This window comes from Panthera tigris, chromosome B1 (genome assembly GCF_018350195.1).
Source record: "Panthera tigris isolate Pti1 chromosome B1, P.tigris_Pti1_mat1.1, whole genome shotgun sequence".
NCBI classification, from domain to species: domain Eukaryota; kingdom Metazoa; phylum Chordata; class Mammalia; order Carnivora; family Felidae; genus Panthera; species Panthera tigris.
In genome coordinates this window covers 147,222,556-147,294,644 of record NC_056663.1, presented here as the reverse complement: position 1 = coordinate 147,294,644, position 72,089 = coordinate 147,222,556, and the positions used below count along the sequence as shown (strand labels likewise).

Here is a 72,089-nt window from a genome sequence, read left to right as displayed (position 1 = left end):
AAATGGCAAACATACCTATGAAAAGATGCTCAACATCATTCATCATTAGGGAAATGCAAATTAAAACCACAATGAAAAATTATTTTACACATGTCAGACTAGAATAAAAAAGACAAGAAATAACAACTGTTGGTGAGGTTGTGGAGAAAAAGAAAGACTTATGCCCTGTTGGTGGGAATGTAAATTGCTGCAACCACTATGGAAAACAGTAGGAAGATTCCTCAAAAAATTAAAACTAGGAATACCATATGATCTAGTAATTCCACTAATGGGTATTTATCCAAAGAAGACAAACACTAATTTGAAAAGATATATACACCCCTATGTGTATTGCAGCATTATACCAAAGCTAAGATATGAAAGCAACCCAAGTGTCCATCGATAAATGAATAGATAAGAAAAATGTGGTGTATATATACAATGGAACATTAGTCATAAAAAAATAATGAGAATTTGCCATTTGTGGGTGGACCTGGAGGGTATTATGCTGAGTGAAATAAGTCAGACAGAGATAGGCAAATGCTACATGATTTCCTTATATGTGGAATCTAAAAAACAAACAAACAAACACATGCAGAGAAAAAACTGATGGTTGCCAAAGGGGACAGGAGTGGGAAGATGGGCAGAATGGGTGGAGAGGAGCGGGAGATACAGGCTTCCACTTATGGAATGAATAAGTCATGGAAATAGAAAGTACACCATAGGGAATATAGTCAATGGCATTGTTAAAGTGTTGTAGGATGACAGATGGTAGGTAGTTACCCTTGTGGTGAGCATAGCATAACGAACTAACTTGTCAAATCACTGTGTTGTACGCCTGAAACCAACGTAACATTGTGTGTCAACTATACTTCAGTTTAAAGTTTTTTTTAATTATCAGCCCTGATTGTATGAAGAAATAGGCTAACTCAACAATGGAGACAACTAAATTATACCTTGTGAATTTAAATGAGGGAATTAAACATAGTAGTAAAGTTTATCTTATTTTAATAGAATCTATCATTACAGCTTCTTTTTAAATTACAATTCTGATTGGAAATTTTCTACTTAAAAATCCCCCATGATTCCTACTGTTCATGAGATCAAGCTCAAATCATTACCCAGCCAACAAAATTGGACTTGGTCTGGTTCCAACCCGATCAGAATAGCCTCGATTTCTACTGATGTGTTCCATGCACTTGCACTCCAGCTGCATAGAACTTTAAACTGCTTTCTGAACAGACTGTGTTATGAATTTTCTTTTTTTCACATTATGAAAAGAAAACATGACCACATCAGAAAATGCTGAAAAGAAAAAAACTGAAGCTGTTTCCATAATCTCGGCACAGTTTACAAAGTAGTGTTTTACTTTGAAAACAAAGAAATGGAGCCACAAGCCAAGGGATGTAGGCAGCTTCTAGATTCTCCCCCAGGGCTCCAGGTGGAACACAGCCCTGATGATACCTCGGTTATAGCCCAGTGAAACTCATTCTGACCTCTACACTGTAATATAATAGATTTGTGTTTTTTTAAGCCATGAAGTGTGTTACAGTAGCAATAGTAAAATAATATAATACCTTACAAAATTTAAGACACAGCAGAAGAGCATAATATATGCCTATTTTAAAATTTATTTTAGCACTAAAATCCAATGACTATATTTGGCTCAATATTTTTTGAGAAAGTATATTTGGGAAGTTTCACATTGCTATTGAAATTTTACAGGTAGGATTTTATGATAACCTTGGACTACAAGTTAAAATAAGGATTGGGGCACCTGGGTGGCTCAGTGGGTTGAGCATCTGACTTCAGCTCAGGTCATGATCTCATGGTTTGTGGGTTTGAGCCCCACATCAGGCTCTGTGCTGACAGCTCAGAACCTGGAGTCTGTTTCAAATTCTGTGTCTCCCTCTCTCTCTCTTTATCCTTCCCCCACTTGCTCTCTGTGTGTGTGTCTCTCTCTCAAAAATAAATAAACATTAAAAAAAATAAGGAGTGATTGTATAATGAAGCTGCACAATAAGAGATGTGATATCGATGAGGGTAGGAACCACATTGATTTTGTTCACTACTGATATTTATTATTTATAGTGTTGGGCATATGACAAGTACTCAGTAAATTTTCATGGAATGAACTGAATGAGTGAAATCAGATTCTTTTTTTTTTTTAATATATGAAATTTATTGTCAAATTGGTTTCCATACAACACCCAGTGCTCATCCCAAAAGGTGCCCTCCTCAATACCCATCACCCACCCTCCCCTCCCTCCCACCCCCCATCAACCCTCAGTTTGTTCTCAGTTTTTAACAGTCTCTTATGCTTTGGCTCTCTCCCACTCTAACCTCTTTTTTTTTTTTTCCTTCCCCTCCCCCATGGGCTTCTGTTACGTTTCTCAGGATCCACATAAGAGTGAAACCATATGGTATCTGTCTTTCTCTGTATGGCTTATTTCACTTAGCATCACACTCTCCAGTTCCATCCACGTTGCTACAAAAGGCCATATTTCATTCTTTCTCATTGCCACGTAGTATTCCATTGTGTATATAAACCACAATTTCTTTATCCATTCATCAGTTGATGGACATTTAGGCTCTTTCCATAATTTGGCTATTGTTGAGAGTGCTGCTATAAACATTGGGGTACAAGTGCCCCTATGCATCAGCACTCCTGTATCCCTTGGGTAAATTCCTAGCAGTGCTATTGCTGGGTCATAGGGTAGGTCTATTTTTAATTTTCTGAGGAACCTCCACACTGCTTTCCAGAGTGGCTGCACCAATTTGCATTCCCACCAACAGTGCAAGAGGGTTCCCGTTTCTCCACATCCTCTCCAGCATCTATAGTCTCCTGATTTCTTCATTTTGGCCACTCTGACTGGCGTGAGGTGATATCTGAGTGTGGTTTTGATTTGTGAAATCAGATTCTTAAACATTCTTCTGAGAGAAACTACATGAATACTCATGCACAGTTAATTATTGTGCTGTTTTGATTAGTACACATAATAAAAGTGGGCTTTTCTCTACTGCCAATGATGTAGGCAAATTCAAAATCTCTGGTCTTTTTTTTTCAATGTTTACTTATTTTTAAGAGGGAGAGAGAGAGAGAAAGCATGAGCAGGGGAGAGGCAGAGAGAGGGGAGATAGAGGATCTGAAGCAGGCTCTGCATGGATAGCAGTGAGCCCAATGCGGGACTTGAACTCATGAACTGTGAGATCATGTCCTGAGCTGAAGTCGGAAGCTCAACCGACTGAGCCTCCCAGGCACCTGGTCTGTGTGTGTGTGTGTGTGTGTGTGTGTGTGCGTGCACGTGTGTGATACATACATATATATAAGAATACATGATAAAAAGAAAAGAAGTTGTAGTAAAGAAATATTCATTGATAAAAGAATCAACCCTTCAAAGGGCATTTACTAAGAAACGTTTTCGAGCTCAGCAGTTTTTCTGAAGCTGTGAGCTCTGCTGCTTTGGCCAGGTATATCCATTTATCATTTCAGCTACTTAACAATGCTGAAACAGTTTACAGCAGAGACATTGGGTGGTAGGTTCACTGAGTGGGCCAGTGTCTCTTTCCTTCAGGTGGATGAGCTCAAGTGATTAAAAAAAAAGATTATGTGTTCCGGATTATTGCCACTCCAATGCCCCATTGACTATTTGGAGAACCTTGTTTTCAGGTCAATTGCATGAGTTAACTCAAATAAGGCTATTTGACAAGGGGCACTTTTCTGGGACTTTTATTAAATAGAATATGATGGTGAATCAATAAGTAAACAAACAAAAAAAGGCCTTCCAATAAAAGATGTTACAGAATCAACAGATGGTCATCTATTTCCTCCTAATTTTAGACCCAACACCCACTTTACTTACCTGGTTTCTAGCATAGATAAGAAATAGTGAATTAGCAGCAGCAAAATGGTACTGCATGCTAACAAGAAAATAGCATGAAAAGAAGCTGTAAGAATCCAGCCTCTAGGAGCCAGCAGGAGATTATAGTAAAATTACCACTGTAGCATAATGATTTGGGAAACTGATTCCATTTCAGTACATCTGGTTCAAATATCAGCTTTACTATTTACTAACTGGTAATCTCAGTTTCCCCATCCACACAAGGAAGATAATAACATGGTTACCACATAGTGAAAAGGATCAAATTACATACAGCAAGTAAAAAAAGTGTTTGGATATAGTAAGTGCTAAATAAATTTCATATGTTTTTCTTTTATTGACTTTATCATTATTGCCACTTGTAAATCACATGTAATCTTAGGAAAGTTACTCAATCTCTCTGGAACTCACCCTGGCTTACCACACATGGTTGTAACAAAAATCAACCAAGAAAATATATGTGTAGGGGCACCTGGCTGGCTCAGTCAGCAGAGCATTCAACTTTTTTCTTTTTCTTTCTTTCTTTCTTTCTTTCTTTCTTTCTTTCTTTCTTTTTTTTTTTTTTGAGAGAAAGAGAGAGAGCGCATGAGCAGGGAAGGGGCAGACAGAGAATCTTGTAAGGGGCAGACAGAGAATCTTGTGAGGTTATTTTTTTTATTTTTCTTAAGTTTATTTATTAAGTTTATTTTGAGAGAGAGCGTGCAAGCAGGGTAAAGGCAGAGAGAGGAGAGAGAAGATCCCAAGCAGGCTCCATGCTGTCAGCACAGAGCCCAACCCGGGGTTTGAATTCCTGAACCATGAGATCATGACCTGAGCTGAAGGCAGACACTTAACGGACTGACCCACCCAGGTGCCCCTGAGGTAGAGAGAATCTTAAGCAGGCTCCATGCACAGTGTGGAGCCTGACTTGGGGATTCCATCTCAAGACCTTGAGATCATAACCTGAGCCTAAATCAAGAGTCAGAGGCTTAACCTGCTGAGCCATACAGGCACCCTTCTTTTTTTGTTTTTTTTTTTTTTTTCAGCATGCAACTCTTGATCTTGGGGTTGTGAGTTTGAGCCCCTTGGGGGCATAGAGATTACTTAAAAAGATAAAAATTAAAAATTAAAAAAGATAACATGTGGAAGCTATTTTTAAGCTATCAAATATTAAATATATTTTTAAAGGAACAAATCATCCTATAACCTTTTGTAACACCAAAGAGCTATAGTCAAATAGACCACAAAATTGTGGTCATAATGATCTTGAATCATCAAAAATGCATTCAATTTCATTCATTTAGCCAACTAATATTTATTAAGGAACCTCAAAATGCTGTATGCTGGACCAGGCTTCATTGGGCAGGTCCTCTCTAGGACTTCTTCGTCTGATACAAAATAGTTCAAACACTTCAAATGTAATATGATAAATATTGTAATAGATCACAGAAGTAGGCTAAAAAGTACTGTGAAGGGATAATTCAGAGAAATTATAGTTGAATTAAGTGGGAATTAAAAGCTCAGAAAGCACTTACCTCTCTGGGGAAGAAAGCATTCTCAGTGGTTATGGAGGGGTGAAAAGGCATGGCATGTTTAGGAAATTATGGAAAATCCAGGTGTGTCCTGGGGATAAGGTGGATGAGAGAGAAGCCTACAAAAAAAAGTGAGGCCTTGTATGACTTGCTAAGAGGTTTAACTAATATCTGGAGTCAGAGTTTTTGTTACAAGAAACAGGAGAAAAAGAACACCGTGATGCACATTGTGGGACTCACAAAGTCAGCAGGAGGCGGAAGATAAGATTTGGAAAACAGACAAAGCCAGGGGGCTCCCGCTGTGGTCAAGAACACACATTACACTAGCTGTTTCTTAGAATAGACTGGCAGGAGTCCCCTTCACCAGTGCAGCGTGCTCCTGCAGGTTCCCTGACACCCAAGGTGTCCCTTGGCTTCACCTCCAGAGTCAATGCCCTGGTTAGGAGGATGCAAATTCTTCCCCTTTCAGTTTCCATAGTAAAAGATGGGGCACGGAGTCCTATCAAAACCATACACAATAGCAGATTCTCCCAAAATAGGAAAAGGGACCTGAATAATTGACAAGAACAAAAAGCAACCCACAAAAACAATTTCGATAGGGGGCAACACCACCAATAACCAAAAACCATACAAGATTTTAAATAGTGACAAGATCAGATTCATTTGTTCAATAGAAGATGGCTATAAAATGACTTAAATGATGCACAAGTGGACACATTGAAAAATAATTTCTCTTCTTCTGATCCCCAGGTTGATGTTTGCTCTCCCCAGTGACATTTTCCATTTTCTTGCATAATCATATATATGTGGATAGGATATTGCCTTTTATATGTTAATTTTAACTAATGAATTCTTTTATAGTTTATAATAGTTTTTTAGTTGATTCTATTTGGCTGATCAATTTTCCTGGTGTGGTAGCAGAATAATGACCCCCTCCCCCCACAACAGGTGCCCAAATCCTAATCCCTGGAACCTACAACTCTTGATAAAGATTCTCTCCTTGATCAAATTTTAATCAGGCTCCCTAGAGCCACCTTTTGAACTAGGTCTTGACCTTTGGGCTTCCATGTTTGTCTTTGCATTGCCCAGTTTTAGCAAGAATCCTGCTAAGTCAACTTAGCTAGGAACCCCACCCTTGATATCTAATCACTCCAGGTACCTGATCAAATTCCTCATCCTCCACCAACTGATAGCTGATCATCCTGGCCTGCCTTTAGTAACTAACAATCCTGTCAAGTTGGTTTAGCCGAAATCCCGTTTACCCTTGATGTTTCCCCTTAGTAATTTTCCATCCACTGACCCTCGTCCTGTTCTTTGGTTGTAAATCCCCACTTGTCCATGTATTCAGAGTTAAGCCCAGTTCTATACCATATTCTTTTCCTCTATTGCAATAGTCTTGAATAAAATCTGATTTTATCACTTTAACACAGCTATGGTGCTTTTTTTTTAAATTTTTAAATGTTTATTCATTTTTGAGATGAGAGAGAGAGAGAGACAGACAGACAAGAGCACAAGTGGGGTTGGGGCAGAGGGAGAGAGGGAGACACAGAATCCAAAGCAAACTCCAGGCCCTGAGCTATCATCACAGAGCCCAACAGGGGGTTCAAACCCATGAACCGCGAGATCATGACCTGATCCGAAGTCAGAGGCTTAACTGACTGAGCCACCCTGGCACCCCAGCTCCAATGTTTCTTTGACACTATGTTGTTACCCTGTATGGCAAAAAGGATTTCCAGATTATACTACATTAAGGATCCTGAGATGGGGAGATTATCCTGGGTTATCTGGGTAGATTCAATATAATCATAAAGACCCTTAAAAGATGGGAGAAAGAGGCAGAAAAGTTAGACAATGAGATGTAATGATAGAAGCAACTGTTGGATTGGTAACAGGCCACAAACCAAGGATTCTGTGCAAACTCTGGAAGCTGGACAAAGCCAATAATTAGACTCTTCCCTAGATTCCCCAAGAGGAATATCCCTGATGCTACCTTGATTTCAGCCCAGTGAAACCCCTTTTGGACTTCTGATCTCCAGAAATGTAAGATCATAAATTTGTGGTAATTTGTTTTATAAATTGTTTTAATTTCTTTATAAAACAATAAAGAAATTAATAACATGGTCTTTCAAGTAACTCCCCCTTTTTTTAAAGAAATGATAGACTACTACATTACTTTTCTGTACCTTTGCTTTTTTCTCTCTTACTAATATATCTGAAAGACCATTTCTTTTTCTTTTTTTTTCTTTTTTTACTTTTTTTCTTTTAGGTAATCTCTGTGGGCATCAGTTCACGACTCTGAGATCAAGGGTACCATGCTTTACTAAGTCAAGGAGATGCCCCTGAAAGATCATTTAAAATGAGTTAAGATAGATCTGCCACTTTTATCTAACAGCTGCAGAATATTCTCTTTACGTTTATTTCTCTGATTTTTAAAAGTTGTGTTGTGATCTTTTTCTTATTGAATTACAAGAACTGTTTATAAAGCAAAGAAATAAGCCCTATACCTGAAATATGTTGTAAATACTCCAATTTGTCAATCTAAAATTTTTGTTATTAATATTTTTCATTATTGGCAATTTCTTTCACATATCAAATTTACCAATATGTGCTATATCTGTGTGGATTTGGATTCTGGAGTTGTGTCAAGCTTGGAAAGGTTTTCTTCCTGATGAGATTATAAAAAATTCTTTAGTGTTTTTTCTAGCATTTTTATGGATTCAATTTTACTTTTAATCTTTGATCCACTTGAAATTCATTTATTTTTTTAAGTTTATTTTGTTTTGTTTTGTTTTTTTGAGAGAGTGAGAGAAAGTGCAAGCAGAGGAGGGGTAGAGAGAGAGTGAGAGACAGAATCTCCTCACTGTGAGCACGGAGCATGGAGCCCGATGCAGGGCTCCACACGAACTATGAGATCAGGACCTGTGCCCAAATCCAGAATTGGAAGCTTAACCAACTGAGCCACCCAGGTGCCCTGATCCACTTGAAATTTAATTTGGTATAAAAAATTAAGGTAGAGATCCAAGATTCTTCTGATGGCTATCCAGTTGTCCCTCACCATTTACTGAATAATCTACTTTTCTTGCAGTAATTTTATGTATTTTTTATCTATATCTTTTCTTTCTATTCTTTTCCATTGATCTAGCTTACTTTTCAAGATTTTAAACTTTGTATCTTTATAATGTTTTAATATCTGATAAACTGCCCCTGCCCCCACTATCTTTGTTTTTTAGAATTCTCCTGGCTAAACTTGTACACTTCAGTTTTTCTGGAAAATCCTATTTTTTTTTTTTGAAATTTCCATCTTATTGGTATCTTTGTTGGGTGGAGAATTGCATTAAGTTTATAGTTTAGAGCATTGATGTCTTCATATGACAGTGCCATCTTTTCATTTATTTAAATCTATTTTTAAATTTGTTTAAATTGATTTCAGCAAGAACACATTGTGTAGTATGAAATGGCATTCATTTAGGCTTTGAAAGACATTATTAACCATGGAAACTAAGAGCATTCTCCCCATAAGGTAGCTAGTGGCCTTTGATGTGGCCAGGGGTAAAGGGTATAGTCTAAACATTGATGAATTACTGACTAAGTCAGTCATCGCCCCCATCCTGGCAATTTGAATTACAAATGCAGAAATAATTTTCCAGTTGGGGGCAGGACAGAAGAAAGTAGAAACATTCATTATAACCAGTCCATATCAAATAAGGCCCATGAATTCTGCTGCTGAGTACTCCAGAGCTGTCTTGAGTCTAGAATCACTCACCAGTCTCCTTGAGACCTATGTGGCCCTATTAAGGCACCAGTTTTGAGGTTTCTTTGACATTCATCCTCCATTGTTCTTCTATGAGATTGTACAATAAACTCTACTATAAATGATCTAGTTGAGTAGATTTATAGTCTTAAAAAAAAAAAAAAAGAGAGACCTAAGAGCGGATACCTTACAATTACATGTCAGTTTACAAAGTGCTTTCACTTACATTATCTCATTTACTCTATCAACATCTCAGTAAACTAATGAACTTCAGAGATAGAGAAATTTTCAGGCATCGTATCATTAAAAGCAATTAACTTCCAAGGCAGAAAAATCCTACACTGACACTTTCAATAATCTGAGGCTGTCTCTGGATAACTTCTAGAGACAATTTTTTTTCAATGTCCTCTAAACATGGTTGGGTATGAATGTGAGGTCGCCAAATGCATAGCCAATTTACCACCAAGTTGAGGGTGAAGTTGGCACACAGAGAAAGCCTGACTCAAGGGAACTGTAGAAAACTGGAGCTGGATCCACTGAATAAATGCCACCCTGAAAACTTCCAATCTTGAAACTTCATTTCTGTGAACCAACAAATATCCTTATTGTTTCAACCAAAGATAGTTTAGTTTTCTGCTGTGTGTAACTGAAAGCATACTATCTGATTTGGCATCAATTACATTATTACATGCATTCAAAAAGCGGGAATAGGGCCTTGGGAGGAAGATAAGAGCACCCATGACTGGGGAGGGAGGGGTGTAAGAAGCCTGGACAAAGGATGTTGCCTCGTCAGTTCACAGGTGTGTGTAGAAGAGGGTCTATGGCAGCAGACGGATTGGAAGAGAAGGGAAGAAAAAAGAAGTAAAAGGAAAAAAAGGTAAAGATAACTTTCATGTACTTAGTAGCCCAGTTCCTTCTAAGTTGCTTGATACTTTTAGTTTTAAAAGGAAGCTTAGAGTATAGTTATAAATCTGCAAGTAAAAATAGTAATTTCTGCAAATTAAATTTTGAATAGCACTATAGTAGTGCAATGTTTCCCAAACTTCAGGTTTTCTCACAGCACATTTAGATATTTGTTATGTCTAAGTCATGTCATGTCTGAGTCATACTTTTACCTAATCCTTTCTTTTAAAACAGTAATGACCAAGGGTTATTTTGCCCCTGGGAGGAACACTTGGCAATGTCTGGAGACATTTTTGTTTGTCATAAATGGGTGCTACTGGCATCTAGGACATAGAGGGCAGGGATACTATTAAAAATCCTATAATACACAGCATAGCCTCCCACAACAAAGAACTGTCTGGTCAGAGTGCCAAAGATGAGAAACCCTGATTTAAATTAGCTTGTTTTTCTCCTAAATTTCATAATAACTACCATTTATTGAGCAACAGTATTTTAAAAATATTGTTCTGCAAACTGAGGGTTGATGGGGGGTGGGAGGGAGGGGAGGGTGGGTGATGGGTATTGAGGAGGGCACCTTTTGGGATGAGCACTGGGTGTTGTATGGGAACCAATTTGACAATAAATTTCATATTTAAAATAATAAAAATAATAAAAATAAAAATATTGTTCTAAGTGCTTCATGTGCAATATCTCATTGAATCCACACATTCATCTTATATATTAGTATTACCATTGAACTTATTTTACAAGTGAGGAAACTGAAGGCTACTTAATTTGTCCAAGGTCTAACAGCTAGCAAGTAGATGAACCTGAGTACTGTGATGCTAGAGATTCTGAGCTTGACCAATAAGATCTACTTTACATCGCTACTGTAAATGAAAACCATTATCACATGCCTTATGTAATAGAAGATATAAATAAATTCAATAAGAGCACTATTTTATTAAGCTCTAGCTAAATATTGTTGCCTACTAAAGTCTCTGGGTCTAAAGCCTGTGGCTTTCTCTCTTAAAACTGGAGACTAGGGGCGCCTGGGTGGCTCAGTCTGTTGGACGTCCGACTTCGGCTCAGGTCATGATCTCGCGGTCTGTGAGTTCGAGCCCCGCGTCGGGTTCTGTGCGGACAGCTCGGAGCCTGGAGCCTGTTTCGGATTCTGTGTCTCCCTCTCTCTCTGACCTTCCCCCGTTCATGCTCTGTCTCTCTCTGTCTCAAAAATGAATAAATGTTTAAAAAAAATTGAAAAAAAAAAAACAAAACTGGAGACTATATGTTAAAGAGATGTTAAAGACATAGGCATCAAACCAAGACTTTCTCCTTCATATAATCAGAAGAAATAAAAATTAATTTAAAGGGGAATAACTTTCTTAATATGTGACTCAATATTATATAAAGCTGTGTTTGTGTACTACTTATATTCCCAACCCTACAATAATACAAAGCCCTGGACATTTGATTCCCCATAAATTAGATAGTACCTGGGTTCAAATTCGGGGTCTCCTACTTACTCCTGGTGTTACATTAGATGTGATTTAATATCCTCACCCATAGAACTGGGACAGGGACATCTGCCTCAGTGGGTTGTGGTAAGAATTAAATGAGTATAGAACCTTGCAAGATTCCGGCAGAAAATTACACAGCCATAAAATAAATATTAGTTCCCCTCATTTCCTGAAAATTCTGTGGTCTCTTTCCAGTACTGGCTTAGATTCTCATATGCTTCCATGATTATACAAGCTCTCTAAGAGCCATGGCAGGATGGGCAGCCACAGTTGGCTCCAGAGTATTACCAGAAACAAAGAGCTGCTTTCAGTCCTATCCCAAGTAGCTACTAAGGCCTCTTGGAAGGCACAGCCTTTTGAGCCATGCTGCGTAGCCACCAACCACCCTTTCCCAACCCCCTGCCTCCTGTGATGGTTGTTGATGATCTGGGGAAGATTTATGGAAATTGTAAGCATGGAGGCCCTGTGACAGTGATTCTAATAGATGACACAGGTCCCTGGAGGTTGCCGGAGGCAGGAAAGAGGGGAGAAGGAGGAGGCTTTGTTCCTAGGAACAGAGTTGTGGTTCCATCTTAATGTCTTTGCACACACACACCTGCTCCAGTTTTAGACCTGCCATTTGACCATGCAGTCACTGAGTTATGGCTAAAAGCTATACTTTAAATATTCACAGCACTTCCTATAGAACTAAATTTACAGTTCTGTGATATCAAGTAAAGCAGAGTTCAACTGAGCATTGGAACTATTGTCTGCTCGGTGGTCAGAACACCTTGTATCTTTATGCTGTAACTCTTGAATTTCTTCCCTACTTGATTCCTGATACCTTTACTCCTCTAAAATATTGCTTTAATAAGTTGAGATTTCATGCCATAATTAGGGATAATGAATGAAAATGCAAATACAGCTAGAGTTAATGCATTGACAAATCCAAACTATCTCCCCCCAACTAGAATATAAACTTCTTGGGGTCAGGGACTTTGTTTTGTACCCTACTATATCCCCAAGTGCTAACATAAGTAACTAGTATATGGTTAGTACTAATAAATATTGTTGAATGAATGAGAATTTGTACTAAGGTAATTAGTTGTAGCAGTCAACATGTCCTTTGTCTACGTATGTATTTTTTTTTTTTCATGCTTCAGAGCTTTACACATGTGGCATCATCTTTCTGTAATGCCATGTCTCTGCCTCTTACTCCTCTCTCACCCCTTCCTGATCTGGAGAAAGTCTATTAACCTTTTTTTTTTTTTTTTTTTTTTTTTTTAATTTTTTTTCAACGTTTTTTATTTATTTTTGGGACAGAGAGAGACAGAGCATGAACGGGGGAGGGGCAGAGAGAGAGGGAGACACAGAATCGGAAACAGGCTCCAGGCTCCGAGCCATCAGCCCAGAGCCTGACGCGGGGCTCGAACTCACGGACCGCGAGAACGTGACCTGGCTGAAGTCGGACGCTTAACCGACTGCGCCACCCAGGCGCCCCAGTCTATTAACCTTTTAAGACTTGCTTCTTGAGACACCTGGGTGGCTCAGTCAGTTAAGCCTCTGGCTTCGGCTCAGGTCACAGTCTCACAGGTTTGTGAGTTTGAGCCCCATATCAGGCTCTGTGCTGACAGCACGGGGCCTGGAGCCTGCTTCAGATTCTGTGTCTCCCTCTCTCTCTGCCCCTTCCCTGTTCACACTCTGTCTCTCTCTGTCTCTCTCTCTCTCAAAAGTAAGTAAACATAAAAAGCAGACAAACAAAAAAAGACTTGCTTCTTTTGGGGCATGTGGGTGGCTCAGTTGGTCAAGTATCTTGCCTACTGATTTCAGCTCAGGTCATTATTTCACAGTTCATGAGACAGAGTCCCAAATCAGGATCTGCCCTCACAGGGTGGAGCCTGCTTGGGATTCTCTCTCTCCTTCTTTCTCTGCCCTTCCCCTGCTCACACACACTCCCTCTCTCTCAAAAGTAAGTAAATAAGCAAGTAAGTAACTAAATAAATAAATAAATACATAAATAAATAAAAATAAAACAAAAAAATGCTTTATTTTGCACATGAAATCTTCCCGCCATTTTCATTCTAAAACTCTTCCCCTGTACTCAAATGGAATGATTGGTGTGGAAACACAGAGTAGAGCCTATAAATAAGGGATTTAGAAATAGTTGGTCAAATTTCAAGGTGGGACGGATTATCCTGGGCTGCTTCTCTGCAGATTCTTCCTGGGGGTTCCTGGGTGGCTCAGTCAGTTAAGCGTCCGACTTCGGCTAAGATCATGATCTTGCAGTTCATGAGTTTGAGCCCAGCATCAGGCTCTGTGCTGATAGCTCAGAGCCTGGAGCCTGCCTTGGATTCTGTATCTCCCTCTCTCTCTGCCCCTCCTCTGTTCACATTCTATCTCTCTCTCTCTCTCTCTCTCTCTCAAAAAAAAAATAGGGAACAGTTTAAAAAAAAAAAACTGGTCAAATCTGTAGATTCTTCCTGGTTACCCTGATGCTATACAAACCTTAAAAATAGTGCTATTTGGGGAGGGTTGAAATATTTCTCCCGAGGAAAAACTTGATTTGACTATCTGGGACCAGATTTCTATTGGTGAAGTGCAGGGGAATTATATTGTGTAAAGCAGTACCTCACATCTCCAGCTATAAGAGGATTGTGGCCTGCTCAGGTTGCTATGGTTGTGACCATGACAACTATGAAAAACATGAGAGGGATGCCAAGAAGAGGGAGTGGTAGTGGCCATAAGTGAGAGAGAACAAATGGCCAGGAGTAGGGACAGCCTAGGGTTCCTGGGGTCCAGTGGTTGTAAAGGCAGGGATTTAAGACCATATTGCAAGATCTGACTTCCACATCTCATTATTTACATTGATGCAAACCCTGAACCGCTCATAACTAATCTGTTTTATTCATCCATTCTGCTTTAAGTTACTCTGAGTAGGGGACTGGAGATGGGGGAGGCAACCTAAGAACAGAGGGCATAACCCAGAGGGCTGCAGCTCTTGAGAACAGGCACTATCTTATTAAGCCAACTGTGAATTTGTGTGGGTGAAAGTAACAGCTGCTGATTCTTAGGATATTTTTAAGTTGCAGCCAGTTGGGATACTTTCTATGCCTATATATGGTCCTTCATGCTAAAGGACCTCATGGAGATGGGTGGGCTAAAAACATAGACTCCTTGCAACTGCAGCATCATCTCTTAGTCTTTGGCACCACATAACCAGCTTGCTCTCTGGGAAACTTTAGCAAGGTTAAAAGTTAAGCAGCTCATCTGACATACACAGTAGTGACTTCTCCATCCCCTCCCCACCCCCCATTGTTGCTAGGTTTCTTTGAGATTAAAAGAGAGACTTATTTGTTTAGTCCCCATACACTTTCAAGCTGCTTAGCTACCACATCCTGTGCACAACATGTACTCCAGGCAAACAAACTTCTAAGGGTACGGCAGATTGAAGCAGTAAGCTAGCCTATCCAGAATGAGCCCCCCGGAGTCCATGTGCTATATGAAGCAATCCAAAACACAGCTGGTAGAGTTAATTTTAGGCTTTTTGACCTTGGCAATGTCCTATCAATTTGGGAAAAGCAGCTTTGAATAAGTTCAAAAAGGACCCTTTCTCCTCCTCCCCCCAATGCAGCTGCCTGGAAAAGTGTCTACAAGGTCTAAGTTTAGTGGGAAAAAACAATCAATTGTGGACAATAATAAACTTGACAGATAAAGACAGTCAACATTTATTGGGCGAGTGCATATGGTCCATGCAAGAAATCTTTTATGATTTTTGTCCTATGAACTAAGATTCTAAAAATTGTATACCAAAAGTAGCAGCTTCTAAAAAGTTCTAAGACTGGCTTCTTGAAAACAAAAAACAATTTCTATGTCATGGTGCTTCAAAACACCAAAACAGAGAAACTTAACAGAAGACCATGGGGGAATGGAAGGGGGAAAAATAGTTACAGAGAGGGAGGGAGGCAAACCATAAGAGACCCTTAAATACAGCGAACAAACTGAGGGTTGGTGGGGGGGTGGTGGAGGAGAGGGAAAAATGGGTGATGGATATTGAGGAGGGCACTTGTTGGGATGAGCACCGGGGGTTGTATGTAAGTGATGAATCACGGGAATCTACCCCTAAACCAAGAGCACACTGTACACACTGTATGTTAGCCAACTTGACAATAAATTATATTTAAAAATAAATAAAATGTACATTGTAAAAATAATTAAAATTAAAATTAAAAAACCCACCAAAAGTGGGTTGGCAATGATGAGAGGGGAATAGAAGTTTTATTAATTTGTGCTGTTTATAAATATAACAGGAATTTATATGCAAGGAGTAAATACATACCAGCCATTTCTCAATGCACAGGATCTAATTCTCTGACCAAAATAAGTGAGGTCCTGGGGCACCTGGGTGGCTTAGTCGGTTGGGCGTCTGACTTCAGCTCAGGTCATGATCTCACAGTTCATGAGTTCGAGCCCTGCATCAGGCTCTGTGCTGACAGCTCAGAGCCTGGAGCCTGCTTCAGATTATCTGTCTCCCTCTCTCTCTGTCCTTCCCTGACTTCTCTGTCCTTCCCTTGCTTATGCTCTATCTCTCAAAATAATAAAAAAAGAAGGTGAGTTCCCTTTCATATATGCTCACATATAACATAGGCTTTTCCTTACTGAAACTTACACACTTTTTAATTTTGCTTTTGTCTGATTACTTGTATTTCCCAATGACCTATAGGACTCATGATGTTTTTTGCTTCCAGAGGCCCATAATAGACAGTAAATGCTTGTTGAGTGGACGAATGGTATGTACGTCATCATTCTCTTAAATCTAGCATTTTATTGCACAAACCTCACCTTTAAAAGAATGAACAGCTTGAATTGGAGGGAATTGGGTTAGGGTTGGGATCAATAGAAGATTTCTTCTTCCCTTGTAACACATTAAATAAGCTTTGTGTTTTGATACTTTATGGCTTTTAGTGATAAATGATTGCACCCAGAGACACCAAGTTTCGTGAACCAATCTTTTACACTTCTTTTTAAATTTTTTCAAAAGTTTGTTAATTTTGAGAGAGACAGAGAGAGCAAGTAGGGGAGGGGGAGAGAGAGAATCCAAGGAAGAGAGAGAATCCCAAGCAGGCTCTGCACCATTAGCGTGGAGCCCAACATGGGGCTTGAACCCATGAACTGTGAGATCATGACCTGAGCAGAAGATCATGACCTGAGCAGAAGTTGGATGCTTAATGGACTGAGCCACCCAGGTGCCCCACTTTCATTCTTTTCTATTATATCAGAATAATATGCCCTTGAGAAGCATTTATAACCATACACTGGTTTGTGTATAACTATACATGTTTGTCTTTAATGATGCAAGGTATGGAATTAAGATCTAAAGGGCATTAATGAGGGTTAGGTTGAACTGCTAGCTATGTTAAGTGGGATTGTGTAGCATGCCAAAATTCATTTAGGATATATTCATTCTAATTTAGGTCATTATGGAAATGGGCAGAAGGAAATGGGATCTACTGAATTCAGCTTGTATGTACAGCTATGTGATTTTGAGCAAGTTACATACATAACCTCTCAGCATTAGTTTCCTAATCTATACATGGGGGGAATAACACCTAATACCAACCTTATGGGGTAGTGTAAGGAACAAATGACATGAGGATAAAATATATGAAAAGCTTAGCAGAGTGACTAGACCATGAGAAATAGTCAATACGAGGTAGCTAAAAAAACAATCTTATGCAATAAACTAATTAGATAGAATAATTACCACATCAATCTAGATGTTATGTAACCAAAACACTCTTGCACAACAGAATGCACTCGATCAGGTTACTAAAGATTTGTTGCCTAGGTGTACTTTTTCTATTGCTGTGCAGGTATCTATTCTTTCCCAGTCAGATCACATTTTAGAATCAGAAGGAATCAGCTACTTAAGAAATACTGAGGCCCAGATTTAGCCACGGGGTTTGAATTTGGCATTTCTTCTCCCTGGTATTAACTGCATTTCCTTTTAGTTTTATATATAAAAGAATATCTTTATATAGGCAGAAAAGGCTGGGTGATATGAGGGCAAGGAAAGAATGCTCTGGTCCAAAAAAAATCATTGTTCTTTTTTTTTTAAGTTTTTTTTTTTTAATGTTCATTTATTTTTGAGAGAGAGAGAGAGGGAGAGAGAGAATGGATAGGAGAGGGGCAGAGAGAGAGGGAGAGAGAATCTCAAGCAGGCTCCGTGCTATCAGTGCAGAGCCCCATGTGGGGCTCAAACTCACAAACTGTGAGATCATGACCTGAGCCAAAATCAAGATCTGATGCTTAACTAACTGAGCCATCTAGGCACCCCCAAAAATCATTGTTCTGTATCAGCAAATTTTAAATTCCCATCACTAATTAATACTTCTTCTAGGCCTTTACAAAAGGAGACCTGCTATTTATTTGTTTTTCTTTTTATTATGGAAAATTTCAAAACTAAACAAAAGTAAATAGCACAGTTTAATGATTCTCATATTCTTATCACCTGACTTTGACAATTATCAACTCACAGCCAATCTCATTTCATTTATACTCCTACTTCCCTCTCCCACATTATTCTGAAGCAAATTCCAGGCATATTATTTCATCTGTAAGTATTTGGTACATATTTATAAAACATAAGGGCTCTTTAAAAAAACATAACTACAACATCATCACCACAATAATTAGTCCTTAATCATCAATTGCCCAGTGTTCAAAACTTTCGGATGTCCATAAATGACATAAATATTTGTTATTGTTCTTTTTCACATTGCTTGTTTGAATTAGGATGTAAGTGAAAGCACACCTGACAACTGGTGGGTATCTCTCTTATGTTTCTTTCAACCTCTAGGTTTCTCTTTCAGCTCTATTTTTCCTTTGTAATTCATTTGTTGAAGACATTGGGTCCTGTATCATTTCTCCACAGTTTGGATTTTGTTGATGAATCCATGTGGTGTCATTTAACGTGTTCTTTACCATATTCTCCTGTTCCCTCTATTCCCTATAATTTAATATAGTTGATCTAGAGGCTTAACCAGATTCAAGTTCTCTTTTGTTGGCAAGACTTTTTCACAGGTGATGATACATTCTTCCATCAGGATGCATACAAAGTATGGTTTTCTCCCTGTGATACCAGCAGCCATGATTAGTGCCTAGATCCAGTAATTTATTAGGGGTTGCAAAAATGGTGATATTCTAATAATAATTAAATCATTCCTACTGTTTTTTTAAATTTTCTTTTTTTAACGTTTATTCGTTTTTGAGAGATAGAGACAGAGCGCGAGCTGGGGAGGGGCAGAGAGAGGGAGACACAGAATCTGAAGCAGGCTCCAGGCTCTGAGCTGTCAGCAGAAAGCCCGACATGGGACCTGAATTCACGAACCATGAGATCATGACCTGAGCCGAAGTCGGATGCTTAACCAACTGAGCCACCCAGGTGCCCCTGTTTTTGTTTTTTTGTTTTTTTAACTGAAATGTTTCTATAAGGAGAAATTTCCTCTTGCCCACTATTTGGAAACTTGGCTTTAATTAGTGTTATCTTACCTGGGAAGGGTAACATGTTAGTAAACACATTGGAAATGATTAATCTGATAAAAAGTATGATGAATCATCTCTAAGACTGTAGAAACCATTACCTTGAGGGAAAAGGAGATTATAAATACACCTGAAGTAGGTAAGTGGTGATCAGAAACCAGAGATATCTGGGAAGAGAAGTAAAGAATAAACAGATGCTTACAGGTAATGCTCTGCTATGTCTATCCTTATCGGGAATATAAATTCCTATTTGCAAGTCCGTCTTATGGTTTCAAATACTATTTACTTACTGAGGTCTGCATTCATGCCTGTAGTTTGGATCTCTCCCTCTGCTTTGCGCAGTAGTCAAAACTCTTCCAGACCTCACTACTTTGATGTCTAATAGACATCTCAAAGCTAACTAATCTAAAATAGAACTTTGTTTTACCACCAAATTATCACTCAGACCTTCCCTATTTCAATAAATAGCTATTTCCATCAGTTGCTAAAGCCAAAATAATAGGAATAATCTTTGACTCCTTTCTTTCCCCAACCTGCACAATCACCAAGTGCTGTTGGTTTTACCTTGAGATTATTAATTTCTCCTATTATTAATGACACTACCCTAAACCAAATCACAACTGAGAAACAAATGGACTATTACAATAGTCTTCTGGTTTCCCTTCTGACATGTTGGCCCCCTCTGGTCCATTCTCCACAACAAGGGAGAATGATCTTTCCAAAATGTTAATCACGGATCATGAGCTGATAATTGTTGAAGCTGTGTGATGGATTCATCATATTTCTTCCCCTCTATATATGTTTGAAATTTTCCAAATTAAAAAAAAATGAAATGTTATTCAGATTATTTTGTTTTACTTCTCTGCTGACTTCTTAATGTTCTCAGAATAAAATCCAAATGCCTTGCCTAAGCTTGTCAACCCCAGCCTGCCCTGTCTACATGTCCAGTCTTCTCTTATGCTATTCTTCTTGCTCACTCTGCCCAGGCCATAACCTTTCAACTCTAAGAACTCTTTAAGCTCTTTCTTATCTTAGAGCATTTTCACCTGTTATTCCCTCTACCAGGAAATGCTCATCCCCTAGTTCTTTGCAAGGCTGGCTCCTTCTCTTGTCTCAGGTCTTAGCAAAAATGTCACCTCCTTGAGAGGACTTTATGAACCATTCAATCTAAATTAAATCCTCTTCGGGGCACCTGGGTGGCTCAGTTGGTTGAGCTTCCGACTCCGGCCCCGGTCATGATCTTAGGGTTTGTGGGTTTGAGCCCCGCATTGGGCTCTGTGCTGACAGCTGGAGCCTGCTTCGGATTCTGTGTCTCCCTCTCTTCTGCCCACACTCTGTCTCTCTTTCTCGCTCAAAAACAAATAAACGTTTAGAAAAATTAAAAAATAAATAAATGAATTAGATCCTCTTCCTTCACCATTATTCTCTATGACATTATTCTGTTTATTTCCTATCTTACCAGAATGTATAACTATCTTGTTTGTTTATATTTATATATGTAAATATACTTATAAATTTGAATGGATCTGTAAAGATATTTGAAAGCATATACCCACACATGTTCTGTTGTATTCTATTCTATTCATGCTATAGTCTCAATTCTTTGAAAAACTGGTAAATACAAACTTTAATAATCTTTCATAAACAAAGATTTATAAACAAAATAAGTTTTTGACCAGGAGAGAACTTCTTGAAATTTTAAGAGAAGAGTGATATGAAATATGGATTGGTGAAAGTGCAATTGCAATTAGAAATGTCCATTTGAATAAATCTCTATTTGGTTCTAAATTTCCCAGTGCTTTCGAAGCCGAATAATTTTAAGTGACAGCCATGGTTTGATTTAAATGTCTAACCTCTGGAATTATATTCCATATTATTAACATGACTATCATTTTTAAGACCAATATATTTAAGTTTTATCAGCTGTTAATTTCAGGCAACTCTCCTTGTGGTATGAAAAGAACTCAGCAGGTACTTTAGCAGATTCTCTCCTCTGCCAATTGTTATCCTGATTCAGTGTCATAGGATTCATCTAAATTGTGTTTGAACAAAAGCAAAACTATGTAAGACAGCCTGCCAAATCAGGGAGCAGATGGGGACTGTCTGCGTCATTTGATGGATGTCCCTGACATGACAGACTTTTAGAACTGGAATATCTTAGAGATCATGAAATAATCCAAGACCCTCCTTTTGAAAGGTGTGAACTGTTGTTCTAATAGGTTAACTGATTTACTCTTCCCAAACATAATTTCCTAATCTGGTAATTCAAGTCTTACTTTCAGAAGACCCTTATGGAATTACATAATAAATTAGTACCAAATCAAGATCTGGGCTTTTGTTATAAATCCATTATTTTCACTATATTGAGATAAATCCTTTCCCCCCTTCTTTCCTGCATCTTTTGAGTATTTAAGTCTTCCCAAATTATTCCAGTGACCTCTGCTGTTCCCAAGATAATGTCAAGATTCCAATATTTTCTTCTGTATTTTTTAAATGGTTTGATTTACCAACATGCCAAACTAATAATGCACCAACTCAAAAGCATATAGTTCATATTGGTACTTCCTTCATGTCAGTTAGCCCAAAGTGGGTTAATAGCTGCACATTATTTATGTTCAGGTTCTTTGAAAACTTACTTGTGGACTTGATGCATGTTTTAAGTAAAGAAGATGGACATCTCTTGTGTAAAATAAATGGGTACTTAAATTGATAATGTTGTGGTAGGTTGGTTATAGTGGCAATGCTGATTAAGCATTTATGGGGCCTAAGCCAATTATAACCATTCGGCACTCTGTTGCACAAAACATTCTAGAGGCTAGAATTGATTCAGTCCCCTTTATAGAGAGCCTTGCATTTCACAGTTAAGGGGTTCAGAGCCAGGCTTTATAATCCATTTAAGAATGCTCCACATTGAATATGTCACCACAGCAGTTTTCCCAGCTGCTGATGACACCATAGCTTGCCTGTTGAGACAATAATGGATCCTGACCTCTCCTAGTTCAGGGTTTTAAAATACAACCATAAAACAACAGGGACCTTGAAAACCCATTTAGACCCTTTTCTCTCCTCTGGGGGAACCACTCCCAACCCATTCCAAACACGTTAAACTTCCTCCTGTTTTTATATACTAGCAAAGAGACTCCATAACCTTTTACCATCCTGTGCCGAACACTTACAGAGGGCATAATTCTGGTGGCAATTCCATCCCTCACTGCAGAACATCCCGCAGCTGAAGCCCACTTCCTTCCTGACTGCTGAAACCCAGCTAAGCAGTTCGGAGCGCTTTGCCACGACCCGCAACTAGGTGGACAGTCCTTGACCAATCTGGTGGCCCCAGTGCCCTCGCTGGGCGTGGTCCAGGGCTGCAAAGATGTCCAGAACTTGAGGGACCCGGGGCCACAGTGGGAGAGGGAGGGTCGGTGCCCGCCGCTCTCGCGAGAGTTCGCGGGGTGAGGGCGGTGAGGGACTGGAGACTAGGAGTAGGGGGAGGAGGAAGAAGAGGAATCGGAGGAGGGGGAGGCGCGACAAGCAGCTCAGCAGTCACGGCGGCTGTTCTTCGGAGAGCAGGCGTGTGGCCCTTTCCCCGCCTTCTTTCCCTTCCCCTCCCAGTGAGTGATTCAAGCCGTGCGCTTCCCACTTCCGCCCCCTCCGCCTGCCGTTGGAACTAGCAAAGCCGAACAAGTTGGGGCCGTCGAACAGCTGGCGCTTCCCTTCCTCCTCCTCTCCTCTTCTTCTCTCCTTCCCTCTTCATCCCTGGCCGCCGCCACCGCCGCCGCCGCCGCCCGGAGGCCTAGAAACCGCAAAGCCCCCAGCCCACGCCGCGGCAGACATGAGCTTCTTGTTGTGAGTAGCCAGGCCCCGCGCGCGCCGGCTTTGTTCGGTCGACCAGGGCCGCGGGCCCCAGCTCGCCTTGCCCCGAGCTGCCCGGGCTAGGCGTTCCCACTGAGCAGCTCTCCGGTAGCCCTTCTGGTGCGCTGGCGCTGCCTGACGGCCGTCGCCTCCCCAACCCGCTTCAAGCTCGCTTGGAGTCCTCCAGCCCCCACAGAGGCTCTTTCTCCCCGGACCCCGAGTCCCGACACACCCCGGTGCCTGGGTCTGCATTCTCCATCTCCCCATCTTTCCCTTCGTTCCACTCTTGGGTTTGTTGGTTTGCACGCTCTGCATAGATACCTCCCACTCCTCCGCATGACCTTTATGCGTCGCGTGCCGGGTGGTCTTTCTCCGTTTCGCTTGCCCATTGCTTTTTTCTGGATTCCAAGCACACAAGATCGGGCGTTGTACTTTTCCCTGTCACCCCAGCACCCTTTTAACTTCCCTCTTAGGTTTTAGGAGTGGAAAGTTGGAGTAACAAGTCCTGTGGATGTAACACATCCTTAATGAGGCGGCTTTAGGATCAGGATCCCCAGGTGACAGCCCAGGGTCTTGGAGTGTGGAGCAGCTACTTGGTTCACCGAGGTGCCCTTCCTCCCAGTATGCTCCCCAGAAAAGTACGGGCTTTATCTTTTTAGACAGCCACCAAGCAGTCCGGGAGTGTGCTCTGGGTTGATTAGGTCCGCTGGGGAGTTATTTTGCAGATCATTTGTAAATGCCAACTTAACGTCACATTTAGTGCTGGTCGCTATTTCATTTACCTTTATTGCAGAAGAGTTTGGGGGGATGGACAGAAAGATGGGATGGCCAGATGGGGGTATGGAGGCAGCAGACAGCCCCAGGTCGTCTGAACACCCTTGGAATTCCGCGTTTGAAGGCTTCGTTGTGATTCACTTTTGTTTGATCTGTGGTTAGAAAGCTAATAAAAACTTGGAGGTTGAAACTAACATCATATACTCCTTTACTGTTGTGGACAGAATAGTATTTTTCTTCACAACAGTAGCAATAGCAGTTCTGTTCCCATTCTCTTCTTTCCCCACCTGTAATTTTTAGTCATCACATTGGCACCTGGATCCTGAGAATTTAATTAACCCTTATTTTCACAGGCCCCTATGTAGAATATTAATTCTTTTTCGAGTGTTCAGGCAAAACTGAGTGACCACAGAAGGCTAACTGGCAGGCCAGCTTGCTAACATTTCTCATGTACACAGGAGGCCTGGCTTGTGTCATCCTGCCTAACACATGTGAGTTTGTGAAATCTCTTCCTTAGGCTCATCCTGGAAGTTGATTTTGAGTTTGTCATGTAGGTAGTGATAGGAGGATTGGGGGACTTCATGAAAGTCCTTGTTTCCCATGTTAGCTTGAAACGAGATTTCCAGGTATCTCAGCTTGAAGCTTCTCATCTTGAGTGTATTTTTACACTGCTGATGTTTGATTTCTTCAAGAATTAAAAGCTGTCTTCAAAATAGCAATGTAGATGATGTCTGTAACTGCTGCTAATGGACTTGTGTCTCTTGGAACTCTGAGCTAAATTGGTTGAGGCAGGGAAAAACCATATTTGGCTGAAACTAGGGATGGAGAAAATTTTGGTGGTATTTTCTGAATACACCTAGAATAGTATCCTATTTATACAATGCTCAGTATGTAATAGTTACAGAAATGAAGTGGATAAGTTTATTTTTTCTGAAGCATATTAGTTACATAAGAAAAGTCTTGCCATAACTGATGTATGTAAATATATGGCACATTAGAGGGTTTGTACTATTTGGGGTACAATTTTTCAGTCAGGTCTCATGTAGCAGTTAATATATTCCCAACATTGGATTGTGTTTGACAATCCAAAAAAGTTAATCCAACACTTTTGGTTTTGGTTTTGGTTTTTGTCCACTAGTAGTTCCAACGCTAAATTGAAGATCTCATAGATATAAATAATTATTCTCAGAAATGAAAGAACAAAGTTTTGGTTATTTCATCTATATGTTATTTGGTATAGCTTCCTGAATATTATTTCTTCACCAGGAGTTGATCAGAGAAATTAAGAGTTGCTGTTTAGGAGTTAAATATAAGTATTTTCTGGGCATCTGGGTGGCTCAGTTGGCTAAGCCTCTGACTCTTGATCTCAACTCAGGTCTTGATCTCAGGGTTGAGAGTTCAAGCCCACGTTGGGCTCCATGCTGGGCATGGAGCCTACTTAAAAAAAAAAAAAAGTGTGTGTGTGTGTATACACACATTTTTCTCTAGTTCTTAGAAGCTTACTTGGAAGGCTACTGTAAATGGTTGTAGCTGAGGAAGTAAGGGCAATGTGAGATATGTTAGTTAATGAGGATGCTGACTCATAATTCCCGAGGGCTTTAAGACAGAAGGAAAGAATTATTGTTTAAAAAAATAATTTATCGTGCCAGGCACTGATGTAGGCACTGGCTATCATTTATGAACAAAACAGTAAAAGATTCCTGTATTAGTTCAGTTTATGTTTTGGTAAGTGACCATAAACACTGAATATCAGTAAATTATACCACATGGTAGGAGGACATAAGTGCCAGGAAACAAAGTAAAGCAGGGTAAAGAGGTTTTGGGATGGGGAGATGAGGTAGATTAGGTAATACCCAAAGGGTGTCCAGATAATCAGCAGCAGTGATACCTTTTGTAGCTTTTGTGCAGATGCACAGAATAAATTTGTACAGCATGTGTAGATAAGATTGGGACAAAGCTTTGGGTGTGCTGCACACTGGCCTTTGGGTATCTTTAATAAGCTAAATTCCCAACTGATACATAGAGAAACTTCACAGGAACCTAATTTAACTTAATAGACTCAAATCTTTAAACACTGTCAGCACCTGCTGTGTGCTAAGCATTGTGGACAATGTGGGACTCCAGAGTGATCGATCGCTTATAAATCGTCATCTGTAATAGATGCAGTACATGGGGGTCTAAAGAATATGGAGCAATTTGTCCGATTTGGGCTGGAAGAAAGCTTTGTGAAAGAAGTGATGGAATATATAACAAGGGTTTTCTGAAAGGGGAAGGGGAAGTGGAAGATTTCAGTCAGAGGAAACGTCATAGAGACATGAATTTGCTTGTGAATTGTCCATTTTCAGGTTTGTCCGAAAAGCTGTAGAATCTTGGAGCTAGATGAGATCTATAAGTAACATAGCTTACTCAACCTCTTTTTGGTAAAGTGGCAAAATCACCAACTTTAGGTTATTGGCCTGATTATTGGCATGGGTTAAATCAAAATACAGCCCTCTTAGGGTTTTTCCTCTCTTGGCATTTTATGCATATAAAATCCAGGGAAATTTAGGATCAGAGCTCTTAACGTTCACTCAAAGTGTGTTCACTGAAAATACTGAGTATTCTCTATATTTCTTGCATTTTGGAATTGCTAGTCTCTTCTGACCAGTGAAATTTTACAGAAATATTTAACTTGAAAAAGACTAAGGCCTTATTTCCTAATGTAGGGCTACTTGGTTGAAACAGAGTTGAAACAAACACTTGTAGTTAACTTTAAAATGGAAGTCTGTAGGAAAGGTGGTTTAGGGATGTGAATGAGTATAAACCAGATCTGTTTCTGTATAGGCAGAAACAAAGAGATAGATAGAGACAGGAAGGAAATTTTTATTAAGCATTATGTGAAGTAACTTCAATGTAAGGATAGAAATTTAGGAAAGGAGACCCAGGGTTATAGCTGTGTTTATGTGTCCATCTCTGTCTTCCTTCTCTTTTTTCTCCCTGCCCCCTTCCCCAGATCCATCTTTGTTTTTTGTTTTAAATTTTAAGCTTATGTATTTATTTTTGAGTCAGAGAGTGGGGGTGGGGGGAAAGAGAATCCCAAGCAGGCTCCGCACTGGTAGTGCAGAGCCTGACATGGGGCTCGATCTCATGAACCATGAGATCATGAACTGAGCGTAAATCAAGAATCATATTGTTTCAGTTTTGGCTAGTGGGAGTCCTATTCAGGCTGGCTTTTGTGTCCCTTTGACTTGTCTCTGTCTTTTTGTGAGCACTACCTAACTTTCTGGCACAACCAAATGTTCCAGGTTTATCCTACACTTTCTCTGCCCTGGCCCTGGAAATGGTTATTTCTCTAAAGGTGTAGGTTCTGTTCATTGAAAAATAGTATTTAGAAAACAGAATGTGGGTGATAGATATGCTTGTTGGTTCAGATGTGTTGCTGCTCCCAGACCTTCTCATTGGACTGTGCTAGAAACTAACATATCCACACACGTTTACATGTGCATATATTTTTTTCTATCTGTGTATATTGAGTACATTAACTCTAATACCTGCAATGTTGAGCCAAGTAGCACAGGGTTCCTTCTAGCCTTCTCCCTTTACATATTTTTCACTTCCTTCTTTGTTAGTGAGAAACTAGGCTCCCATAATCCCCAACATACGTATTTGCTCAAACCGCTGTGTATATCCATTCTCCTAACCCAACTCTTCCTGGCCACCCTTCTTGTGGCTTGGGCCTCCGCATGTCATCTGAGCATGTGTGGGCCCCTGCTTCCACCATATCATGGTTGAAGGCAGTCTCAGACTCCACTGGGTATGGTGTGAGTGTGACAGTAATCTAATTTTTTCCCTATGAATCCTGTGTTTAGGATCAATACCTCAGACATGTTGGGAGGATTAGAGATACCGAATGGAAAAAGCCTAGCTCAATAAATTGTAGTTAAGTGCAGCAGTTCATTATCAATAACTCAGCAGTGTTATGACTGCTGGTAGCTGTTATTATTTTTTGTAAGCATCTTCATCATTTCTGATTACTTAAATCCTAGCCAATTTCTGTAGGTTTCTAATCACATGTATCAGTACTACGATTTTCTGCAGTTAGAGCTTAAAAGCAGGGGTTTGATTGAAGGTAAGCAAATATTTGGGTAATAGTTTACCTCATAGCCAAGTAGCCTTATAATTACTATTTATAAAGGAAAGGTTGGATTTTCTTTTATTGCTACTATTTTATCTTTCAGCCTCAATCCTTTTGTTCTCAAATTGAAATTTGATGGGAATAGTTCAATAGTGGTAGTATTGGCTATTAGAGGAATATTTTTTGTGTATGTTTCTTTGTAGAAATAGGTGATGGAATAACTTAAAATACTTTCTTAATACTCACTGTAAATATGGAATAGTTAAGTGGAAGCAATAGAAGTAAAAACCTTTTATGGCACATTTTCCAGTATCTTGGTGCCTAGATCATGTTTCAGGCAGATGAGCAGCAGCATGGCCTTTCTGCTCTGTAGAGAGTCTGTTTATTAATTAGTGCCCTGTAGCATTAGATTTAACTACTGAAATAGCTTTTTGTTTAAAAACTCCCTGTGGTTATAGTTTTTACTCACATATGCCTTGTTCCATTCTTCCTAACTCTTCCCCACATCCTGCCAAATATTTAGCTGGCCCTTTTGTTTTCAACTCTTAGAAATTTCACTTTTGAATCCGTGAACAACAAACTGATTTGTCAAAACTGAGTTCTCTCAACTGGAACATAGCATTGTTTTGAGGACTGATGCTTATGTCTCTAGCCTATGGTTAACTCCCAAAGGGGTCTTAATCAGTCAGCCTATTTAATTCTTTAATCGATCCTTCACCGACTTTGTCAGGTTTTTTTTTTGTTTGTTTGTTTGTTTTTAAGTAACTCTGCCCTCAACATGGGGCTGCAACTCCCAACCCTGAAATCAGGAGTTGCTTACTGTACTGACTGAGCCAGCCAAGCACCCCAACTTCTCAGTTATTTTTTTTTAATTTTTTAAAACTTACATTCAAGTTAGTTACCATATAGTGCAATGATGATTTCAGAAGTAGAATCCAGTGATTCATCCCCTACATATAACACCCAGTGCTCTTCTGAACAAATGTCTTCCTTGATGCCCCTTGCCCATTTAGCCCATCTCCCCACCCCAAACCCTTCCAGCAACCCTCAGTTTGTTCTCTGTACTTAAGTCTCTTATATTTTGTCCCCTCCCTGTTTTTATATTATTTTTGCTTCCCTTCCCTTATGTTTGTCTGTTTTGTATCTTAAATTCCACATATGAGTAAAGTCATATATTTGTCTTTTTCTGACTTATTTCGCTTAGCGTAATACACTCCAGTTCCATCTATATTGTTGCCAATGGCAAGTTTCATTCTTTTTGATTGCCGAGTAATATTCCATTGCATATGTATATATACCATATCTTCTTTATCGATTCATCAGTTGATGGACATTTGGGCTCTTTCCATACTTTGGGTATTGTCAGTAGTGCTGCTATAAACATTGGGGTGCATATGCCCCTTTGAAACAGCATATCTGCATCCTCTGGATAAATACCTAGTAGTGCAATTGCTGGAGGGTTTTTTTTTTTTAATTTCTTTTTTAAGTTTATTTATTTTGAGAGAGAAAGAGACAGCATGAGCAGGAGAGGGGCAGAGAGAGAGGGAGAGGGAGAGAATCCTTAGCAGGCTCCATGCTGCCAGTGCAGAGCCAAATGTGGGGCTCGAACTCATGAAACTGTGAGATCATGACCTGAGCTGAAACCAAGAGTCAGACATTTAACTGACTGAGCCACCCAGGTGCTCCCCAACCTTGTCAGTTTGTAATTTGGGAAATGACAAACATCAAGAACCAAAATGAAAGTTTTGTTTCTTTCTTCCTTTCTTTTTTTTTTTTTCCAAACTAGTTACAGCCAACTATCCAAAAAGTACAGTTACAAGTTGCTAAACATTTGGGAACCAAAATGTACCTCAATTGAGAGGTATTGATTTTAGCTTTTGCTTAAGTGGGAACATAGTTTGGGTGTTGGGACTACATTGTTTAGTGATAACTGTAGGTTCTAGAGATACCTTTACCTTTTTTTTAAATTTTTTTTTTTAAATCTTTTATTTTATTTTTGAGAGAGAGACAGAGTGTGAGCAGGGGAGGAGCAGAGAGAGAGACACACACAGAATCCAAAGCAGGCTCTAGGCCCTGAGCTGTCAGCACAGAGCCTGACGTGGGGCTCGAACCCACAAGCCGTGAGATCATGACCTGAGCTGAAGTCAGATGCTCAACTGACTGAGCCACCCAGGTGCCCATACCTTTTTTTTTTTTTTTTAATGCCATTCAATATTTAGAAAAAAAGTACCACTATCATTTTGTATTACCATTGGGAAGAAAGGCTGCTGTTGGCTCTTTGGTGACAGAAGACACCCCCCCCCCCCCAGGACTGAGGAGATCCAAATCTCAATATAATTATAATTCTTGATAAGTCTGCTTTGTACCCTTAAAGTGTGGAGCTTTGGTATCACCTAGGAGCATGTTAGAAATGCAAGATTTCAGGCCCGAAGCCTTGAATTAGAATGCATTTTAAGATTCCCTAGGTGAAAAGCACATTCAAGTTTAAGAAGCTTTGGATAATAATAGTAAGTGGATAATGCCTGTATATTGCGTTAAATGATTCAAAATAAGGTAAAGAAGAAAAATCCTTCGGATTCACTATAATACTACCTCTGTTCTTAAGAGAATCTGTGAGGCCCTGACAGTTTCTATTCTTGACCAAACTTAGGCTCTTGAACCTTCTCCTAGGCTCATCTGTGCACTTCCTTAAAGTCTAGTTTTAGCAAGAACCTTGCTTGGTCAGTTTAACCAGACACCCCCTTCCTGCAGCCTCAATATCTGATTTAGCTTCCTTATCCTCCACTGTCCCTCAGGTGATGTTTGATCGTCCTGGCCTGTCTTCAGCAAGAATCCCCTTAGGTCGGTTTAGCCAGAACCCTCCTAACCCTGATATTTCCTCCTAGTAATTTTCTGTCCATTCATCCCCATACCCTGCTTCTTGGCTATAATTCCTACTTGCACATTAGACACCCCCCTCCCCCCAGTAAAATCCCATCCCATTGCAGTGGTTCCTATATTTATCTCATTGTACTCTCTAAGAAGGTTAGGTCCCTTGGTTGTCTTTGCATACTTGTGATTATTTAAATTATTAGTTAAGGTCCCCTTCCCCCCTTCTGGACTGTAAGTTTCATAGTGTTTGTTCACTGTTTTATTTCTCAGAATGTTAGTATATTGCTTGGCAAGTATGTCGTGTGTGTGTGTGTGTGTGTGTGTGTGTGTGTGTATACAATTTTTTTTATTGACTAAAGGTTGTCATGGAAACAGTAGTAGTTAATGAGTGAGGAGACCTGAGTTTCAGAGTCTTTGTTCTGTCACCAGCCATGTGACCTTGGGCACATCACTTAATTTCTTAGCTTCTGTTTCCTCTGTCTACTGGGTGGAAAGGAATGCCTAGTCTATTGGGTAAATTTGAGAATTGAAAGACAGAGTGTATATGTAAGTTTTCATAAACCAGAGAGTCCTGTACAAACACTGTTATTATCCTTGCTTATGAAGTTCCCAAACCCAGTATATAAACGCTTTCTGCATTCCAAATTTTATTTAGCTGTGTTACAAATGAATGGTATTATTGCATAATACAGTAAATATTTACTGGACGCCTTCTGTGTCTAAAGCAAAGTGTTTGATGGTGGTGGAAGGAGAAAGGTAGGGGGTCAGAATTAAATAAGGTGTGGTCTCTGGCCTCAAGTATCTTTGAAGACCAGTATGTCATGTGGATATACTCCTCAAGAGTTGTTTTTAACTCATTTTAAGTCCACTGGCTAACGAAGGTTAAAGATTATTGATGTTGCATTGACTATACAACCCTTTTGGATATAGGAATGAAATAGTTGCATTCCGTGTTTATAAAAGTCACAGGATGTATCCATTGTGTTCATACATACAGAACAGCAGGAATTGTGTAGATGTGTGCTTCTGTATTTTTAGGTAGAGGCTGTTTCTAGTGGATGGATATGGGTTCCTTCCCTACTTGATTTTGCCACTGCTGCCGTAATTACTCTGCTGTAGCACTGCATTTTTTAATAGGGAAAGGGAGTGGCTGGAATTCTTTGGACCACTTTTTTCTTGCAGTTCACTTGGACTTCTCAGGTAGAGATTGGAGTGTGCTGGCAGTGGTTGGCAAAATCCCAAGGCATAGAGAGCCTCTGTGATGTGGTGTTTGCTTACCACTCCAGCCTCATTTGTGCCTTCCTGCCATGCTCTCCCCCATGGAGCCCAGCCATTTTATTTGCATTTCTTTCAACATACATTCCTCCCTTGTCTGCCTGCCTTTGTAAGTGCTATTCCTGTTCTTCTGGCTGGACTGCCCTTCTTCCCACCCTTATTTCTTCAGTTGAAGAGCCAACTCTTTTCCCCTGACTTGTGACCCTTTACAATTTATTGGATAACATTTCAGATTCCATATTAATAGCCCTTATCAAAAACAACTGTACTTATCAGTTTTCTGGCCTTTCTTCTTCATCAGAATGCGTGACCTCCTTAAAGGTAACAGCGATTTCAAAAGCTGTATTTAAATCTCTACCACCTAGTATAGTGCCTCGTATGTATTACACACTCAGTAACAAAAATTTTTTAAAAAATCAAAGACATTTTCAAGTATTTTCATGGTGGTAGGTGGAGGTCTTAGTGATTCCTTTTACCCTGCTCTAATTTTGACCTTTAAGAGACTTCTTGGGAAATATAAGTAGGTGCACAGAAAGGTTTGGAACACCTATTTGTTGGATGTTTATCTCACAGTTTTGTAGAGCCCTTGTTGTCTTACCCCTTTTTCAGGATTGGTATATGCCAGGCACATGTTTCCTACCTGCCACTGTGAATTGTGTTCCAGTAGCAGTGAGTGAGAGTGCCCCTTTCCCTGTATCCCACCACCATTGCACCACTGAGAGTAATGTCAAGAAAACTTCTTGGCTTCTTGGACTTTTCATATTAATACCAAGTAAACAAGTTAATGATAAAGATTCTGCCAAAGAATCTGTCTCCTTTATTTCTAATGATATAGTTAGGGTGCTTGCTTCCATTGCCATCAATCTTTTTCCTCTTTAATTTTAAAAGGGAAAAGTAGTATGTTAAACACATTGATCAACAAAGTCACAAAATTAAGTTTTAAAATATTGATGACTTCTTAGGAAAATATTAATTTTCTCCAAGATCTGTATGGATTATAGTCCCTAAAGGGAGATTTTACAAAATGAAATATTTAATTGGATTTCTTATTTCTTAGTTATCTTTCTGATATTTTAATGTAGATAGCAAATAATGAACGTGTTTGGGAGGCAGGTGGCATACTTGGAGCTGTAAAAATGACGTACAGATTCTGGAGATGGATTTAAAGCTGCTTTTCACCTATTCCTTTTAACATATTTGTTGCTTTTCTTATGGAGTCTGATAGAGATCTCTGCCAGGGTTTTCCTCTCTGGATTATTTCAAGGTAGAGAGTTTTTTCTCCAAAATATAAGTAAATAGTAGTGTCCAATTGCTGTTGAATCTGATGAAATGTTTATAGTTTTGAGCATTTACAGGTCAACTGTTACAAGCATGAGTAAGTGATATGATATGACAACTCAGAACACTTTATCATTTTATCAGTAAATACTTTGCGTATTTGTATATATGAGAAACACTTCTAACCTTAATGAATTTGTTCCTTTTTCTTATGGTAGTTCTGATACTTACATTTCACTTAGTTCAAAAAGAAACGGGACAAGGGAGGATTTTTACAATTTTATACATTTTTTTCTTTTCCTCCTCTTTGATGGTTTTCACTTGTTTATGTTATCCTTTCTTAGTTTTCAGTGGCTATGGCTATAGTTAAAGCCTGCTGCAGGTACTGGGGAGCATTGCTGAATTCCAGATAGTGCAAAATGTCATTTTTGCAGTATTAGGATTAAAGGGACTTTTTTTTTTTTTTAATTGTACCATTCCTGGAGTTTTATATAGCTGTTTCTCTGCCTTGTGTTCCCAGGTTTGACCGCATCTGTATTGTTTTCATAGGGGCTTTCCTGACATCACCCTGGTAATGATAGCTGTTCTTGTTAGCTTTCATTTAGAGGATTGATTATCCTGTGCTTGGGTGCCATAAGCTCATGGTTAAACCATTGGTGAGCTGAAAAATGGAAACCCTTGCTTCTCAACAGAAAGGGAGAATGAAACAGTCTTGAAGAAAAGAAATATTTTATCTGCATTCGTCTGTAGAAGAATTCAGTTATTCTTGGGACACCTGGATGGCTCATTTGTTTAAGCTTCCAATTTTGGCTCAGGTCATGATCTCGTGGTTTGTGAGTTTGAGCCCTGCATCGGGCTCTCTGCTGTCAGCGTGGAGCCCGCTTGGGATCATCTGTTCCCTTTTCTCTCTGTCCCTCTCCTGTTTGTGCTCTCTCTCTCAAAAATAAATGTTTTAAAAAATATTAAAAAAAAGAAGAAGAATTCAGTTGTTCTTGTGATCTGCAGATGTACTCTACAACAATATGTCTAGAGCCTGTATAGGCCCCTGTATGTCAGGCTCTGAGAGGCAGGACTTAGAAATTAGGTGGTGGCAGTACAGAATTTAAGTTGGGCAAAGTCATTGTACTTTTGTGCCTTTTTTTCTTATTTATAAAAAGAACAGTTTTATGTTTAACAATATGCAGTCTTCATGGTGTCTGAGATTTCTGGTGACTTGTGGAATTGGTGAGAATGAGATCAAATCTCTGGGTAAATAATTTACAGTTTTAGGGTTGGAAAAGATTCCAGTTCACCCTCTTATTTTTAGACAAACCAGTTAAGACTCTGGGATCTTGTGATTTTCTAAGGCCACTCTGTTATTTGTGTAAACAAATCCTAATGAGATTTGATTACACCAAGAATTCCAAGTCTCTTGTTATTTTAGTTGTATTTTTTGACATTACATGATTACTCTTTTTACAATTGCTTATTTAAAATGTACAATATGTAGATGTAACTTAAGCTTATGTCTGTGGAAGGGCCTTTGCTATAAGGGATAAAGAGATAGTATGGCTATATTTAACTGGTGTCAGTTATGGAGAGCTGACTATGCACCAGTGGTTCTTTACATTTCTATACATATCATTTAGTTTTCAGAACCATCTTACATGGTAGGTGATACAATTTCTCTCTCTTTTAAAAATTTTTTTAATGTTCATTTATTTTTGAGAGAGAGAGGAGGAGACACAGAATCTGAAGCAGGCTCCAGGCTCCAGGCTCCAAGCTATCAGCACAGAGCCCGACGTGGGGCTCAACGTGCGGCTCGAACTTAAGAACCAACCACAAGATCATGACCTGAGCCGAAGTCGATTCTTTACCGACTGAGCCACCCAGGCGCCCCGTGATTTCTCTTTTTTGTAATCATAATGATTAAGTAGCTTACCTAAAGTCACATAACTAGTACAAGCCAAATACAGGATTCCAGGATACCCAACTGCAAAAATCAAGGTTTCCACTATTCCATGTGAAATAGATAATGCCCCAAGTTAAACAGTAATGGTAGATGGCTTTTGTCGATCTTTGTGTCCGGTATTGCATTAGTGTTTTTTATTCTCTGGTTTCTAATTCTTGAAACGACTGCAGCATAATGCTGTCTCCATTTTGTAGATGAGGCAAATAAGGCTCTAGAGAGGTTAAGTGACTAAGTCTACGTGTCTCACTAAGTAGTGGAGGCACAGTGTTACTCCAGGGCTGTAGGACTGTAGTTGGCAGCCAGCATCCTCCCACTACTCTGTGCTGCATGCTGCTTTAACAGATCTCAACTCTGTACGTATTTCAGTCATAGCTTTCGGCTTTCTCAGGGACCATTGGTATATCAAATTGATTGAATCTGGCAGTTTCTAAGGTGAATGAATGTTTTTGAAACAATTTGATAATAGCTAAGCAGCCACCAGCTAATGAACCATTAGGATGAGAAGTCTCCACATGTATAGGTGATTTTGGCTTACTGATTTGTGGTGTACTGGAAATATTATGAGTCATAGATATATTGCACAGTACGCTTTTATTTTATTTTATTTTATTTTTTAAAGTTTATTTTTGACAGAGAGAGTGAGCGTGAGCTAGGGAGGGGCAAAGAGAGAGGGAGACACAGAATCTGAAGCAGGCTCCAGGCTCCGAGCTGGCAGCACAGAGCCTGACGTAGGGCTTGAACTCACAAACTGTGAGCTTATGACCTGGGCTGAAGTCGAATGCTTAACCGACTGAGCCCCCCGGGCGCCCCTGCTTTGATTTTAAAGATAGAACAGTTTATTGACATTTCTGTAAATAGTCTATTTTATTGCCAAATTTTAATAAACATTCACACTGTTTTTTAATTAAGATTTTATACTTTTAAAAATTTATTTTTGTTGGTATTCTACATGTACATGATTTAGAGTTAAATAGTTCTCTAAGGCTTGTTATAAAAACAACCTCTTTTTTCCCGCTTCAGAATACAGCCATTTGAACTCTTTTACCTGATTGTTTTAATTTCTTATCTCTAATTTATAGTGTTACTTAATTTTTTTCATTTCTAGGCATTAATTATTGAATTATTTTTCTTTTTTTATTGAAGTGTAATTGACATATAGTATTACATTAGTTTCATGTGTGTAGCAGAATGATTCAACATTTGTGTACATTGCAAAATGATCACCACTGTGAGTCTAGTGTCATCAAAGTATGATACAGTATTATTGATTCTATTTCTTATGCTGTATATTATGTGCCTGTGACTTACTTATTTTATAAGTGGAATGAACTTTGTATTTTTTGATCCCCTTCACCCATTTTGCACTTGCCCCAAGCTCCCTCCCCTTGGCAACCACCAATCTGTTCTCTGTATCTATGTGTTTGGATTTTGTTGTGTTTTGGTTTTTAGATTCCACAGGCAAATGAAATTATGCAGTATTTGCCTTTCTCTGACTTATTTCACTTAGCGTAATACCCTATAGGCCCATCCATGTTGTGGCAAATGGTAAGATTTTATTCTTTTTTTATGGCTGAGTAGTATTCGTGTGAGTTTGTATTACCTATTAAAAAATTTTATTTTTATTTTAAAGAGAGAGAGCATAAGCAGGGGAGAGGGGCAGAGGGAAAGAGAGAATCTTAAGCAGGCTCTGTGCTCAGTGCAAAGCAGGATGCAGAAGTTGATTCCACGACCCTGGAATCCTGACCTGAACCTGAATCAAGAGTCGGATGCTCAACCAACTGAGCCACCCAGGTGCCCCTGCCAATGTTCTTTATCCATTTTTCCTTTGAACAACACTTAGGTTGTTTCCATATCTTGGATATGCTAAATAATGCTTTAGGAAACATAAGGGTGCATATATCTTGTTGGTTTCATGCGTTCCCCCTTGGGTGAATACTTAGTAAGTAGTGGAATTGCTGGCTCATATGGTAGTTCTATTTTTTTTTTTTTTAAGTTTATTTATTTATTTTGAGAAAGAGGGAGAGCACAGGCAAGGAAGTGGCAGAGAGAAAGGGAGAGAGAGAGAATCCCAAGCAGGTTCCGCACTGTGAGTATGGAGCCTGATGCAAGACTTGAACTCACAAACCGTGAGATCATGACCTGAGCAGACACCAAGAGTCAGACGCTTAACTGGCTGAGCCATGCAGGCGCCCCTATTGTTAATTTTTTGAGGAACTTTCATACTGTTTTCCACAGTGGCTGTAGCAGTTTACATTCTACCAACAGTGAGCACGCGTTCTCTTTTCTCCACATCCTCACCAATACTTGTTATTTCTTGTCTTTTTGATAATAGCCATTCAGACAGATATCAGATGATTATCTCACTATGGTTTTGATTTGCATTTCCCTGATGATTAGTGACCTTGAGCACTTTTTCATGTGCTTGTTGGCCATCTGTCTTTTGTGAGCCACCCAGGGACCCTAGTTTCTCTTTTTTATATAGTATCCTGTTCTTATTTCATGAAGCAATATTTTTTTCCTATCAGTATTATATAGTTCTTTTTGGAATGGGGTCATTTTTATTCTTCTGCATCTTTTATTCTCCAGGTTGCTTTTTTCTATTTTAGTGTCTTCTTTCATGTTAGAGGCTCCCTGCAAATGCCTGGTAACTCCTTTGCTTTCTTCTTTTATTTACATGTAGACAATTGAAAATCTAATTGGAATCTGTGTGCTTGTGTGTGAAGGGCATGTTAACTGTGGTCTTTGCTGAAAGGTGATATGGCTAGGCTGTTTCTTTGAAGAACTCCTGGTATGAATCTTTTTAGGCCTTTTTACATGGTGTGGTCAGATTTGCCAGCAAGAGCTCTTCTGGTGTTTGCTTTTTTTTTTTTTTTTCAAATTTTTATTTAAATTCTAGTTAGCATATATGGTAAACGGTTTCAGATGTAGAATTTAGTGATCCATCACTTACATTGCTTGGAGATTATTATCCTGGCTGCAAGGTTTTTGGTATTCTGAAGGAGCTGGAGGTTGGGGGCTATAGAGGTCTCGATGTTGATTTTTCACACTCATCTAATCTCTCAATGTTAGGTATGGTACATTTGCCTCCAAGTGTGCCTTATCTCCCAAGCTAGACACCGTCTCTGTTTTGTCCTTTTGTAGGTAACCCTAATCTTTTCTCAGGAGGGGGGTTGTACAGATGCCCACTGTGTAGATTGCAGAGGGAAGCTGGGTGTGTAATTTCTTAGACTGTGAAAGTCTTGCTCTATCTTCACTCCCACTTCCAGAGTATCCTACTTATTTAATTCCTGAACCTTTTGTGGGATCTATGGTATAAATTGGGTAGCTTCTAAGTTTAGGCTTAAGTTTCCTTAGGTATGTTAATTCAGTTATTTCTTCATCTACTTTATAATCTTAAAATTTTTATTGTTGTCTTCTCTTTCATTCTGTTTGTCCTTACAGGATTATAATTATAATTTTTTTTAAATTCACTTTATTATCATTTTGAGTAGGGAGTGGAAGCTAATGTGTATTTGTAGCCTACCATCTTCAACAATTCACTCTTCAAAATAATCTTCTTATAAGTTCTAATTCATTTTATTGCCACATTCTGTTAAGTGTTGACAGTCGTGTGGTGTCTGTAAGTGAAAGGAAATTATGTCACTGTGTTAAACTACTCTGTGCTTTTTGAGTTGCTTTTGTTTCAGTGATGTCTTAGTGGGTAAGGAGTCTAAAAGTCCTTTTTCCAACTAACAGTTCAATAACTCATTTTTACAAGAAAACAGATTAATACAAATTTGAGCTGTATGTAAGGAACTGTCTTTTATGTATTATCTATTATCAGTCTTCACTGATAATCCATATTATTCAGGTTATGCTTCTGAAGTTATGCTTTAGCAAATCTCATTTAAATCTTTAATGTCTTTGACTTCAATTATTCATTGGTTAAAATTTATCTCCAAATCAGGAATGATTTCTGTTTATGTAAAAACAAACAAAAACCAGTCAATTGCATTTGAAATTATAGGAGGAAACGATTTATAAGTTTTGTATTCATGTTTCTGATATCTTTCTCCAGCTCCAAGAAATAAAAGAAATAAAATTTTCCCATTTTCCTGGACCCTATCTGTATTTATAGGCATCGCCATGAACTTCCTTATTTTCTTAAGACTATTAACTTAATGCACTGAATTTCTTATAAGTGCTGTCATTTTGAACTTTAAAATATGATACAAATATGATCAAAGCTTTCTTTAGAGTCACTGTTTAATAAAGAATAAACCATAAGATATAAACTATAGATTATTTTTCATTGAGTAAAAAGGGTCTGTACTTACTCATCCTGAATGTCTGTGTTTTATCCAAAAGAATACTTCTCTAGTATTAAAAAATAAATGTGGAGCTCATGGAAAATTTCACAAGAACATGAATGTTCTTGTGATAGCCTGAGAAAAAGGAGACAGATTAGGACAGGAGTTCTTTATCTGGGTTTTTGGACATGTTTTAGCACCTCCCTGAATTCCTATGTGCAAAATATTTTGTCTCTTATGTCTCTAGGGAGAAAGTTCTTAAATGTCTTTCAGATTATCAGAGGCTCAAAACACTTGAACTAGAGGCAAAAAAGTCAGTAAAGAAAAAAATAATTGTTTATATGTTTAAGAACATCATGGGAGGTATATTTCCATATTATGTAGCTCAGAGATATGTCTTAGGCTCACGTTCACCGCTTTAGGTTTATCTTTATTTTTGTTTTATTGAAGTATGATTTACAAACAGTGAAATGCTCAGATCTGAGGTATATAGTTTGATAGGTTTAGACAAGTGTGTATAAACTCTGTGTAACCCATACCCTTTTCTTTTTTTTTTTCTTTTTTTTTTAACCCATACCGTTTTCAAGACCCAGAACATTTTCATCACCCCAGAAGTTACCTTAACTTTTTAAAGTAAGAGCAAAGGCCATTCTTTGTAGCTCTTTGATTTAAGGACAGACTTCTTCTTTACATAGTCCTGGAGAATCTATTAGCTAAACTAGTTGCTCAGGGTTTTTTTTGTTTGTTTTTTAAGGTAAGTTCAGTGCCCAATGTGGGGCTTGTACTCACAACCCTAAGTTGTGACTGACTGAGCCAGCCAGGCCTCCCATAAATTTTAGTTTATTTATTTTGTTATTTATTATTTTTTTAAGTAGGTTCTATGCTCAGTGTGAGGCTCGAACTCAGGACCCTGAGATCAAGAATCACATGCTCTACCAGCTGAGCCAGTTGGATATCCTGTGAGTTGCTCAGCTTTTATGGGGGATCTACTGTTCATACTTGCTGCTCCTTTTTCTCCACTGGACAACGTACTTTTTAAACTATGATGATCTTTTAGGTGAGCAAAACACTGAGATGATAATTAACTACTTCACCTCCTAGGATCCTAAAGAAATTAGCTCATGTGAATTCTTATAGTTAATCCTGTTCCTCACTTCCACAATGGTTAATCAGTCAACATCTGATACAACTAACATAGTGACTGAAAGAGCTTTAATAAACTTTCCTAAAGATAATAGTAGTTCAAGGGGTAGCAACTCTTAGAAAGATTAACAATTATCGATCATTTATTGCATTAAAAGTAGCTTCTGAAAAAATACCTACATGAATAAGAAGTGTAGGACCTGCTCTTAAGCACATGGCAAAAAGGAAGACAGACTAGTTAACATAATTTTCAGTTAGGTAAATACAGTAACAGAATACTGTACAGAGTACAGTCGTGCTTGAAAGAAGACATGCTAATTCTTTAAGGGATGGCCAAGGGCAGTTTCTTTGAGAAGGTACCTAAGTAGGTTTATGTGTGGATAATTGAGAGAATTGGTTATATCAGCCAACTTCTAATTTTCCATCTGTCAGTACCTTTAGTGAGCCTTAAAATGGGTAGAGACTAGAGATTTGGTAGAGATTTGGGAGCCCTTCTGGAGAAAATGAATACAAAATTAATGAATACAAAATTAGGTAGCAAAGTAAATATTTAGAGTAAGAAAAAAATCATAATAAATTACATATTTAATAAAGCCAAGTCAATGAATATCACAAAATATAGAAAAATAACATTTTTATTAATTAACTGCCCGATATACCTTAATATATTTTTGTATACATTTTTGACTGCATACTTTTTGACTTCTTATGTCAACAATTTGTAAAATAGGATTACTGTTTTCTGTAGAGAGAGTAGATTATTCTATAGAGAGAATAGGTTATTTCCTTCTAGCATTACTGATCAAAATGTGTTTATTATTATTGATAACTTTCAAGAGTTTCAGATCTATAACTCATTGGTAATGTCATGTACTATTTTAAGATTGTTGTCAAATTTCAGTATATCTCGACTAAGTTTTTTCCTTAGCTGATGTGTAGTACAGTGTTCTTATGTCTCTGCCAATACCCTATGGAGCTCATGTCTGGATGACTGTGGTCCTGCACATTAATGTGTAAATGACACCAAATGAGGCAGTGCTTGGGTGTAAGAATATTCCTGGAAGTCATTCCTGTACCTAGACTAGCAGTATTTTAATTATGCATGGAAATGATTGAGAACTAGACATATCCTGTGAAACCTACATACTTCTCCACCTCAACCTCCCTTTAGCAAAATGCCCAGAATACCGCATTAGCCGAGGCGGAAGTGAGATGGAGCAGGAGTTAGAGAAAGCAGTCTTAACCAGTTGCAATTAGCATTCCTTTGCAAGTTTTGTGAAAACATACGACCATGGGAACACATTGTTAGGACTGCTTCCAGTACCTTGGAAGGGACCATCCCATTGAGGATCCCTGAAATTTAAACTGACAGTGTCAGAGTAAATTCAGTCCTACAGTCTTAAGCTGTAATTTTGTGCTTGCGTTTGTTAACTGACTACCAGAAAGATGTTTTAAAACATAATATGTATACCACTATACATATGTAGTAATGTAGTATGTACTATGCTGCTTATGTCCGTTATGATTGAACCTATTTTTGTAAGCCCAGGATATGAGTTCAGCAGATTATGCCAAAATACTTGCTTTACTTTACCATTTTTGATCTGGAATCTTTTATCAGTTTAGCTCAACAAAACGTTTATTAAAGATCTGTTACAACCTAAGCCTTCTGCTAGATTCTGGAGATGTAGTGCTGACTTAGAAATAGTTCATACCTTTGAGAAACTCATGGTACATTGTAAAATAGAGACACGTGATAGTGTCCTGTGTGAACACAGAGAAGGCTTCCTTAACACAGTCTAGGTTATCAGAGAAACCTCCTGAGGAAGATGATACCTGGATTAATTCTTTAAGGATGACTAGACATTGGTGAAAAAAGAAAGTTCGGTTAAAAGTATATGAGATAAGGAGGAGTAGGCTGTATCTGATTTAATTTCATATTTTTTTTCCTAGTCAAGTTGGCTTTATCATAAGAATTTAATTTCCCAGCATTTAGACCACAAAACGATGTCATTGATTGCATTGTATACCTCTTGCTTTACTGCTCTGTATTTGTAGGCAAATGATAGACTATAGGAATAGTAGGTGAATCTTTGCCCTATTGTTACCTTGAGATCTGTATCTGATACAAAGATTGTTCCAAGGGGCACCTGGGTGACTCAGTCGGTAGAGCAGGTGACTCTTGATCTCAGGGTTGTGTGTTTGAGCCCCATGTTGGGCGTGGAGCCTACTTAAAAAAAAAAAAAAAAAATTGTTCCATTGGTGCCAAGACTGCAGACTTTATTCTTTATTGAATCCTTTATAGTGGGTTGCTATTTTGGATTAAATCCCAGAGTAATTCTGCTGTTTTGCTTTGGAAAAAAAGAAAAAGTAATCCTATTACCACAAGTAAATGCATATGAGCTTTTATTTATTTATTATTTATTTATTTTGCATTTTAGCTTTTAAAGTATGATTAAATTAGTTTAAGCAATGGGAGGATATGGAAACTTACTTAGTTATTAAATATATATAAAATAAGTTCCAGAGATGAAAAGTACACCATAGAAAATATAGTCAATAATTTTGTAATGTATGGTGACAGATGGTGACTACCCTTTTTGTGGTGAACATTGAGTAACATAGAATTGTTGAATCAATGTGTTCTACACCTGAACCTAACATAACATTGTATGTCAATTATATTTCAGTAATAAAAAAAGTATAAAAACAACCTCTTGCCTCCTCTCCCCCCACTGGGAGGAGTAAGCTTGCTTAGAATTGCTGAGATGTCTTGACAGTTTATTTCTTATTACTTTTTTTTTTATGTTTATTTATTTATGTTGAGAGAGAGCATGAGTTGGAGAGGTTGAGAGAGAGAATCCCAAGCAGGCTCTGTGCTGTCAGTGCAGAGCCCGAGCCCAGTGCAGGGCTAGATCCCACAACCGTGATCATGACCTGAGCTGAAATCAAGAGTTGAATGCTCAACTGACTGGGCCACCCAGGTGCCCCAGTTTCTTTTCTTTTTTTTTTTTTTTTTTAACATTTATTTATTTTTGAGAGAGAGCGAGTGAGCTCACAAGGAGGGGAAGGGGCAGAGAGAGAGAGGGAGGCACAGAATCCAAAGGAGGCTCCAGGCTCTGAGCTGTCAGCGAAGAGCCCAACACAGGGCTTGAACTAACAAAACTCGAAATCGTTACCTGAGCTGAAGTCAGATGCTTAACCAGCTGAGCCATCCAGATGCCCCTGACTGACCAGTTTTTAAACCAAGGTTTAAGTAGGGCAGAACTGCAAAGGGCCCAAGATTGAAAATGAAATTTTGGTTATCAGGATTAGGAACTATCCCCAATCCATCTGCTGCTTCTCTTGCTGCAGTTAAAATCTTTCAGATTTGGTGTGCCAAATAAAGATGATGGATCCGTTTTCTTTCTTTAATATTGGTAACAACTTGCTCTTTGCAATAAGAACAAGCTTTTCTCCCCCTTCAACATTATTATTTAATGTTAAGTAAACATTTGTTAGGAATCTGTTGTATCCCAGGTTCTGTGTTAGGTACTTGGGATTCAAGGGTGACTAAAACATGATTCGTATTCTTGAGTAACTCACATTTATGTAATCAAGTGTGAGAAAGAAAAACGTAAACAAATAAGCATGAGAGGTAGTGTTTTAAGCTGACTTTTTGTGGATTAGTATACGTGTGGCAGTAGAATTGCTGTGGCCTGAATGTGTTCCCCCAAATTTATATGTTGAACTCCTAATGCCCAATATGATGGTGTTAGGAGGTGAGGCCTTTTGGAGGTGATTAGGAGGTGATTGGGGTTAGTGCCCTTATAAAAAAAGACCCCACAGAGCTCCATAGCCCCTTCCACCATAAGAAGATGCAGTGAGAAGTGGGCAGGCACCAGCTTAGAAGAGGGCCTTCACCAGTACCTGACAATGCTGTCACTCTGTTGTTGAACTTTCAGCCTCTGAAACTGAGAGCTAAACTTTTATTGATTATAAGCCACTCAGTCTTTTGTTATAGCAGCCTGAATGGACTAAGGGATAAAGTAAGGATTGGTGTTTTACTTACACATATACCTGCATGTAAATATGCATTTACATGTAGTCATTCATTCACTGGACATTTTATTATTTTATTATTTTTTATTTTTTTGAGAGGAGAGAGAGTGTGTGTGCATATGCCTGAGCTGGGTAGAGGGGCAGAGGGAGAGAGAGAGAGACTCTTAAGCAGGATCACACTCAGCACGATCATGACCTGAGCTGAAATCAAGAGTCGTCTGCTCCATCAACTGAGCTACCCAGGCGCCCCTCATTGAACATTTTAAAGCTGTTAGTTCCTGTGTTGTGGATTTGCTGTGTAAAGCTACCTTAAAACTAAGGTGCTTTAAATGTATTCACTCATTTAATTGTCATAATGGTTCTGCATAACTGATGATATCGTCTCCAGTATACTATCTAAAAGAGAATAAACACAAAAATACACACATAAGGTGTTGCAGGAGCATTAAGCTACAGTGAGACACAAGAGAGAATGGACAGTTTTTCCTGAGAGTTTAGGAAAAAGTTTCTAAAAAAAATGATGTTTAAGCTCCCTAGATACCTTTGGTTGAAATACCGGTGTAAATTCTTTGGAATTACTGCCAACTCATTTGCTAGATCAATATTCATTCTGAGTTCTACACATGCAAGTTTTGGAGTCTTCTTTTTAACACTGCAGCACATTGTATAGGGTTCTGAAAATGGAGTCACTGCTATTGCATAGAAATCACCCAGACATTTGACTCTGGGCACTTCCTAAAGTCTCTTGTGGTTTCACTACCCATTTACTGACTGGGGTAATGAATTTAGTGCTGGGCAAAGGAAACTGCAGCCTACATACGACTCAAAAGCTCAGAGGGTGATCGGAGATGAGCTATTAAACTTTAGTGTCTTTGCCTGTAGCTGAGATAATGCCTCAGATCACTTCACAGATGTAGAAACTAATTGGCCTTTGTGTGTGAAGTGCTTTATTATTTTCCAAGGATTAGATTATAAAATTTTATAGGGTATTAAATAGTGAATTGCCCAACCCTCTACTTGTTCTTATATGAAGTCACTAAGTTATACTTTATAAAGTTGAAGAGTTGTGAACTTGCTTCACATTGAGAGGCAACCCAGTTAGCAGTTTAATATACGAGTACAATATTCCCTAATAATGTGTTAAAGAGCAAGATGTTAAAATTTGGAAGAAAAGTTTCCATGACTACAGATGTCTGGGAAGCCCTAGGCTAAATCTTGAACAATTTTCTTTACTACTATAGGACTTTTCTTAACTTATAAAATATGCATTTCATAATATACTAGTGCCTCTTTTGGCCCTGTGCTAACCAGTGAAGATACTGAAATTATTAGTTACCTTCAGTCTGATCTTTCCTCTGAGCCTGAGTCTTGTAAATACAACCGCCTACCTAACATATCCATTTGGATGTCTGATAGATATCTCAAGTTAATATGTCCTAAACCCATCTTCCAAAGCCTATCTCCATAAGTGGCCCATCTTCTATCTACTTGAGACTAAAAATCTAGGAATCCTCCTTGATTCTTCACCACTGTCCACAAATGATGAAATCCAGTAGTGAGTCTGTTGGTTCTTCCTATAAATATTGGAATCTTCTTCCTTCCATCCCCACCAGGAGAGTAGGGATTCTTGCTCAGTGTTGTGTCTCGGCTTAGAACAGTGCTTCTTAGAACATAAGTGGTGGTCAGAATATGTTACTTGGAATGCAGAATGCAACCCTGGATAAATGGATGAAAGAAACTGATTTATTGAGGTGGTGAGGAGAATTATTTTTTAATAGTAAAGATTTTTCTTTAAAAAATGTTAAAACACGGAACTATAATTTACACACCATAAAACTCATCTTTAAGTGTACAGTTTAGTAGATTTTAGTATATTAAAAAGTTACACAATCATCAGGACTATCTAATTCCAGAACATTTTCATTAACCCCCCAGAAGAAATCTTGTGTCATTAGTAGACACTCTTCCATTTCTCCCTTTACAGCCCCTATTTTCTGTCTCTATGGACTTGTCTGTTCTAACGTTTTGTATAAATGGGATTATACAATATGTGATACAACATATTTTGTGTCTGGGTTCTTTTCACTTAGCATAGTATTATCAAGATTCACTCATTTATATCAGTGCGCATGTTCTAAACTAGGTTTTTTAGACTTTGTCCCTGTATCTCATCAACTTTTTTTAAAATCTATTTTTTTATTGAAGTATAGTTGACATATAATATCCTTCTAGTTTTAGGTGTATTCTCATCAACTTTTTATTTATTTTTTTTATTTTATTTTTTTTTATTTTATTTTTTTTTAACGTTTATTTGTTTTTGAGACAGAGAGAGACAGAGCATGAACCGGGGAGGGGCAGAGAGAGAGGGAGACACAGAATCGGAAGCAGGCTCCAGGCTCTGAGCCGTCAGCCCAGAGCCCGACGCGGGGCTCGAACTCACATACTGTGAGATCGTGACCTGAGCTGAAGTCGGAGGCTTAACCGACTGAGCCACCCAGGCGCCCCTCTCATCAACTTTTTAATCTCACCAGAATTCTTCAATTTCTGGCCTGCTGATAGCCTTTTTTCTTGCTTTCCAGTGGTGTTAAGGAACTTGTTACTCTGTCATTGATGATAGTAGCAGTAGCACTACTCATAATAGTGGCTTAAAAGGAATGTTAGGCAGAAATGGAAGTAGGTATGTCTGTTCAGATTGCTAACTTCCTTGAATTGAAGGTAGTCTTTTTGATACTCAATGTTTTTAGCTTAGAGTCTTTAGCTTTATTGTTTTTAGAACATGTTGTACTTGATTTTGGCAATTTCTAACATTTTTTGCTGGTGCATATCTGCCTTTCTGAAAGCATTAGTATGTTTGGCACCCTTTTGGAGGAAATTGTTCTCTGGCGGGATTTTGTTTTTCCTTAATGGCAGTGCTAAGTATTCATATAAATCAGTAGAGGTATGAGGAGAGGAGATAGAATTAGGTAGTTTGAAGGTTGTTTTAAAAATGTGCCTAACTGGGGCGCCTGGGTGGCTCAGTCGGTTAAGCGTCCCACTTCGGCTCAGGTCATGATCTCGCAGTCCGTGAGTTCGAGCCCTGCGTCGCGCTCTGTGCTGACAGCTCAGAGCCTGGAGCCTGTTTCAGATTCTGTGTCTCCCTCTCTCTCTGACCCTCCCCCGTTCATGCTCTGTCTCTCGCTGTCTCAAAAATAAATAAACGTTAAAAAAAAAAAATGTGCCTAACTGATAACTCTCTCATTATGAATTAGTCTTGTGTTTTTTCATAAGTGACTTGATTAAACTGTGGTGATATAGGAAGAAAATTATTAGAAATAATTGGATGGAAGGTAAAGGTAAGTAAGCATCATGCAGTCTTCAGTAGTGGGTAAAAGAATGAGCTTTCAAGATTTCAATCCTAGATTTAAATTCTGGCTCCTTTATTTACCACTCTTATAATCTTAAGTTAATCTTAACTTAACTATAATCTTAAGTTCTTTAAACCTCAGTTTTGTTACCCATAAAATAAAATAATAGCATATACATCATAGTTAAGAGGATTAAATGAGATACTGCATGTAAAATCCTTCTCAGCACAAAGCCTGCAGTAAATGTTAGTTAATATTAATCATCATTACTATCCTGATGTAGGAGTTCTCAGCCTGAAGTTCACTGGAACTGTCAATTAAGAAATATTTATCAAGTACATGATCTTTAGTATTGGACTTAGACCTATGGAAGGAGCTACTGATGTGAATGACAGGTTGGTACCTAGAGGTGAAGCAAAGAGAACTAATATTAGTGGAGGTCTTACCACAGGGTTCAGTAGTAAGGTGGATATTATTTTTCCCATTTTATAGATGAGGAAGCTGAAGCTTGGTAATGTCAAATAACTTGTTCAAGATAATTGGCATGTTCTTGGGTGTCAAAATATACAAACATCTATTCTTCTAACACTTACTGGTTCCCCTGTTTTGAGTTTTCTATATATCTCTCCCCTCCCCAATTCCTATAGCCTTAAGATTCTCCTGTTCAACTTGGGAAGTATCAACTTCATTGATAGTTGGATTGGACAATAAAGGGTTAAAATAAGGGAATGATAAATGTGAGTGTTGAGATGGTGAGAAATGGCTTATAGAAGTTAACCTAGTGTCACTATGGGGGCTAATCTATTCTTCAGGTTCTCAAAGAGCAAATAAATAATGCTGTTGAAATTTACAAAAGGTAGATCAAATTGGATTACCAATTGTAAGAGATGTGGGTTCAGGGTTTTCCTTTAGGACTCAGTTATTTGTCAAACCATCCTGTCTTGCTGTAGAAACTGATCGGCCTTAAGATGTGAATAAGAGGACTGACTAGGAGAAACAATCCTGAATCTTGGTTGTTTATTTGGAAAGAAAAGACCCCTGGGTAATGCCATGATTTATCAATGTAACATCCTTATATATAATGTGTCATTCACTGTCTAATCAGAAAGCTCCAAATTCTCTTAAAGTTATGATACTGTGTTAGCTATTTTCATACATTGTTAATGAGATTGTAAAAGGGTACGACTTATTTGGGGAGAAAAATAGGCTTATGTAAAATTAAAAAATGTGCGTGTCCTTCACAGCAGTTTTACTTTAGCAATTTATTTTTCATATATACATGTGCACAAGGTTACTTACTGTAGCGTTGTTTATAGTAACAAGTGACTGGAAACAACCTAAATGTTTATCATGAAGTGACCGATTAAAATATGTTATACATTGGGGCGCCTGGGTGGCTCAGTCTGTTGAGCATCCAACTCTTGATTTCAGCTCAGGTGGTGATCTTGCGGTTCATGGGTTTGAGCCCCATGTTGGGTTCTGCACTGATAATGCAGAGCCTGCTTGGGATTCTCTCTCTCCCTCTCCCTCTCTCTCTCTCTGCCCCTCTCCTGCTCTCTCTCTCTCTCTCACACTCTCACTAAATAAATAAACTTAAATATATATATATATGTGTGTGTGTATTATACATTTGTATAAGGAAGTACTATTCAGTATTAAAAAGAATAAATTAGATCTGCTTCTGCCTTAATATACAATCATCTCCTGGATATTAAGTGAAAAACATTATTTAGTATACTATAGCATGCAACAATTGTGTAAAAAAAAAAAAAAAAAAAACAGGTCCAAGCATTTTTATGCTTGTATAGGCATAGACTATTTGGAAGGATATATAAGATCTTAGTTCTGAGATTCTCCAGATAAGCAGATTTCTTCTGAGGAGGGTGGATTGGGAGGGCAACATACTTTCTGTTATTGAAAATGTCTGTGAATATTTTCACCAAATATCTTAAAATGCCATGTGACATATATGCATTTGGGCATACATTGTTATTATAAGAGCTTTGTACTCATTGATGAGGACTTTTGCATATATGCTTTCCTCTTTGTGCTTTTTAACTTGAGGACTCTGTCAGTTGATCTTTTGACCTAGGAATGAGGACTAGTACTGACCCCCCCCCTTCCAGGGTATGGTGGATACTAGAGGAAGTTTCAGGTAGCTGTTGAAAAAGCTGAATATGCTTTTTTTTTTTTTTTAATTTATTTTTTAATAATTTTTTTTTGGAGAGAGAGAGCACCTGAGTGAGGGAGGGGGGCAGATAGACAGAGAATCTTTTTTTTTTTTTTTTTTTTTTGTTAATTTTTTTTTTTAACGTTTATTTATTTTTGAGACAGAGAGAGACAGAGCATGAACGGGGGAGGGTCAGAGAGAGGGAGACACAGAATCTGAAACAGGCTCCAGGCTCTGAGCTGTCAGCCCAGAGCCCGACGCGGGGCTCGAACTCACGGACCGCGAGACCATGACCTGAGCCGAATTCGGCCGCTTAACCGACTGAGCCACCCAGGCGCCCCTAGACAGAGAATCTTAAGCAGGCTCCATGCTCAGCACAGAGCCTGACACAGGGCTCAATAACACGACCCTGGGATCATGACCTGTGCCAAAGTCAAGAGTCGGATGCTTCACTGACAGAGCCACGCAGGCACACCAAAGCTGAATATGTTTTTTTTATTTTTTAAAGGACAAAGTTAAGGGGGTGCCTGGGTGGCTTAGTCGGTGAAGCGTCCGACTGTTGGTTTCAGCTCAGATGAAGATCTCTCAGTTCACAAGGTCGAGCCCCACATTGGGCTCTGTGCCTACAGTGCGGAGCCTGCTTGGGATTCTCTCTCCTCTCTCTCTGCCCCTACCCCACTTCCATGCTCTGTCTCTCAAAATAAATAAACTTAAAATAAATTAAAAAAAAATAAAGGACAAAGCTGAGTTCTTCTTCTTCTTTTTTTTAACGTTTATTTATTTTAGAGAGAAAGAGCACAAGCAGGGGAGAGGCAGTGAGACAGAGGGAGGCAGAGTCCGAAGCAGGCTCCAGGCTCTGAGTTGTCAGCACAGAGCCCGACACAGGGCTCAAACCCACAAACTGTGAGATCATGACCTGAGCCAAAGTAGTATGCTTAACCGACTGAATATGGTTTTTAAAAAGAATATATAAAAAATATATAGTATTGAAATGGTTAGGTTATATTGCCTGAATAAAGCAGAAGGGTCAGAGAGAAAGAAAACTAGAGAACTTGAAAACATTTTTGAAGTTTAAGTGTACATGGCAATGAGGAACAGAGAAGGAAGTCAGTAGTCCACAGGGAACTAAGATCACTTTATAAACATTATCTCATCTCTTAAATTATACCTTTTTGTAAAAAGTTATTTTCCAGACTTTCAAAAAACCAAATAAATTGAAGCCCAGATGATAATTTGTGGTTTCCTAAGTAACATAAAAAGAAAGTGGCAAAATGAGGAATAGAACCTTGTTTTCTTGATTTCCATGATTAGCATTAGATCACCCAAACCTTCATATGGGACTAGCACCAAAAAATAAAACAGGATTAAAAAAAAATTCTTTCATAAACTTGATGTGTAAAAGCATTTGTTTCTGAAGTAGGTTTATATTCCACCCCCCCCCCCCCCAATCCAGTCTTAGAAGAAGAGGGTGGGAGTGGTGCTTGAATACTGCTTTGGATATTGTGCTACCCTTTGCTTTGTGACTCTGTCATTCTGGTTCGGGAACAGGAAGGACAATGAAAAAACTAACATTTGCACAGCACTTTACAGTTTTAACCAAACTTTATTTCACATATATTACTTTTCTCATTTTGTAGCAGATCTAAGATCTAGACAGTGGTGATGTTTTGTTATTTTAATTAGGCTTTCACTACTTAAGAAAGAATAGGCTCAAGAAAGTTGGGGTATTTGCCTAAGATAACATAGCTGGCCTTCACAAAATCGAGCTCAGATTTTTTTTTTTCTTTCTACTCAAGACTGAAGTCTTATGAGGTAGATTTACTTAGTTTTGTGGAAGACCAATTCTGGGTGGAGTATCAATCAAGAAAACATTTGGAAGCCTAAGACTTCATGGCAGAGTGGGTCAACAAGTAGATGGTTTTGGGGGGCAAGTGAGGCTCTGACCCTCCTCTGAGTGCAGGCACAACTGATGTCCTTAATAATCCTCATGTGTTCCGCCAGCACTTTTCAGAACAGCTTGTCACGTCCTCAGTTGCTGCATTAACTGGAACAGTGGCTAATTAAAGAGAGTGTATTTAACTTTAACACCCTGCCTGAAGACATGCACCAGATTAGTCATAGGAGAGCTATTTTTGTCATTAATCACACATAAATCAGTAAAATGTCTTTGTAGAAAATGTTGGTGAGGTTTGTTTCTCACACTAAATTTTGATAAAGGGTGAGAAGAGCAGGAAAATAAAGTAAGTCTCAAGTTTGGTGTAGGCATAATGATCTTTATGTTTTTATATTTTAGAGATGCTGGGAGAGGATTTGGTGTTTAATGCATTCTCTGATTAAACTGAAGAAGGGTTTCGGTCCAGGGCCTCTTGTCTTTTTTTTTTTTTTTTTTTTAACTTTAAAAAAAATGTTTATTTATTTTTGACAGAGAGAAAGAGACAGAGCATGAGCGGGGAAGGGGCAGAGAGAGAGAGGGAGACAGAATCTGAAGCAGACTCCAGGCCGTCAGCACAGTGCCTGATGCGGGGCTCAAACTCATGGACAGCGAGATCATGACCTGAGCTGAAGTCGGACACTCAACTGACTAAGCCACCTGGGCACCCCCAGGGCCTCTGTCTTATATTTGATATTTGGATTTACTTTGGGGCACTGGAAACCCACTGGGTGGTTTTAAGCAGAGGAGTAATGTCTGATCAGTGGTTTTAGAGTTGCCTTGGCTGTTGAGTAGAGATACCTGGCAGAGGGAGGGGGCAATAATATGAAGAACATCAGTGTACTCTAATCGAACATCTGAACAGAGACTTCGGTTTAAACAACAATTCCATTGCCTTAGAATGAAAAAAACCTGTCATTTGAATTCCATATTTGGGTTGAATTTGATACTGGGTTCTTAGTTTATCTCAGGATCCTCAGTACTTTTTGAAAGCTCCTGAGGTAATTATAATGTGTGACCAGCACTGAGAACTACCCTTTATCTTGGCGAAAACAGGAGAGATCATGGGGCTAAGCATGGGAGAAGGAGGTAATGAGTGAAAAGCTATGGAGAGCTTGCAAAGTGTAACTGTCTGTTCTTGGAATTCCCTTTCCATATTCATATGTTCACTGAATGTTTTTGGTGGTATGAATTTAGTAACATGAAACTTTAGAGTTCGCACATACCCAGCCTCTCCTTGTTCTAATTCCTTCTTAACTGTTCCTTTCTATATGAAGAGAAGAAAAGGGAAGTATTGAGAAGGAATTACCAGGATATAATACAGTTTGATAAAAATTTGATAGTATTAACAGAAGAATCCATCTCTTAAAAACTCTTAAAAACATTTCTAATACTAGTTTCATTCGATCCGTTTAAAAAATGTGTGTGTGTGCATGTATCCACACGAACTGAGAAATTTGAGAAGCCAACCATATTAATGTCTAGCTACTTATCTGCATATGTGGAATTCTGGGTTAAGATTGCTGATGTTTCCTATAACTGGGCAGAACATGTAGCTTCTCATTCTCACTCTGGGATTTTTGTGTTTTATCGACATAAAACTATCTTTAATGAAGGAAATAAATTACTTGTAGTAAAATGAGGGACTTAGAATAGGGGTGAAAAGGAATAAAATGACCAAAAATGATTATAGAAGTACTATTTTGTTTTTATAGATTACAACCAATAATCCTGAATCTAATTTATTGTGAAACACTGGATTAGTTATAGCTAAAAATTATCTTTCTCCTTGGGAGTTGCAGTATGAATGTAGGGAAGATTTGTAGGAGTTTGGGGTATCAAACATAGTAGTTACCACCATTATTGCACTGGGATTTAACGTAGCCAGTACAATTTAGGGCTATTTGTAGACATTAAGATCACCTCAATGTTATTTTATTCAGTAATACAGTACAGGCAACTCTGTTGAAAGTTGTGCCTTAAATATTGAGGTTCTTCGTTTCTTTTCTATTCACAGTGGTAGCCGCTCCTCTAAAACATTTAAACCAAAGAAGAACATTCCAGAGGGTTCTCACCAGTATGAGCTCTTAAAGCACGCAGAAGCCACACTTGGTAGTGGTAATCTCCGGATGGCGGTCATGCTTCCTGAGGGGGAAGATCTAAATGAATGGGTTGCAGTGAACAGTAAGTAGCCTGTTTCTCAGTAAGCTCTAAATTAGGTTAGTAGCCTCATTATAGGTTAGTGTTGGAATGCTGTCTGTTCTAGGTTCTAGTTAGCAACTTAATGTCACAGGATAGTGATAACCTCAATCCACTTTAGCCTTTGTGTTATTTTATTTGTGAATATGGAGTTCTATGAAATTTTTGTCTCCTGTTATAATGTAGTACAAAGCACAGATTTACCATCTTCGGTGGAAAAAAATAATAATAACAGCAATTAATGTTTATGGAACACTAATTCTATGTCTTACCCTCTGTTATCCTTTCTACATGGATTATTTTTATTTCATCTTTATAGCATCATGATGTAGGTACTATTATTTCAGTTTAATATAGATAAGGAAGGTAAGACAGAAAGATTAGTAATTTGCCTAAGTTGTATAGTTATCAAATGATAGAACCTGGGCTCAAATATAGAGCTTTAGAGTTTTAGAGACTACATTTTTTTTTTTTAAGTTTTTCTTTTAATTCTAGTTAACATATAGTGTTATATTAGTTTCAGGTATACCATATGGTAATGCAACACTTCCATCCATCACCCGGTGCTCATCACAAGGAGAGACTACACTTTAATCACTATGCTAAATTGCCTCTCTCAGTAGTACACTCAGTTACTTATCTATGCCTTTTTTTTAAAAGGAAATTCAATAATGATCTTATGAAATTAGTAAAATATGTTTATCAGATACTCTTTTTTTGGAGTAGACCTTTTAAAAAATTTTAAAACCAGTGTAGTTAACCTACAGTGTTATATTAGTTTCAGGTGTAAACAATAGCGTGTTTTCACCAATTCTATACATTACTCAGTGTTCATCAGTATAAGTGTACTACTCTTTAACCCCCTTCACCTCTTTCACCATCTGCTCCCTGCCCCACCTCCCCTCTGGCAACTGCTAGTTTGTTCTCTACAGTTAAGAGTCTGTTTTTGGTTTGTCTCTTTTCTTTTTTCTTTCCCTTTCCTTTGCCTTTTCCCTTTGTCTTCCCTTTTTTGTTTAGTTTCTTAAATTCCACATAGGAGGGCACCAGGCTGGCTCAGTCAGTGGAGTGTGTGACTCTTTTTTTCGGGGTTGTGAGTTCAAGCCCCATGTTGCATATAGAGATTACTAAAAGAAAAAATAAATTAAAAATTCTACATATGAATGAAACCATATGGTATTTGTCTTTCTTTGGCTTATTTAGCTTAGCATTATATTCTCTGCATCCATTCATGTTGTTGCAGATGGCAAGATTTCATTCTTCTTTATGGCCGAGTAATATTCCATTCTCCCTCTCCCTCTCCCTCGCTCTCTCTCTCTCTACATGTATATATATATATATATATATATATATATGTACGTGTGTGTGTGTATACACACACACACACACACACACACACACACACACAAACACCATATCTTCTTTATCCACTCATCTATGGACGGACACTTGGGTTGCTTCCATATTTTGGCTATTGTAAATAATGTTGCAATAAACATAGAGGTGCATATATCTTTTTGAATTAGTGTTTTTGTATTCTTTGTGTAAATACCTAGTAGTGGAATTACTGCATCATGTGGTAATTTTGTTTTGAATTTTTTGAGGAACCTCCATACTATCTTCCACAGCGGCTAAACCAGTTTGCATTCCCACTAATAGTGTATGAGGGTTCCTTTTTCTCCATGTCCTCACCAACCTGCTGTTTCTTGTGTTGTTAATTTTAGCCATTCTGGCAGATGTGAGATGATATCTCATTGTAGTTTTCATTTGCATTTCCCTGATGGTAAGTGATGATGAACATTGTTTCATGTGTCTGTTGGCCATCTGTACATCTTCTTTGGAGAAACGTCTGTTCATGTCTTCTGCCCATTTTTTAATTGGATTATTTGTTTTTTGTGTGTTGAGTTTGTAGTTTTTTATGTATTTTGGATACTAACCCCATATTGGGTATGTAATTTGCAAATATTTCCCCCATTCTGTAGGTTGCCTTTTAGTTTTGTTGGCTGTTTCCTTTCCTGTGTAGAAGCTGTTTTTTTTAATGTAGTCTCTGCAGTTTATTTTTGCTTTTATCTCCCTTGCCCCAGGAGACATATTTAGAAAAATGTTGCTATGGCCAGTGACATTACTGCTTGTGCTCTCTTCTAGGATTTTTATGGTTTCAGGTCTCACATTTAGGTCTTTAATCCATTTTGAGTTTCTTTTGTGTATGATGAAAGAAAGTGGTCCAGTTCTATTTTCCCAGCACCATTTGTTGAAGAGGTTGTCCTTTCCCCATTGTATATTCTTGCCTCCTTTGTCATAGATTAATTGACCATATAAGTGTGGGTTTATTTCTGGGCTCTCTATTCTGTTGATCACATTGATGTATGTGTCTCTCTTGTGCCAGTACCATACTGTTTTGATCACTACAGCTTTGTAATATAATTTGAAGTTGGGAATTGTGATGCCTCCATCTTTGCTTTTCTTTTTCAAGGTTGCTTTGGCTATCTGGGGTCTTTTGTAGTTCCATACAAATTTTAGGATTATTTGTTCTAGTTTTGTGAAAAGTACTAAATAGAGATGGCATTAAATCTGTAGTTTGCTTTGGGTAGTATAGACATTTTAACGGTATTTGTTCTTCTAATACATGAGCATGAAATGTCTTTTTGTTTCTTTGTGTCATCTTCAATTTCTTTCATAAATGTTTTATAGTTTTCAGAGTACACATCTTTCACTTCTTTGGTTAGCTTTATTCCTCAATGTCTTATTATTTTTGGTGCAATTATAAATGGGATTTTAAAAGTATTTTATTAATTTCTATTTTTAATTTATTTTACTTTATTATTATTATTAATTATTATTATTATTATTATTATTATTATTATTTTTGAGAGAGAGAAAGAGACTGCAAGTGAGGGAGAGGCAGAGGGTGAGGGAGGGACAGAATGCCAAGCAGGCTCTATGCTTAGCAGTGGGGGGAGGGGGTGGGGAGCGCCCACCACGGGGCTTGATCTTACAACTGTGAGATCATGACTTGAGCCAAAATCAAGAGTGAGATGCTTAGCTGACTAAGCCACCCAGGTGCTCCTACATGGGATTGCTTTCTTAATATCACTTGGAGGAAAACATATTCATTCATAGTCAATATGAATGAATGTTGAAAAATCGAAATATTAGGATTATTACTGCACCAATATTATTATTACCAATAGGTAAATTTAATAAGATTGTTACTAGAGTCAATATAAAAATTATAAATAGCATCAAAAATATTGCAAACCCAGGAATAAGTCCAATGAAACATAGAAAACTGTTCCTTTATGATAAGTGCTTTTTGTGCTCTTCTTAAGAAATATCTTTGTGAGGGCACCTGGGTGGTTCAGTTGGTTAAGTGTCCGACTTTGGCTCAGGTCATGATCTCCAGGTTCGTGAGTTCAAGCTCTGTGTGGGGCTCTGTGCTGACAGCTCAGAAGACAGCCTGTTTCGGATTCTGTTCTCCCTCTTTCCCTGCCCCTCCCCTCCAAAAATAAATAAACATTAAAAAAAAGAAGAAATATTTGTGTAAGTAAATGGGGGGGAATGGGTGAAATAGGTGAAGCAGATTAAGAGTACACTTATTGTGATTAGCACTGACTAATGTGTAGAATTGTTGAATCATTATATTGTACACCTAAAACTAACATGCTTCTGTGCTTGCTGTTTCTTGTCTGTTTCTCGTCTCCATTCTGGTCTCCATTCTGTTCCCCATTCTGTTCCCCATTCTGTTCCATTGGTCTACTAAGACCGCACTATTTTATCCATTGTGCTTTACAAATTTTGATGTTCATCTTGTTCTTCCTTAAGAATGTGTTGGATATTCATAGCTCTTTGCATTTTCAAATACATTTTAACTTTTTTGATGGCTATGGACCGGCATCCCACTATCATTTAAATTTGCAATTCCATGATCGCCACTCTCTTTTCATGTGCTTTTTGACCATCTGGAAGCTTCTTTTGTTAACGGCTGGGGTTCAAAATTGTCTCACATTTTTCTATTGGGTTGTTTTCTTTTTGATTCATAGGAGTTCTTTATATATTCTGAATACAAGATTTTTGTTGGTTATATGTGTTGCAAAGAATTTCTCCCACTCTCTGCTTTGATATTTTATCTGCTTAAGGGAGCCACTTAACAAACAGAAACCCCTAATTTCAGTGTAACCAAGTGTTGTGATTTCTTTGTATGCTTTTCACCTGTTCTTTGTGGAGAAAAGAACACTGATAAATCTAGGATTCTGCTTGAGTAAAATTAAAATTTAATTTTTTACTTATAACTGGTATTTGCTTTGCAGCTGTGGATTTCTTCAATCAGATTAATATGCTTTATGGAACAATCACAGATTTCTGTACAGAGGAAAGTTGTCCGGTGATGTCAGCTGGCCCAAAGTAAGACATGGTTCATAATCACTTCTCATTTTTACTTAAAAGTTCTTAGATAGAAAGAAAGCTTCTGAACATATAATTTCTTTGTGTAGCATCTCCTTCACCAATGTAGCACAATTCACCAATGACGGATACATTAAGTCCAGATTTCTTAGCCTGAGTTTTCTGGCTCTCCCTGTATAATCCTCCTTCCAACCTTTTCTCTGTTTGCTTATGAATCTTCTCTGGTCTATCCAAACTAGATTACTGGCAATGCCTTACCGTTCCTTCCATTGCATACACTCTGAAAACTTGCTTACTCCATTATTCTCTTGGATATTTTTCTTCTCTTCCCATCTCCCTCTCATCATCTGGCGATATTTTTAAAAAATCCTACCCATCTGCAAGGCTCACATCAATTGCTTCTAAACCTTTTGATTTTTTCAGACTAGATCTGATCTATTTAACCTTTTTGTCTTTGTGATTATATTTCTTTCTTGCACTGTTTATACATGTCTTATTTAACCTATTAGATTCCTTCTTTGTTTAAATACTTTTTGGTGCAAGAACAGTGCTTGCCACTTGGTTAGCACTTGATAAATGTTTGCTTGGATGGATAGATTCTTGAAACTGGCCTTTATTACTACTATGGCTGATGATAACAATGGCTGCTACCATTTATTTAGTGCTACCTAAAATGTCAAGCCTTTCATGCATTTTATCTTTTACTTCATACAACCCTATGAGGTAAGAAAAGAAATGGAGTCTGAGAAAGGTTAAGTAAGATGTTCAAGGTCCTATTATCTAGAAGCAGGCAGAACCAGATTTAAAATACAGGTCTCTTTGAGTCTAGTGCCTGTACTCTTTTTTTTTTTTTTTAATTTTTTTTTTTTTAACATTTTATTTATTTTTGGGAGATAGAGAGAGGGACAGAGCATGAGCAGGGGAGGTGCAGAATCCGAAGCAGGATCCAGGCTGTCAGCACAGAACCTGACGTGGGGCTTGAACTCATGAACTGTGAGATCATGACTGAAGCCAAAGTCAGACGCTTAATGGGCTGAGCCACCCAGCCACCCCTAGTGCCTGTACTCTCAATTGCTACATTGTGTCATTTTATAACTTTAAGAAAGATTAATTGGTACTTATGAGACATAAAGAGAGAAGTTTTATTTTTAATGCTGACTTTTTGTGAAGTATATGCTTCACACCAAAAACAAAACAACATTGCCCAAACTTACTAGTGCTTAGGGTATTATCATTTTAAGTAGCGACCTTAGATTGCTCATCACTTATTTTAGAATATTTTTGGTAACTTTTATTTTATGTATTTATTTTTATAAATTTTTCTCATGTTTGTTTATTTTTGAGAGGGAGAGAGAGAGACCGAGACAGAGCACAAGCAGGGGAGGAACAGACAGAGAGGGAGAGCATCTGAAGCAGACTTTGTGCTAACAGCGCTGAGCCTTATGCAGGGCTCAATCCCACCAACCCTGAGATCATGACCTGAGCCCAAATCAAGAGTCTGACACTTAACTGACTGAGCCACCCAGGCACCCCTAATTTTGGTAACTTTTAAACTACAGTGTCAGATTACTTACTACCCAAGAGATTCAGTTTTAGTACTTCATAGTCATACTTGTATTTTTTGACCAAATTCACATACTGAGCAGAGTATTACTTGGAGTTGTCTACCCTTATTCTTCAAATTAATTTCAAATGAGCTTAGCTATTTCCCCGAATCTTTTAAAGAAAAACTGACAGTTTGCCATCATCAAAGATGTTCAAAAGAATATGATTTAAGTATCTCTTAAGGTAATTTTTTTTGAAAAGAACTTATTTTCAGACTGTTTCAAACCTTGAAACTTCAATAATTTTAAGTGTACAGAAAAGGTGCCAGAACACAAGGAACTCCCATATCTTTTTTTTTTTTTTAATTATTAATGTTTATTTTTGAGAGAGAGAGAGAGAGAGAGAGACAGTGCACACGCGGGGGAGGGTCAGAGAGACACAGAGACATAATCTGAAGCAGGCTCCAGGCTCTGAGCTGTCAGCAGAGCCCGACGTGGGGATTGAACTCATGAACCGTGAGATCATGACCTGAGCCAAAGTTGGATGCTTAACCGACTGAGCCACCCAGAGGCCCTTCCATATCTTTTTCACACAGATTCCCTAATTATTAACATTTTACTGCATTTGTTTCATCACCTACTCTGTATATGTACTCATTAACAATTTTTTCTGAACCTTTTGAGCAAGTTATAGACATTAATGCATCTTTACCCCTTCATATTCAACTGTGTATTTTCCAAAAACAAAGTTAGTCTTCTGTATAACCAGCATACAAACCCTCCACATCCCTTCCTCCAGTCCATAGACACTATTCACATTTCATTACTGCTCAGTTTTCCCTTTCTGGTCCAAGATTCTACCTAGGAATATGTATGGCATTTATTTGACTTATCTTTTCAGGTACCTTCAATTTGGAACAGTTCCTCAGTCTTTTCCAGTATTTCTTTTCTTTATACAGAAAAGACTTAACATAGCAGGCCTGACTGTTACCCCTCGAAAGGCCTATTTACACAATTGATCCTTGGGTAGCATCTGAGAACCTGGGATTTTGAAAGGGTTCTCACCTCCCTATTTGTTAAAACAGGTTCACTGTGCCTAGACTGTACAAACAGTATAGCTTATGCTTTCCTTCTGGGAGTTTAGAATTTTAATATGTGCCATGCAGAGGGTGCATCTTGACCATTTCTCAATAAAAAATCTGGACAGTGAGTCACTAATGAGCTTACCTGGTAGATCGTATTTAACGTGTGTTATCATAGCTCAGTCTTGGGGGAATTAAGTGTGGCCCTTGTGAGTCCACTGGGAAAAGACTCTTGGAAACTTGTGCCTGGTTTCTTCTGGACTTTGCCCTATTTGCTTTTTCTTTTTGTTGATTTTGGTTTGTGTTCTTTCACTGTAATAGATCATAGCTGTGAGTACAACTGTGTGCTGAGTTCTGTAAGTCCTCTTAGCAAATCGTCAAACATGGGGGTGGTCTTGGGGACCCCTGATACAGTCTGTCTGATGTTTCCTTGTGACCACATTTAGGCTTTGCTATCTTGGCAGGACATCATAGAAATGATAAATTTCTTCTCAGTGGATCATATCAGAGGGCACACACAATATCAACTGTCCCATCACTGGTGATATTAACCCTGATTACTTTATCATCTGAGTGTTTGCAAGGTTTCTTTACCTCAAATTTGTCATTTCCCCCTCTGAAATTGATCAGTATTTTATTGTGAGGTTTTCTGATATTATACCAATATCTTTGTTCCTGTGAACTAGGGAGAATTACTACCACTTAGAATACTGGTCTGATCACTTTTCCTGCAGAAACCTTATCTAAGTAAGCTGGTTAGGAGGAATGTATCTAATTTTTCAAAAGTAACAGGCACAGGATCTCTGTAAAGATACTGGAAAAACAAAAAATGATCTTCCTTGTCTCCTTTCCATTCATCCATCCTTCTTCCCTCCCCTCCTTCTGCCTTTCTTTCCACCTGCCATCCCTCCCTCCCTTCCCTTTTTTTTTTTTTTGAGAGTCTTATGCCCATTTTTAGTGCTGAGAAGATGCATTTGTCGTCATGCTTTGCCATCTTTACTAGAAGATGCTTGGGATTGTACCAAGGAGAGGCATTTGTTAGTAGCTTAGTACTGGCCCCTTGTAAAGTGGTATTGAGTGATGGCTCAGAGGATTTTGTCAGTTATTATTATTAACCAAGAAATGATGAGTATTTTGTAGTTTGCAGTTGATAAGTTTATACCATGATGATGGAAATAAATTTCAAAGAGAATGGTCTGTCAGAGGTGGAATAAAAAAATCAATGTGGGCAAAATAGAATTACAGGATGAAGTCATTCTTAAGTATAGACATGACAAAAGAATAAGAATGGATCGAGGAATCATAGTTATAAACTGTAGAAGTGTAAGCAATATATAGTTTTATTTTTCAAAAAGCTTTAGGATATTGAAAATAAGTGTGTTTAAAAACTTCAGAATATTGAAAATGATTTTTAGGTCAACTGTGTCCATTTTTTATTTTTGCATTTAAAAATGAATGTGGAACACCTGATCACTAATAAAATGAAAAATATGATTGCAAGGAAAGGCAAAAATGTTAAGGTTTCTTAACATGTGGGAGAAAACATGGATGAGTCCTGTCTTTAAGTGAAGAGTAATGATGCTAAAAATTATGTGGTTCATGATCTATGTCTCCTAAGAGGATCAAACAAGAATAGTCTTAAGTGTCCCTCGGGACTTTAGTTTCATATTAGGAAGAATCTCTGGACTATGAAAGTGATTAAGCAGTGGAACAGGATGCCAAAAGTTGGAGAATCTCCTCTTGAAGACCTTCAAAGTAGACTTGATAATCTACCCTGTTGCCCAGGGTTGGCAGTAAGGTATGCTGTTAGAATATTTATTCAGGTGTATTGTGTTTAGGTTTATTGTTCAGGTATAAGTAGCTATAATTAAATAGATTCCTTATTTATCCTATCTCAAGATAATTTTTATTATTTAAAATATTATGTAGTATTTCCCATTATATTTTATTTCACCTCCTTCGTTAGACTCACTGACCTGTCATTTTGTTAGTCTAAATTGGAACAGGGTTAGAAAAACAAAACTGATTCAAAGAAAGAAGCTAAATGGTAGCCAGGTAATCTTTTGGAAACTAAAAAAACGAAATGATAGTTCAGTTTGGAGATTTTTATGCTTTGGAGTTGCAGCTGTGTGTTTATTCCTTATCTTAAAAATCAGGTTGTGGTTGCATGTGGGTATGCGTTTGTGTATAACTCCATTACCAGTCTTGCCATACTGTCTTTACTTACTCATTTATGAGCCTATCTCCTCTACTAGTCTATTTTCCATAACAGTATGGAAAGTGTCTTTCATTTTAGTGTCCCTTGGTCAAGAACAGTATTCCTTGATACAGTATTTCTCACATGGTCGGTGTACATTAAGTGTTGATTATACCAAACGATAGTGTTCTGTTAATACCCAAATCCTATAGGCATCTTTATTTGAGTTGCCATTTTTCTTTAAAGGCAAATTTGGCTTTTCAGCCAAAGGTACTCAAATACTGAATCATTCTCTTCTTCATGCATCTTCCTTGCCGTTCTCTATCCTTAACCCCAGATTTAAAACTACAAGTAAAAATAATTGTACTGCATAAGAAATGTTTTTCAAAGAAAAAAAAACCATAAAGATTAAAGATGGTTATCACAGAAGTGGAGACGTGGAAAGTTAGCTAGGTTTTCTACCATGGCAATGTATGATTCTAAAATACAAATGCTGTGTATAAAGAAAAACTTAGAAAAGTTGAGATTGATGGATCAGCTTAGTTTGGATCATGCTAAATCCAAAATAGTCCAGTCAGTAGCAGTTTAAAAACTCTAAATTTAAATGCCAAATGCAAAAGATCTTTATTTGGAGGAGCAGATTGTTTAAAACATGTCCTGTATACATTCATGATATACATACATTTAACAATATAAAAATATATGCTTTTTGTATAGGTATACTCTGCTATTCTGTGTGCCTGTTATCTTTCCAATACAGATATGAGTATCACTGGGCAGATGGAACAAACATAAAGAAGCCTATTAAGTGCTCTGCGCCAAAGTATATTGATTACCTGATGACTTGGGTTCAGGACCAGTTGGATGATGAGACATTATTTCCATCAAAAATTGGTATGATTGTTTTGTATAATTGGGATCCATTATGCTTTATATAATTTTATATGTTTTTGGAACTTTCTGGCTCTCTTCCAGGAACCATACTAGCCTATCATATCTATCACAATATTTCTAATCTTACACATTTAAGTGCCTTATCTTTTCCAAACCAAGTTTATCATGAACATTAAGTTAAACCTCCCTGTAATTTTAAACAGTGAGAATATCCGTATATCTTGGATAGTAACAAAATTTGGCCTGTGTTATAGAAAAGAGACTGGATACTGAGTAGGCAGCCAATATCATCTGCCATAGTCATATCCATTTCTTGTTTAGGGAAGAGTTTATGTAACTTATATTCAGTTTTACAGTGTATTTTCAGCAAAGAGGGTGTTTGAATTTATGACCACAGTGTGAATCTTACAGACTATGAAATCAAGCTAGGTGAGAAGAAAACCAGAAGATTTTGAGGGGTTGGCCTGTTAGCAACTTGAATGACATTTGCTTTTTTTTTATTTGCTCTTAAGGGCTGACCTTTCAAGTGGAAATTGTTCATAGCCAGCTAGTTCATATGATTTTACCCTCTCAAACTTCTTACAACTTGTGTTTTCTGAAAAAATTAAGGATTTGTTCTATCAACGGACAGCTTTTTGACTACATTTTATATTTTTATTTATTTATTAAAGTTCATTCATTTATTATTTCTGAGAGAGAGGGAGGGAGGGAGGGAGGAGGCACACAAGTAGGGGAGGGTAAAGAGAGAGGAAGACACAAAATCCAAAGTAGGCTCCAGGCTGTGAGCTGTCAGCACACAGCGGGACTCAAACCCCAGAACTGCGAGATTGTGACCTGAGCGGAAGCTGGACGCTCAACCGACTAAGCCACCCATGAGCCCCTATATTTTGTGCTTTCAGAGTTTGTGGTGGAGGAGACCACAATGTAAATAGTTGCTGTTATTATGGATTGTTTTAAACACATTTATTGAATGTTTAAACTACCTTGGAGCCTTTGTAATAAAAGGTCTATTTTTCAGGACTCCCTTACATACATCATAATCATTTTTGTTAAGTGCCTTCACCTTATCTTTTATCTCCCATAATATATTTTGTAACTTTTTATTTTGACTCAATTTCAGACTTTTAGAAAATTTGCAGTTGTGCAAAGAACAGGATCCTGTATATCGTTCTTCAGATTTTTTTTTCTTCTTCTAGATTTTTTAGTTGTCAACTTCTTACCATATTTGTGTGTGCACTTTCTCTCTCCCTCCCTCCCACCCTCCCTCTCCTCCCCTCTTTTCCCTGTCTCTTCCCCCTAACTACATATTTTGTTTTTCCTGAACTGTTTGAGAGTAAGTTATGTGTATGATGCCTCTTTATCCAAATGTACTTCAGTGTGCATTTCCTTAGAAAATCACAGTATAACTATCAAAGTCAGGAATTTAACAATGATGCAATACTGTTGTTTAACTTACAGGTCTTTTTCAGATTTTTCACATTTCCCCAATAATACCCTTTATAGCAAAAGAAAATCTTTGACATTTGCTTTCATTCACTTGTCATGTTTCTGTAGCTTTCTTTAATATGGACTATGTGTACTTCAGTCTTTTTGGTCCTTCGTGACATTGATGTTTTCGAAGAGGATAAGCATACTATTTTATAGTGTCCCTTCATTTTGGTTTGTCTTATGTTTCCTTGTGACCTATAATATTTTTAAGTGAGTGTAATGTGATGACACTGAATCCAGGAGTTTTAATATTTGCCTTATGTTTTGCCAAACTGGATCATTTTGCCAGTGTAACAAAGGACATGAAATTTTGTATTTTCCTAGTTTTGTATTTGTTTAGTGCTGTAAAAGTGCTCTAATTCATAAAACAATAAGCCTCATTGAGAGGGACTATAGCTGATTTCAGAATAAATGCACGTGGGTGGCTCAGTTGTTTAAGCATCCAACTTTGGCTCAGGTCATGATCTCGTAGTTTGTGAGTTCGAGCCCCATGTCAGGCTCTGTGCTGACAGCTCAGAGCCTGAAACCTGCTTTGGATTCTGTGTCTCCCTCTCTCTCTGTCCCTACCTGACTTGTTCTCTGTCTCTCTCTGTCTCTGTCTCTGTCTGTCTCAAAAATAAACAAACATTAAAAATAAATAAATAAATGTAGACCTGGAGTAGTAATGAAATAATTTCCATAGAAAAAATATAAAAAAGTGTTGCAAGCATTTTATTTATTTTTTTAAAAAATTTTTTTAAGTTTATTTATTATTCTTGAGAGAGAGAGACAGAGCATGATCAGGGGAGGGCCAGAGAGAGGAGGAGACACAGAATCTGAAGCAGGCTCTAGGCTCTGAGCTGTCAGCACAGAGCCCGACGTGGGGCTCGAGCTCACAAACCGTGAGATCATGACCTGAGCTGAAGCCGGACACTTAACTGACTGAGCCACCCAGGCGCCCCAACAAGCATTTTAAGTAAAACTGAACATGGTTAATACATTGTATTCAGCACATATTTGTATTGAGACTTGATGTTAAGAAATCTGAGGATATAAGTGTGAGTTTTAGCTTCATTACCATCTTAGGCATAAATTTATTTCCTTTTAGTAAAGTGGTAAGCACACAAGAAGCATTAAGGGGTGATGCTGAAGTCTAGTTCTTATTCCATGGAAATTTTAAAGTTTAATTTCATTCGTGATATGTTGAGAACTTCTGAAAAGTACAGTGGGTATTATTAAGTAGTAATTCACAAATATTTCTTTAAAGGGTTGTCTTGTTAATTTATGTTGCCATTTGTTGACAAACTCATATTGCTTTGTTCTTGTCTCTTGTTGTTAATAAGGGGGTTGTTTATCTATTTATTAGGTGTCCCATTCCCGAAGAATTTCATGTCTGTGGCAAAAACTATACTCAAACGCCTCTTTAGGGTTTATGCTCACATTTATCATCAGCATTTCGATCCTGTAATCCAACTTCAGGAGGAAGCACATCTCAATACTTCTTTCAAGCACTTTATTTTTTTTGTCCAGGTAAGTTGGAAACCTTTCGAGTTCTGATTTTCTTTTCTTTCTTCCTTTTTTTTAAATGTTTATTTATTTTAGAGTGAGAGAGTGTGAGTGGGGGAGGGGCAGAGAGCGAGGGAGACACAGAATCCAAAGCAGGCTCCAGGCTCTGAGCTGTCAGCACAGAGCATGACTTGGGGCTTGAACTCACAAACTGTCAGATCATGACCTGAGCTGAAGTTGGACAGATAACCAACTGAGCCACCCAGGCACCCCAGGAAGCTTTTTTTGCTCAGTAAAACGCATTATGTGTAGAATTCAAAGGTGAATACTGCATCCATACTAAAGGTATCCTTTAGGATAAAATTTGCCATATCTCTCTAGTCTTTATGCTCTTCTCTACTTGCCATGATGATAAGGCCTTTTGTTTATAAATTCCACTCATCTCCAGGTTGGTGGCATGCAAGTCTAAAATGGATCTCAGAGGTCTTGCCTTGACATTGCTTCAGTTAACAGGCCATAATGGAGCGGCTGAATTAGGAACCTGGCTAATTGGCAGGCCTCCAGATGAACTTGGCCCCTTTACCATTTTAGCATTCCTCCTGATCCTCTTAACCCTCAATTCTCAATTCCTGTCTACCTTGGATCTTTTTCTTTTTCTTTTTTTTTCCTTTCTTTCTTTTCTTTTTTTTTTTTTTTTAAGCATATTCTGGCCTGGAAATGGGCTTTGTATATAACACCTTTTTCCTCCTCCTTTTTAAAATCACATGCTGAATAATTTTTAAGTTAGGTACTGTTCATTATATCCAAAAGAGGAAAAAATTGCCCCAAAGAGTATTGCTATTCCAGAGGTCCATTGGTCTTTTCTCTGACTCTGGTTGACCTCCTCCTTCTCACTTTAGTTCTCAGGGGTGTAGACTAAGAGGAGTCCGATATTCTCATCCTGCTATAATAACTAGACAGCAAATAGGCAGGACTGAAAAAGAGGTGGAAATGGTTAAGCTGATGAGCTTCTTTTTGGTTGAGGTTGAGAGGGTAGATGGTAGGCAGAAGTCCAAGTCTTAAATCTCTGTTAGTTTTGTTTATCTGTGGGCATATACTCACAAATGCCCTCCCCTCACCCCATCTCTACTAAAGAAAAATGTGTCTATTTTCCCTCTCTACATACCCCCACACTAAAAGCACACATTTCATGTCTCAATTTCACCTATATAAACACATTTTAGATTATAACTTGCCAAAACTGTTGCTCAGAGGAATTACTTTACCATGGTATCCTATCTACAGACACCTATAGAAAAAAAGAAAATCTTATCCCAAAGTTTGCTTCTGTGCTTTGGTTTAGACAGAAGAGGATTGCTAATGTTCAGGTTTTAGTGATTTAGGAGAGGATATTCTCCCTCCAGAAGGGTTACTTTTATCCTACTGTATGATCTTATCTGAAAATGCAATGTTATGTCTCAGCTCCTAGCAAATATTGATACCTAGCATTAAGCACATCTGAGCTTATTGAAATGTATTTCAAGACACTGTGACCTTCTTAAAGGTAGTTCCATTAGTATACAGTCACCCCTTGTTGGTGTAAGAGGGACCTCTGCCCTAGACCTCACTGTTTAGAGAATCCTGTTCTGGTCATTCTCCAGCTGTATTCTCACAGAGTAAGGGACCCACAGGGCAAAGAACATACCTCCCAGATCCCTCTGGTTTGTGCTCTGGTACCTGATCTCAATTTTCTTTCCACATGGTCCCAGTTATATTTCCAAGTTCTGCATGGATCTTTTCCTTGGGTCCATTCTTTCAAGGGATGATCATATCTCTGATACGTGTACCTCTAGATCTTAGGGGTAGCGAGATGGCAGCAGTTTGTGAAGGTGTGTGACCATTGCCTACATAAACCAGCCAGGGTGTCCACACTCCTGCAAGTGAGGCTCCTTAAAGTTCCAGGTAGAGCTGGGGGTTGGAAGATCAGGGAGGTTTGCTGAGGGTCAGGGATAGGCTCTCTTCATGTTACTCCTTTCCAGTGCAGAATCCTGAGCAATCTTGAGAATTCTAAATTCGAATCTGCTTTCCTGGTCACTTTGAAGGTATATTTGTTAAGGTAGGAGGATAGAACATGTTTTATTTAACAATGTTTTAGCTTAATGTAAAATTTAATAGTCATATGCTATATATCCATTTGTGTTCTTAGTCCAGATCCCACAAATCTTAGGGGTAGGCTTGCTCTTAAATGCTTCTAATTCTTTCCCCCAGTACTTACTATAATGGTTGACATGATCATCTCAATAAGTGAATGAAATTGGGAGCTCAGAATGCCCTACCATGGCAGAATATGAGATTAGAAGTATAGACAGCCTATATTTATTTAGCCTTACGGTGTTATAGTTGTGGGGAAATCTATTCAACATTGAAGCTCACAACGACAGGAGTGGAATTCATAAAGAAGCAAAAATTAAATCCAGGCTTTCTAATTTGTTTGTTATAGGATTTTGTTTATCATTTGTGGACTCCGTGTTGCTTATGTTACTCTCATGCTACATCTCATGATAGCTTGCTGATGTTTAAGTCTTTTACTCTTCATGTTCATGTAATGTTGAAATTTGCCTGAGATGCTAGAGTTTTTGGTCCCCACTTGTTTGACGATATCTAAATGGTTATTCCCTTTTAACAGGAAGCAGCACTCTCATTTATTGAGTATTCACTTTATGCCAGGAATTACATGAAGTGGTTAGCACACAGTATCACATTTAGTCCCTACAGTAATTTTACAAGGTAGGGGGATTTACCCTAGTATTACTACAGATGTGTACAATATCAGAAGTGCGTAAGTGATTTGCCTAAGTCAAGACACAGAGTGGGGGAATAGGAATACATTTTTTTGAAAAAATGATAAGACCCTTATTTACTTTGAAAGCTAATGTCCAACAAATGTTAATGGAAATCTGCTTTGGGATGAAATATAAATAATACATTATTACTATTTTTTCCTGCCTTTATTGTGTGTAGGAATTCAACCTTATTGATAGAAGAGAACTTGCACCACTCCAAGAACTGATTGAAAAACTCACCTCAAAGGACAGATAAAAGGACGCAGAGCTGTGCAAATTGTTCCTCAAATGAAGTGTGTGGAGTTTATTTGGATTTGGTTGTGTTTTATTTTTATCTCGGTCGTTTTTGTCATAGGTTTAGGGGGCTTGTTTGGGTTTCTTTTTCTTTATTCTGAGTAAGTGAAACCATATTCAATTGCTAGAGGAAGCCAAGAACCATTCTCTGTAAATTTGATAGGGGGTAAGTTTTGTCTTAGTGGCATATGGTGGTTTTTTTTTGTTTGTTTTTTTTACTTGGTTTGCTTACTTGCAGAATTTTTGATAATACTGTGTGCTGAAAGAAAACGCTTGCTGATTGGACTGATGACAGTTGGGGGTTCTGTGTTGTGTAAATTGTGGCCAATTTCTGAAGTCCCCAAAAGACTTATGTTTTTAAGTGCCTTGGTAGGCTCACTTCTGAGGTGCAAAGCACAGACATAGAACTGAACAGGGCTTGAACAATATTAGGATTACTACCCAGGGCACTTACTGATGCATGTTTTAAAATGTCTATGATAAAAGCCATAGTTTACCAAAATTGGTGATCTCCAGCTTTTACTACATTAAAGAAACACAATTTGTAAAGGTGTGCATGTAGAACGTACAAAATTAGTATTTATTAATTATTTTTGATATTGATGGTAATTCTGTTCAACAAATGTTTAAAGTTCTACAAGCAGGTCTTTCTTCCATCTCTTGATATCTGTGATATTGAAACTAAAGGATGTTGAAGTGTAATACCTATTGCATTTTAGCTTCTTTCTACATGTTAACTGCACTCTAGGTGTAAAAATTCAGGTTTTATATAGGTTTGCCATCTTCAGAGGTGATGCTGAACTGTGAGGTTTCTTAGCAATTGCCAAATGAGCCATAAGTCTAGAGAATTCCCTTCTACTTTGAAGAGGAGGGGATGGATAAGAGTGTGTGTTTGGTTGGGAGGGTTTGTTTATATGGGGAGCTATAGATGGAATTGTATGATGAGTCAAGTTCAGAAAGTCTTGTCTTAAAATCCTTGAGTAGAGTGGCATGAAGTTTTTAACCAATTTCTTGTAAACAAAGTCTTAGAGACTTCCTTTTAGGAATCAACTTCCATGAGAAGTTAAACATAAATTATTAATTTTAGGTGTAGACATTAAACATGGAATTTAAGGACTGTTTGGGGGAAATAGATCACTCTCCAGCATTTCCATTCAGTGAATGGAGCTGGTGTTTGCCTGTCATTTTAAAATGATACAGTACCCTTCTCTGCTTATGATAGGCCCAATTTGAAGCATTCTGACTTCTGATTTTTCTACTGTGAAAGGAAATCTTTTTCTTTGCAGTGATATCAAACAATGTAAGTGCTAATTTAGTAGTTATTAACTTTTACATTTTATTTGTCATGGCTTTCTAGTGAATTATTCCCATAAGTAAAAAGTTCAGAAAGTTAATTTTTAAAATAATTTTAACATTTTTCACTTCAATTTTAGTCTTGAGAAGTATCTTTTTCAGACTTCCTTTTGATTTTGTCATTTCTGGTAAGATCTGTTTCCTTCAGTTACAAATATGTATTCTTCCTTTAGTGTGAAATATATACCTTTTTCCTTGTGGAATAGAAATCTTGCTTTGAAATTATATAGACTAAAAATGGTCAGTAAGCGAGAATCTAAAA

At 38.1% G+C, this 72,089-nt stretch overlaps 1 protein-coding gene across 4 annotated transcripts; it reads left to right on the top strand.

The window, feature by feature from the left end:
- Positions 1-22,657: 22,657 nt before the first annotated feature.
- MOB1B (MOB kinase activator 1B) lies at positions 22,658-71,842 on the top strand. 4 transcript variants are annotated; one of them, XM_042984405.1, is made up of 7 exons: positions 48,255-48,366; positions 54,089-54,255; positions 58,575-58,668; positions 64,252-64,385; positions 67,219-67,382; positions 70,359-70,473; positions 71,697-71,842. In XM_042984405.1, exons 1-6 carry the CDS (start codon positions 48,311-48,313, stop codon positions 70,434-70,436), a joined length of 693 nt encoding a protein of 230 aa, XP_042840339.1. In that variant the 5' UTR covers positions 48,255-48,310; the 3' UTR covers positions 70,437-70,473; positions 71,697-71,842. The 4 variants fall into 4 exon arrangements, with proteins under 4 accessions (XP_042840341.1, XP_042840340.1, XP_042840339.1 ...); XM_042984407.1 differs by lacking the exons at positions 48,255-48,366; positions 71,697-71,842 and adding an exon at positions 22,658-22,885 and having other exon boundaries at positions 70,359-70,493; XM_042984406.1 differs by lacking the exons at positions 48,255-48,366; positions 71,697-71,842 and adding an exon at positions 40,370-40,402 and having other exon boundaries at positions 70,359-70,493.
- Positions 71,843-72,089: the final 247 nt, after the last annotated feature.

What these genes read in the sequence shown, in the direction of transcription:
- MOB1B (XM_042984405.1), top strand. Translation starts at nt 48,311, where the DNA reads ATGATCTTTAGTATTGGACTTAGACCTATGGAAGGAGCTACTGATGTG. An exon ending in TGAATGGGTTGCAGTGAACA is followed by an intron (nt 54,256 to 58,574) that starts GTAAGTAGCCTG and finishes TTTGCTTTGCAG; the next exon opens with CTGTGGATTTCTTCAATCAG. An exon ending in ACTTTATTTTTTTTGTCCAG is followed by an intron (nt 67,383 to 70,358) that starts GTAAGTTGGAAA and finishes TATTGTGTGTAG; the next exon opens with GAATTCAACCTTATTGATAG.